This window comes from Carcharodon carcharias, chromosome 7, assembly GCF_017639515.1.
Source record: "Carcharodon carcharias isolate sCarCar2 chromosome 7, sCarCar2.pri, whole genome shotgun sequence".
In the NCBI taxonomy this organism is placed as follows: Eukaryota; Metazoa; Chordata; class Chondrichthyes; order Lamniformes; family Lamnidae; genus Carcharodon; species Carcharodon carcharias.
In genome coordinates, this window is record NC_054473.1 from 56,811,448 (window position 1) to 56,883,536 (window position 72,089).

Consider the following 72,089-nt stretch of genomic DNA (forward strand, 5'->3'; position numbering starts at 1 on the left):
ACCATCTGTTCTTCCCCTATCTACTATAAACAGGCCCAATTTTGGTTGTTTTTCAACCTAAGACTCCAGACTGACTCTCAAAACACTCAATCTATCATATTTGCATCCAGTATGGCCTTGCTGATACTCAAGCCCTGAGAATGTGCAAGGTTCAGCATTCTCTCTGTCCCAGCCTGACCTTTAACTGATAACTACTTAGCAATTGTGGTTTTGAATGCTGGGATATTTTAAGTCAAGTCCCTTGACCACTACTGTATTCCTTTATTTCCCCCATAACAACTTGCAATTTTTTTCATCAGGGAACTATCAAGGCTGCCAATTTGCTTGTAGAGAATTTAATTTCCAATACGATGTTAATAAGTGCCCCTCTTCTCAGGCATAATGGGCTGAACGGCCTCTTTCTGCATCGTAACTTTTCTATGTTTCTATGGTTCTCCATATATTTAGAGTAGGCAGCTTCATCAGGCAATGTGGAAAATTACCTAGGGAGCACCTGTCCAAAACAAACAGGAAATTCCAACCCAGCCAATTATTGCCCCATCAGTCTACTCTCAATCATCAGCAAAGTGGTGGAAGGTGTCGGCAACAGTGCTATTAAGAGGCACTAACTTGGCAAAAAATTTGCTCACCAATGCTCAGTTTGAATTGCAACCTTGGTCCAAACATGGACAAAAGAGCTGAATTCCAGAGGTGAGGTGAGAGTGACTGTCCTTGACATCAAGGCAACATTTGACTGAGTGTGGCACCAAGAAGCCCTAGCAAGATTGAAGTCAACAGGAATCAGGGGAAACTCTCCACTAGCTGGGGTCACGCCTAGCACAAAGGAAGATGGTAATAGCTGCTGAAGACCATTCATTTCAGCCCCAGCACTCTGTGCAAGTATTCCTCAGGGTGGAGTCCTAGGCCCAAACATCTTCAGCCACTTCAACAATGACCTTTCCTTCAACATAAAGTGAGAATTGGGGATGTTCAGTGTTGAATTTCATTTGTAACTCCTTAGATCCTGAAGCTGTCTGTGCCAATATACAGCAAGATCTGGACAACACTGAAACTTGGGCTGATAAGTGACAAGTAACATTCACACCATACAAGTGCCAGGCGACAGCCATCTCCAGCAGGAGAGAATCTAACCAACTCCATCAGTGAATCCTACATGATCAATAACCTGGGGATTACCATTCACAGGAATTTAACTGGACCAGCCATATATATACTGTGGCCACAGGTCAGATGCTGGGAATTCAGCTGACTCCTGACTCCCCAAAGCATATTTACTATCTATAAGGCACAATTCAGGAGTGTGATGGAATACACTTTCCGGGATGAGCGCAGCTCCAACAATACGCAAGGACATCAACACCATCCAAGACAAAGCAAACTGCTTGATAGGCATCCTATCTACATATTCACTCCTTCCACCATCGGTGCACACAGGTAGCAGTATGTACCATTACAAGATGGTTTGCAGCAACTTGCCAAGTTTCCTTCCACAGCATTTTCCAAGCACTTGACTCTACCACCTATAAGGAAAAGGGCAGTAGAAGCTTTGAAACATGACTGCTTGCAAGTTCCCTTCTGTTCTAGGGTGGCCGAGTTGTACAATTAGTGATCAAGTTACAGTATACTCAGCAGCAACTACACATGTGCTTTCAACTCCAACTCTATCTCTACACTGGCTGTTGGGGTAGCCCATGCTACTCTCCTATTGGTTACTATGGATCATGTGACCTTCTTTAACAAGCATTATTCTTAAATGTATGTTGCGCACTAAATAAAACTACAATTACCACATTGCTCTCCCTTTAACTCAGTTATACATATTATATTTACAAGTACATATTTTTCAAGACAACAAAATATTTACACTGGGTAAGGAATTTGCAAGTTCAGTCTTTCAGGTCGTTTCCTGGTACGTGTAGAACGTCGCAGCTCCACAACTTAAGATTTTTTGTCAGGAACCTCCCTTTCCGGAGTTGCCTGAACATCTGGTGCTTTGGTGGGTACTTGCAGTTCTGTATCCTCAACTCTTACAGGAGCATCAGATATGTTAGTCCTGGGATGAGCATCCTCAACAGGAAATGCAGACCAGGTCATGACCACTAGTGGAACCAAATCTTGATGATTTGTCTCTCTCGTCCTTAAATGGCCCACATGTTTATGGATGATCCGGCCTTCCAGCTCCATGTGGTAAGATAGAGGTCTAGTCACCCGGTAACCAATTTGGTCCTTCCCCGAAGTTTTTCACATATACCGGCTCTCCCATGGCAAATTTCCTCTCTCGACTATGCCAGTAACTCGGCAGGTGTGACACCTGTTGTTGTGTGAGGGGTGAGAGGTCGTGAGAGGAAATTTACCGTGGGAGAGCCGGTATATGTGAAAAACTTCGGGGAAGGACCAAATTGGTTACCGGGTGACTAGACCTCTATCTTACCACATGGAGCTGGAAGGCCGGATCATCCATAAACATGTGGGCCATTTAAGGACGAGAGAGACAAATCATCAAGATTTGGTTCCACCAGTGGTCATGACCTGGTCTGCATTTCCTGTTGAGGATGCTCATCCCAGGACTAACATATCTGATGCTCCTGTAAGAGTTGAGGATACAGAACTGCAAGTACCCACCAAAGCACCAGATGTTCAGGCAACTCCGGAAAGGGAGGTTCCTGACAAAAAATCTTAAGTTGTGGAGCTGCGACGTTCTACACGTACCAGGAAACGACCTGAAAGACTGAACTTGCAAATTCCTTACCCAGTGTAAATATTTTGTTGTCTTGAAAAATATGTACTTGTAAATATAATATGTATAACTGAGTTAAAGGGAGAGCAATGTGGTAATTGTAGTTTTATTTAGTGCGCAACATACATTTAAGAATAATGCTTGTTAAAGAAGGTCACATGATCCATAGTAACCAATAGGAGAGTAGCATGGGCTACCCCAACAGCCAGTGTAGAGATAGAGTTGGAGTTGAAAGCACATGTGTAGTTGCTGCTGAGTATACTGTAACTTGATCACTAATTGTACAACTCGGCCACCCTAGAACAGAAGGGAACTTGCAAGCAGTCATGTTTCAAAGCTTCTACTGCCCTTTTCCTTATAGGTGGTAGAGTCAAGTGCTTGGAAAATGCTGTGGAAGGAAACTTGGCAAGTTGCTGCAAACCATCTTGTAATGGTACATACTGCTACCTGTGTGCACCGATGGTGGAAGGAGTGAATATGTAGATAGGATGCCTATCAAGCAGTTTGCTTTGTCTTGGATGGTGTTGATGTCCTTGCGTATTGTTGGAGCTGCGCTCATCCCGGAAAGTGTATTCCATCACACTTCTGAATTGTGCCTTATAGATAGTAAATATGCTTTGGGGAGTCAGGAGTCAGCTGAATTCCCAGCATCTGACCTGTGGCCACAGTATATATATGGCTGGTCCAGTTAAATTCCTGTGAATGGTAAAATTCCTGTAAATTCCTGTGAGGGGTGGTCCTCTAATGAAAAAGAAATCGTGTTGCTTAATTGCCAAGGAACCGCCAGTTAGCTTTTTCATGCCTGCCTTGGATATTTGAATCGCCTTTTTGGCCAGTCCGTTTGAGGAAGGATGGTACAGTGTAGTTTTCACATGAGTGATACCATTGAGGCTGATAAACCATTGAAACTTAATACTTGTAAATGCTATGCTGTTATCAGAAACGACTACTTCTGGTAGTCCGTGAATGGCAAAACTCTGATGTAATTTCTTGGTTGCAGCGGCCGACGTTGATGACTTCACCTCATATACATTGGAGCATTTTGAATGGGCATTGATAATCAGCAGAAACATTGTTCACAGGATAGGTCCAACGTAGTCAATGTGTAACTGTACCCAGGGTCTACCTGATCACTTCCATTTGTGCAATGGAGCTGTCACTGGCAATTGCACACAGTGCTTTACTAAACTCTCTATTTTGCCATCCATCCCAGGCCACCATAAATAGCTGCGTGATATGGTCTTCATTTGGGAAATTCCTGGATGGGCACTGTGTAGTTCAAATAAAAGTGGCTTCCTTCCCTTTGGAGGAACTATCACTCATGCTCCCCACAATAGGATACCATCCTGGTTATTTCATGTCTTCTGTTGAAGTAAAGTTTCATTTCATCAGATACGGTCTCCTGAGACCAAACATGTAGCACTTCTTCTCGTACCTGAGATAGGACTGGGTCCCGACTTGACCAGTTTCTGATCTGTCGAGCACACGCCAGCAAGGAATCTAAGAAATTTAACAGTAAAACAAGTTCCTGTGGAACTGGGACATGCTCATCATTTTCTTGTAAAGGCAAACGACTAAGGGCATTGGCGTTTGCAATTTGATTGCCAGGCCTATGTACGAAAATGTATTAGTATGCTGCCAGAATTAAAGCCCTATTAGTATTTCTGTATCTACTTTCTACATGCCTTCTTCTTTCCAATGCAGACTTAAATCTTGGCTTTTTGACTTCACTATTGGCCAGACTTCTCTCAGATGCAGGCTCAACTTGTCTGAGCTCAGTGGCTGAGTCTCCCAAAATTTCATTATCTGTCTGCTTCTTGGGAAATTCTGCGACTTTTGCTTCCTAAGCCTCTTTGGCTTCGCTTAGCTGATTCTTCAGCTCTTCCATCTCTTTTTTGTATTTGTTTGCTGCCTCCTAGAAAATTGAGCCTTGTGTTTTCTCTGCCAACTCATTCTTCAGTTTATTCTGAGGATTGCTGAATTCTTTCTGTTTCTCTTCATACTTTTCTAGAGGTACAAACTTTGACCTGAGGGAATCTTGTAGTGTGAGAAGGTCTTTCAAAAGGTTTTCTTTTTCCCTGTAAAGGTGGCTCACCTTGTCTCAAACTCTGTCATCAAGCAGGGTCTCTTCGAGTTTCTTCTGCTGTTCTTCCAGGTTTTGGTTTAAGACAGCCTGGATTTCTTCAGGTTGTTGAGTCCTTACACACCCCTTTTTCAAAACAGGAACACTTTCAGCTTCCCTTTGGAATCCTAGGGCAGCATTTTCCCGTCGGCAAGCTGGGGGTAGGGCCTGCTCGCCATCGGGTAAAATGACGTAAATTGGCTGTGCGCCTGCCGAACTGTCCAAAGGCCTATTAAGGCCTGTTAAAAACTTATTAAGACAATTAAATGAGCTGCCCGTCCAACCTTAAGGTTGACAGGCAGGCGAAGAGCCCAGGCGGCCTTCACATATTTCATGGACCCTCAACCACGGGCGAGAGGAGTCTTCATGAAGTGTTTAAAAAATCAGTAAATTTTTTCCAAAAATTTCATTAACACATCCCTGCTCATGTGACACCGAGGGGACATGTTTCAAAAGTTTAAAAATCCTTTATTTAAAAATTTAGCACTGAAACAAATTTCTCCTCTGTGCCTCAGGGAGATCTCATGCTCGCCTCCCCCCCCATGCCCGCATAGCGAGCGCACAGCACTTGTGGGTGAGTGTCTCCATGGGCGGGCCAACGTTAAATGGTGGCGTGGACTTGATCGGGGGCACCAATCGGGTTTGCATCCGCTCCCGCCTGACCCCACACAACCCCCCTAACTAACCCCCTAATTGTTCATTCCAAGCTTAATTGATGTTCACAATTATTCAAATATCTGAGGTATGTTCCCCAATTACTGTAGTGGAAGCTCCCATGTCTACTTCCATTTTAACAGGCTTGCCATTTACTTTCACTGTGACAAATATTTGTTCTGTCTTTCCAATTTTCAGATTAAACAACTAGTAAATGTCAGAATTTGTTGTTTCAGGCTTTTCTACATTTTGATTTCATTGGGTTTCTCCTTTTGTTTACAAGCCTGCTTGAATCTTTCCTTGCATTGCCTCATCACATGTCCATTTCTGTGATAATAACAACATTCAATTTTTTAAACTGCCAATTGCTAAAAGACTGTTACCACTTCTATTAAAATTATTCTACCTCTATTAAAATTATTCTTTGATTTCACTGTTAAGTTATTTTTCTTTATTCTTTGGCTAGTTGGAGCTGTTTCCTGCTTCTTGGCAGAATCTTGCTTTGTTGTGCCACTTTTGGCTGAGGTTTCCCCACCTGATGCGGATGATGGCACCATTTTAGGCACCCTGTATTGTTTGTGAATCTCTTACAGCGTTTTTGATGGCCAGCGCGATCTCTAATGCCTTCTTGAAATCCAAATTCACTTTGGACAATTATCATTTCTGAATAGTGTCCTCCTTCACACCACACAAACAAAATGATCTCTAAGCATGTGATTCTGCGTCGTACCAAACTCACAATGTTCTATAAGCTGCTTCAAATTTGCCATGTGGCATACAATTGTCTCACCCAGGGCTCTATTTTGTGAATTAAACATGAACCTCTCCATCGTGTCTGAGGGCTTGAGTTGAAGTTGACCTTCCTGAGGTCCACCGATTCATCCAAACTCTTCGAATCTGGGGCAATGGGTGTCGTCGAACTTCGAAGCAAACTGTAGGCTTTGCTTCCACAAGTACTTCAGAGAAGCGCTCGCCTTTTCTCTTCCCCTGTAACCTTGTTCACTTGAAAAAAGAACGTGAGGGGTTCTATGTATTGAGACCAATCATCTGTGGCTGGTTCAAAAGGATTAATTCTCCCAAATTGTGGCATTTTGAGAGAGGATAATTTCTTCAATTCTAACGGAGCTTGCTACTTACAATCACTGGGCGAGGTACAGTGCTATTTCTTTCTAACTTGATTTCTTCTGTTCAATCCTGTTTTATCCTCATTGCCAGTTTGTTGTAGGGTGGCTGAGTTGTACTATTAGTGACAGAGTTGATCTGTAAGTTTATTTACAGTATGCTCAGAAGCAAATACATGTATGCTTTTAACTTCAGCTCCATCTCTATACTTGCTGCTATTGGTTACTACAGATCGAATGATCTTCCTTAACAAGTATTATTTTCAAAGGTACATTACACACTAAATAAAACTATAATTACTACACCTTCCGGGTCACGCACCCTCCTGATGTGAAAATATATTGCCATTCCTTCACTGTTGTTGGGTCAAAATCCTAGAATTCCCTCCCTAACAGTACCATGTACCTAAATTACATGGACTGAAACAGTTCTAGAAGGTGGCTCACCACCACCTTCTCAAGGGTAATTAGTGATGGGCAATAAATTCTGGCCTTCCCAATGACTCTCACGTTCTAAGAATGAATAAAAAAGATTGGATGAGAAAGGGGAATACAGTCAACAAAATGGTTGACATGGCTATTAACCTTCTCTCCAATTTTCTACTTTTTTTTGATTACACTTACATTTGGCAAAGAACTGTGGGTTTCTCATGAGTCCTGAAAACCTACCCTTGGCCCAGCAATAAATAGAACAAGGGCCATAGCATAACATGAGATTCAAGGTAGAAAAATCTTTTCAGCTGCAAAACAAAAACATAAATTACTTACTTTGTGTTGCACATTATTCTGGATTTTCATGAGCTATGAGATTTGGGCTATGAATTATTCACTGGTGCAAGCAAGCTTTACTATTAAGTTGTGTGAGAGCTGGTTTACAGCAGTTGTGACAGTAAGATCGAGTGCTGTTCTTCTTATATAGTTGCTAGATTTCCATCTGAAATGTTATAATAATTTATCAAGATTTTACACATTCCCATTCAGCCAATCTTCAACTTTCACCTGCATACTTCAAACTTAGGTGTCGTTTTTCAGTTCTAGCTGGCTGTCCCTCAATGGATAGAGAATGTCTACAAATGTGCATATTCAAACTGGCATTAAGAGAATGTCTAATAGTGCTCATACAATAGCATTACTCTGATGTTGTTAGTTGATATGATGCTAAGAACTTGAAAACTATCAACCAGCTAAGTAGTAGCTTTATCATTAAGCTTGGCTTCATGTCATGTGACAATGGTATACATCCGCTAAATGTACTAAAAAAAAGCTGAATCTGACAAGAACGGTTGTTTTATCTCTGATATTTTGATGGTCTGCCACAAAATATTTTTTCAGGATAATCCAAACAAGAAAATAAATCATTAAACACAATGGACCAAAATTATTAAATTTGCAGTTGGACGTAATTGATGAAGAAAACAAACATGAGCTCCTGTATAATATATATTCATGAAGGAAATGCATACTGCTACTATTTTTAAGAAAGGTACTTTGGCAGTTAAAACAGAAAACCTTGTCTTTGCACATGAATCACTCACTAACATAGAATGTTATCTTTAAATAGTGAGTTAAAAGTAGAAGTAGCGTTGATTCCTCCTCTTACTATTGAGTGTGATTTTCTATTGTCTTTGGGTTTGGTCTTCTTATAACCAAGTAGTCTAAGCTGCTGTCAGGACCCCTTCCAATGGACCTTGCTGCTGGGATATAAGGAATGCTGCCCCTCCATCTCTCAAGGTAAGTGATTATTGGCAGGGGTAGTTTCCACTTAAGGCATATTTGGGAAATTGCACTCAAAATGCACTTGAAATTGCATTGATTAAATTACAGAACAAGTTTCTGATAAAAATCATTTGCATAATCACAAACATAACATTTTCCATGAACCAGAGCAATCGGGCAGTGTCATAGAATGTAATCATTTATTTTATTTTTATTAAAAAATACTTATTAATGCATTTAAGAGTTGTAATTTGGTCCAGTTTTATTAATAAATAGGTGAATCATAAAAAATAAGCATTTTTAATAAGAATGTCTGGTTCTCCACCTGTGAGTAACTTGATTTAAAATCACTGAAAAAGATGTAAAAGATTACACTGAGAGCTAATCAGTTTCTTAGTAAATTCAGTATTTTTCGATATGAAAAAGCTTTCACCACATGCCTAATAGTGCCTGTGGGCCTAAGAAAATAAGGCAATTTGAGAGGTCTTCTTGGCCTGATCTGACAAATTGAATCTTAAGCCATCATAAAAGATTATGGAAGAAAAGCATAAGTGGTTTTGGCTTTAACCCACTTCTGTTTAAAATTCCTTGATTGTTTGCGCCAACTCAACTGATTCCATAAAGATTGCACTGATATTATTGATGTAAATGACTGGAAACTCTATCACAAAATGTTTATCCATCACTAACTCCAAAAGATTTTCTTTAATTAAATGATTTAGTCAAACATGAATGTATGCATTCCTTTTTTATAGTTAAATTAACGCAGCAGCTACAGATCTTGGTGGTAGTCAGTAGTCTTGAAAATTGGTAGACCTCCCACGTCGTTAATTCCTTAGTGCTGTATTATCTCTTTTCCCAGAGAATACCAAAAAATGTTTTGCTTTGAATTTCACTTTACGCATTATAGAATCTACTCTTTATAAAATTCCTTCCATTCTGAACAAAAATTTATGACTGCAAAGTCCATTTAGAGACACCCCCAAAAGGTGATGGACAAATGCGTAAAATACTCACGCACAACATATCTTTATTTAAATACAAACAATCAGCTTGAGTATTATTTCACAAATGAATGTTACAATGATGTACAATTTTTATTTAAAATAGGATCGTTAATGCACGTTTGGCTAATCAGGATTACTTCTGCTAAAAAGAATTGAAGACATCTTCAATTTTGAACTGTGACAAGCATTGGTGTTGACCATCTGCAAACCTCACACAAATAAGATTTGGCAAACAAGGGCACGTGTGATGCATTCGTTTTCCAAAGTATGGTACCTAAGAAACACAATAATAGATAATTGAAGAACCAGTGTCATATGAAATAAGTAATCATTCAATGTGATTTGTCAGTTGCCTTCAAAAGATAACTTTTATGGAAATACAAACACCATACTTTCAGTTATACTCCAGCCAAGCTTGCTTTAACTAAAAAATGATTCTTTAGTGACTTTCTATCGGGATTTTAATTTACTTTCTCTGTTTCGTAAATGTTGTGCTCACAGAAGTGTAGAATATTAATGAAAGGAAATAGAACATTTTGCACATGCATAAACATGGTCTGATCTGTTTGACAACATAGTACATTAAATCTTATAATGTGGCAGCTTCAGGTCTGGGCTAATACTTCTTTTGTTTTGCAGCACCTTGTGTCAGCATCAAGCACCATAAGGTCAGATATTAATGGACAACCAGTAAAGTAAAACACTCTTAGGCACGGATTTTCGCACCAAAGTGAGGCTGTCCGTCATGGTGAAAATCTTGGAAGTGGCTGAAATTTCTAAGTCCCACCCCTGCACCTAGCATTTCCCATCTTCGCAGAGGAGGGACTGGAGTCGGGCCAGGGTTCGCACATACGTGATTCTTGGAGGCACCAGCTCTCCCTACTGAAGCAGGATTTTGGAAGAACAGGAGTGTGGAATCCGGAGTGTGCAGATTAGAACAGGTAAGACGTGGTCTGAACCTGGTGGATGCATATGGATAGCCAAGTACCCCTTTGACGAGGTAAGCTACGCCTTTGGTTAGGGTGCCGGCACACATTTTGGAGAGCTAAGGGACCCTTTGGGAGAGCTAAGGCACCCTTTGGGATTGTTAAATGTGAACATAATTATACACTTTTAACGCATAAAATCATTGAAACAGTCAAGATGTCGAAGAGCTGTCCAGCTGTCAAGGAACTGTCCATCATCAATGAACTGTCCAGCTGTCAATGAATGGTTAAAAAGCTGTCCAGCTGCCAAGGAGATATCCAGCTCTCAATGAACTGTTAAAGAGCTTTCCAGCTGTCAAACCTGTCAAAGCTATCCAGGAACTGTCAGGGCACTCCAGGAAGTATCAAAGCTGTCCAACCTGTCCAGGAAGTGTCAAAGTGGTCAAGGAACTGTCCAAGGATACTAGGTGAGTTTTCAGGAGTGGGTAAGAGAAAAGGATGATGGGTGCAGGCGTGAGTTGGCATGATTTGGCACTATGAGTGCCATCGGGTGGGTGGGAGACATGGATGGCATAGGGACTGTGGGGTGGGGGGGAACAAGGGCTGAGGGCTGAAGGGATGTTTTTGCTTTATTATTTTTTATTTATTTATTTAAACACAGCACTTTGCGCCCAGCCTGCCTTTGCATCTAGTAACCTGCACATGCATTCTGGGGTGGGGGGGGTGGGGTTGGCTGCCCTGACTCCTTTTTCCCCCCCTCCCAACTGAAAATCTGGCCTGCAGGTGGACATTTTTAAAGGTTGGGTTAACCGAATTGGGAAATCACCTCACTCAGCGAACCCGACAAGGGGATGAAAATCTAGGCCTTATAGTCTATTTTACCCCTAGCTCGAAAAGGCACCTCTTGCGAGACCAAATTATTTCTTTCCACTTCCTACCATATTGTTGCCTCTCTGAGGGAGTTGCTGACTTATGCTGAATTAATTCAGGTCCCTGTTGTATGGCTGTATCCACTAGCAATGGGATGAAATTAAAAAAAAAGGCATGTTCACTAGTGTTTAAAGTGGAATTTGTTAAGGGGGTTGTGCGGGGATGTTCTCGGTTTTCGATATCTTGAATAATCTTTGACTGTCGCTAACATCTTTAAAACAGCACAAGTAATAGGTCATGCATAATAAGGAGAAAGAACAATTAAGCAATTTAAAAATAAAATGATCAGTTTTTGTGTGCTTTAGGCACACTCTTCAAAATGATTCCTGATTAAATCCAAAAATGTTTAATTGATGTACACATCACTTTTTTTCCCATCATTTTTAAACACAAATTCTTTTGCACCTTTCTTTAAACACTATAGCTAGAATCCTATGATACATGTTCACTTTTATCTTTCACTAGATTTGTGATCATTGATGGGTTAATGAATTCTCTTGATCAGGGACACAAGTTGAAACCCCAGGGCCTGACTTTTACCCTTGGCGGGCGCACACGATCGGCCAACCACGGACTGCCAACCACGGTTGGCCCCTGACCGCGACTTCACGCTGGTTGGCCAATTAATGGCCAGCCAGTGTGAAATGCGCACTGAAAAGCTCAGTGCTGCTGGGGTGGGGGCAGGAAGAGGGGAAGAGGGCAAGCAATGACGTCACTGCGGGTGTGGGTGAGCACTATGAGAGAGCTCCCTGATGCAGGCCCCTGCCTCAGGAGGCTGCAGACCTTCAAATAATTAAACAAAGGTGTAAAATGCTGCAAAATAAAATGTCCACGAATCACAATCAAGCACCTGAAAGCATTCCTCCTAAAAATACTGTCCAGAGATATTTATTTTTATTTTATTTCACAACAGAGATTTCATCCTGCCCTTGGATGGGGTTTGGTGTAAAGGCCACCTAGCCGATACACCCGTCAGCCAACCATACGGCTGGATGGGCCAGGAAAAATCGCAGACAATTGCGCCGTTAATTGGTTTAATTGCCCAGGTGATTGTTGGTGGGTGCTGTCAATAAAGAAAAATGGTTTTGAGAAACTACAGACTCGAACAGTATACTTTGAAAGAATAGACAATCCCCCAAAGTGCAATCTAGTACCCGCCTACACAACAAAACAATATCTAGTTGTTATGATTTATTACAGCTTGTTTACTGTAGTCAGATTTGTGGATAAGCATATTGACAGAAAGCAGTTAACTTAGCTAATCCTGAAGCCATCCTGAAAATAACCATAAGGGAAATGTTTTTCTGGAGCTACCAATCTTACACAAAACTCAGAGAAAATTCAGCTCCCTATCAAGAAATGAGTGAAGTCTTGTTGGTCAGAAAGAGCAAGAAATCACAAATACATTTTAAAAGTTTACCTGAGAAAGATAAATTTACTTTAGAGAAGCCTGGGAGTATGTTCGGTCACCAATAAATGTCAGACTTGAATATTATGTGTAAAAGACAGTACATGCTCAGAAAGGATATTTCAATGGGCGGAATTTTCCATTGTGGGGTTGGGGGGGTGTGGAGGAGAGCAGGTGCTGGTGTGGGCAGGCGCAAACCCGATCGCCGCCCATGATTGGATCTGCGCTGCCATTTTACATGGGAGGACCAATTAAAGCCCACCCAGCATATTTGCCGGCTCCCATAGATAGCGGGAGTGTGCAGGCAGCAACGGGCGTGCACAGGCCGCCAGGTCCAATGGCAACCCGGCAGTCAGTATAAAAGAAGGCCTGGCAGCCTTTTGTAGGCTGCTCACAATGGCCAGTGCTAGGCCGCAGCAGAGGGGGTCGGGTGAGCAGGCCAAGTTGCAGAGTAGGCCAGAGGAGCAGGGCAGGCTGCAGGGTAGGCCAGAGGAGCAGGGCAGGCTGCAGGGTAGGCCAGCGCCCCTCGCTTTTCTGATGATTGCCTTGCTGCCCTCCTTGAGGAGGTGGCAGCATGGCGGGAGGTGTTGGTCTCCCAGGATGGGAGGAGGAGGCCCCCCCACATGACCAAACGTGCCTGGGAGGAGGTGGTGGAGGTGGTGAGCTCCCGTGACATGGTGCAGCGCACCTGGATCCAGTGTCACAAGCGCTTCAATGACTTGTTGCACTCTGGAAGGGTGAGTACCATGTAGGCATTGGACATTTAACCCAACATGTAGCCTTAGCCTTTGCGGCCCCCCCGCCAAGTCTTGCTGTCATGACTGCATTGAATTATGTTGGGCATTTTTCCTTTGCTGGATGGGCAAGCAGAAAGTGCCCACACTTAGATCAGCCTGAGTGGTTCATGAGATGAGTTCTCCCCCGCACCATGTATTGCTCTTAATCACAGATGACTAGTCTGGGGTCATCCTGCAGGAGATGCAGCTAGGCGCATCTCAGAGCTCCAGCACATGTCCTATGCACGTTAATGAGATGATGGAAGGGGAGCCTCAAGGTCTTGTGGCCAAGAACCATCTTCTGCCCTCTACACTGCACGTACTTGTGCATCCTTGCTATGGGAGCAAATACTGTATGGTTCCTAAAGTGATGTACACAGCATGTGTCCAAAGGGCCATTGGGGGGATGGTTGGGAGCAGTTGTACTATCTTTGTGTGAGTGATCGGCAGTAGCGGGGAGAGGAGGCACCGGAGGCCTGATATGGCCCACTGTGGTTAGGTTGCGCGTGCAGAGTCCATGTGTAATTTGCCATAATGAAGGTGTTCTCTCTTTCTCAGGAGAAGAATGCTCATATTGCCTCGGAGTGTGTGAGGACTGGAGGTGGCCAGGCATACCTCGTCATCTTAAGCAGAGTCGAGCAGGAGGCCCTTGAGCTGGAGAGGCCGCAAGCACCCAGGTCAACTGGTGTCAGTGAGGCTGGGGTGGCATGGCCAGGTATTTGAGACCAACAGTGAGATCCGCTATGTCCTTCCAACATCCATAGCACTGATGATTGTTAAATTAGTTAGTGTTGCAACATTGCTCGGTCACAGAATGATAGAGTCAGAAGTGCAGCATAGAGAAAGCCCTTCGAGGATGTGCGGGTCAAACATGCACCTAACTATTCTAATCCCATTTCCCAGCACTATGCCCATAGCCTTGAAAGCCATGGCATCGTAACTGCACATCCAAATACTTATTACATGTTATGAGGGTTTCTGTGTCTCCAACCCTTTCAGGCAGTGTGTTCCAGATTCCCACCACCCTCTGTGTGCAAAAGTTGCTCATCACCTCCTCTGTAAATCTTCTGCCCCTTTCCTTAAATCTATGCCCCCTGGTTATTGATCCCTCTGCCAAGGGGAGAAGTTCCTTTCTGTCCACATTATCTATGCCCCTCATAAGTTTATACACCTCAATCTCTTCTGCTCCAGAGAAAATAACCCCAGTCTATGCAATCTCTCCTCATAAGTGAAACTCTCCAGGCCAGGCAACATCCTGGTAAACGTCCTCTGCATTCTCTCCACTGCAATCACATCCCTCCCATAAAGCGCATTTCAGAACTGCACGCAGAATTGTAGCTGTGACCTAGGCAGCATTTTCTACAGTTCAAACATCACCTCCCTGCTCCTATATTCTATGCCTCGGCTAATAAAGGCAAGTATGCCATATACCTTCTTAAACACCTTATGTAACTGTCTCGCTACCTTAAGGGACCAGTCGACATGCACACCAAGGTCCCTCTGATCCTTTTTCCTTCCCGGGGCCCTACCATTCATCGTGTATTCCTGTACCTTGTTTGACCTGCCCAAGTGCATCACCTCACATTTATCCAGATTAAATTCCATTTGGCACTCATCAGCCCATCTGACCAGCCCACCTATATCCTCCTGTAATGTAAGGCTATCCTCCTCTCTATTTACCGCCCCACCAATGTTTCTGTCAATTGGTTCTGGAAGGTTGAGCGCTTAATGAACTGAGGGACAGGGATGAAGTTTGTCACTGTGTGCACGCTAACTGATCCACTGTCCTTGTTGTTCCTTTCAGCATCATCAGAGCATGGCCAGCAGGAGGAGCTGCAGATGCCCCCTCTCACACCTAAGGGCCCTCAAGTCTCACCAGTGTGACATTTCTGCGAGGCAGGCACCAGAGCAGATACTAGCACCTCGGTGGGCATTGCAACATCAGCCAGTGTCCCGTGGCACAGTGGAGAGGGCACTTCACATTCACTGGAGGAGCTGGCAGAGACAGAGAGTGCCGATGGCACCAGCAGTCAGCAGACTGCAGGGGACCAGGAACATGCTCAGTTGGTGGCTGATGATGTGCCTCTGAAGTTGTCTGCGATGCGGCAGGTGCAGGAAATGTGGCCGGGTGTGTGGGAACATCTGGGGGAGATACATCAGGCTATGCTTCACTTGGTATCCATGGTGGAGGAGTCTACGCGGACGAATGCCAAAGCAATGAGCCACAAATCTGAGCGCCATGCGTCCTCCATGGAGAGTGGCAACTCTCGTGGAGAGGATCCTCCAGGAGACCAATCAGGGCTTCCTGGTGATGTGCTTGGACCAGCAAGCCCTCACATTGGCAGTGAGCTCAGCTACTCACTGCCAGTGTGGGAGATGGTGTGGGCATCAAGCTTCCCAGCTTGGTGCCCATCCATCCACGGTGAACAGGGCAACCTCACGTCGGTGCAGCAGCTGCCTGTCGTATCTGCGGGCTCCTCTCAGGGCGCTCTGGATGAGGACACCAGCTCCTCCGCTCCCTCTCCCAGTGACCATAGCATCCAGTGAGGCTGCGATGACTAGGGAGATGCCAGCTGCGGAACTGGCAGCTCCCTCTCAGGCGGGGCCAGCACAGGCTCCACGGGCCAGAGGACGACCGCCAAGGTCATCGAGGCCAACAGGACAGCAGAGTGAGCAGGCTGGCTCAAATGCCACTCTGAGCGATTGAGCAGCACCAAGATGTAGCACCCGGAAATGGAAACATAAGGCACCTTAGGCACACCGCGGGTTTCTCATTGGTGCTTTTGTGTTGACCCAAAATTAGGTCCTTAAGATTTCTTTTTGCTTGATTACAGTATTGTTTAATAATTAGGAGAACTTCTGATTTGAAAATTAAAATTTAGATGTTTGACCATGGCTGAGGGTGGCTCGTTTCTTCTGCATGTGTATGTATAAGAAAAATGTCATGAGTGTTTGTTTGGACATTCAAATTTATGTACAAGGCCCTTAGGTCCTGCTGATGACCTGGAAGATGTTGCACTTAGGTGCTGAGTATGGATGTGCCAGGCAAGGCTGGTCCTGCTGATCCATTTGTGTTGAGCTAGCCGAAGGTTCATTGGATTAAAGCTTCCTGGGTGTCCCTGCATCCTTGGCGTAATCCCGGGTCAGCATCTACCACCTCAGAATTCCCCTCTGCATGCTCATCCTCAGAATCAGTGCTGCACTCATCATGTGCAGCCGCAGACACTGCGTCGACATCTTCATCATCCACTGTGTTCCCCTTTTCCAGCGCAAGATTGTATAGAGCGCAGCATCCAACCACTATCACTGAGACACGATCTGGGGGGTACTAGAGTGCCCCTCCTGAGTGGTCCAGGCATTGAAAACGCATCTTGAGAAGACCGATGGCTCTCTCCACCACAGCCCTTGTGGAGCCTTGGCTCCTATTGTACCGCTGCTCAGCTTCTGACCTTGGATAGCGGAGAGGTGTCATGAGCCACCTCCTGAGGGGAGAACCCTTGTCACCCAGCAGCCATCCATCCAGCTGAGCCAGAGCACTGAAGAGCCCTGGCACCTGGGCGTGTCTGAGGATGTAGGCGTCGTGGGAGCTGCCTGGGTACCTTGCACAGACTTGCAGAATCTGTATCCGGTGGTCACACACTTTCTGCATGTTCATTGAGTGGAAGCCCTTCCTGCTGAGAAGGCACTGGGTTCACCTGCTGGTGCCTTGATGGCCACATGTGGGCAGTCTAGTGCACCCTGGATGCGGGGGAAGCCAGCAATGGCCGCAAAGCCTCTGGCTCGCTGTGACTGACTTGTCTGGTTGCAGCGGACGTGGATGAGGGTCAATGCCCATCTGAACAGAGCATCTGTAACCTGCTTGACACAAGTGTGGACAGCTGATTGGGAGACACCACAAAGATCACCCACCGAGCCCTGGAAGGAGCCAGAGGCATAGAATGTGAGGGCAGCTGTGACCTTCAGAGCCACTGGCATGGGGTGTCCGCCCACACAGTTAGGGGAGATCTCAGGGCCAATCATCTGACAGATATGGTTCACTGCCTCCCTTGACAGTTGGAGCCTCCTTCGGCCTGCACCTCATTAAATTGAGGTAACTGCTTTGCCACCTGTACATCCTGGCAGCAGGATAGTGGCATCTTCTGCAGCCCCTTCCACCTTGGACAAGTCTTGGCCCTGCACCTCTTGTGCCTGCGCCTGTCCTCCCAAAGGTAGCTCCCCTGGAGGCTGAATGTGCACTCCTGGCCTCCTCCTCCTTCTGTCCCTCCCTTCCTCCTCAGAGGAGCTGCCTCCTGTGGACATGTCAGATCCCATTTCCAGGCTAAGGGGAGGCTACCTGAAAGCTACAGGCCCACAAAAGCTTCCTGACTGCAGAGTGCTGACCTGAAGGTTAAAAGTACACAAAAAACTGCTGGAATGTGTTCTGAACTGCTGCAGATCACATAGACAAGCTTAAAATACTTCCTCCAATAAATACTCCACAAACCAGATTGATGACCCCACTGAGCCCTCTTATCCCGCCCGTGAATGAGGTTCATAGACAAATTTCTTACCCGCCTGCCCGCTGTGCCCGTGCGCTGACCCAAAGATCGCACGGGCACTAGAAATCGGCATTGATTGAAGACTAAAGGGCCTTAACTGGCCCGTTAATTAATGGTGGGCATGCGGCGGACTTCATCGCGGAACTGCCCAGCGAAATATCATGATGGCACATGGTGACATTGGGACGCTCGCCCGACATCACTGTGCATCATTTGTCATTTTATGCGTGGACGTACAACATGGGAATTGAAAAATAGAGAAGTGGTAGAAATATTAAACAATTACTTTGCTTCAGTATTTACCAGGGAAACAGGACAGGTGGTGATGATATTAAATGATGAGATTAGAAATAAGATAACTGCATTAAAAATTAAAAGAGGTGAAATATTAATTAAACTAATCAAACTTAAAGGGAATAAAATACAGATGGATTCCATCACACATTTTAAAAGAGTTGAGGGAAGAAATAGCACAGGCATTACTACACATTTTTAATAATTGATCAGGGAAAGGTGTACGGCCAAAAGTTGATGGATTACTTAAGGTTATACCTATATTTAAGAACGGAGATAGATCATGTCCAGGGAACTATAGATTAGTCAGCTTAACATCAGTAGCAGGAAACATAATGGAATCATTACAAACAGAGACAATAGAAAAACATCCAGACACAAAAAATATAATAGTGAATAGTCACCATGGATTTTAAAAGGGAAAACCTTGCTTGGTCAAGCCTGTTAAATTTTTTTGAAGAGGTAAAAGAGAGTAAACAAATGTAATTTATCTCGATTTTCAGAAGGCCCTAGATAAGGAACCACACAATAGAAGGGCAGAGAATAAAGAGTCGTGGGACAAGTAGCAAACTACATAGCTAGCTGTCTTTAAGACAGAAAGCAGCGTGTACAGGTGAAGGTTAATTATTCAGAGTGACAGAAAGCGAGAAGTTGCATTCCAGAAGGAGCAGTGCTGGGACCACTAATTTTACTAGTTATATTAGTGATTTAGACTTTGGAATCAAAAATACAATCTTACACTTGCAGGTGACACCAAATTGGGAAGGAAAATCAGTACTGAGGAGGACTGCACCAAATTACAAAAATATATTAACAAACTGGCAGAATTGGCATACAATTGACAAATGAATTTTAACATTGATAGATGTGATTTTTTTGATAAAAATAAGGATGTTGCATATTACTTAAAAATAATAATCTAAATGGAGTAGAGGAGCAAAGGGATCTTGGAGTACAAATAAAAGTAGTGTAAAGGTTAACAAAGCCATAAAAAACAAACCATATAGTTGGGTTTATTTATGGAGGAATAGAATTGAAAAGTAAAGAAATTATACTAAACTTGTATGTAAGGGTCCTCTACCCAGAAAGTAATGAGAATGTGTAATTTGCTACCCATAGGAAGTGGTTGAAATGAATGATTTGGATGCATTTAAGGTGAGGCTGGGTAAGCATATGAGGGAGAAGGAAATAGAGGGTTGTGCTGATAGTTAGATGAGGAAAGATGGGAGGAGGTTTAAGCACAGCGGAAACATTGGGCAGGATTTATAGTTAGGCGGACGTGAACAATCGGCGAGTTTGGGATCGGCCGGGGAACGAACCGTCGACTGCAATTGGCCCCCGACCACAATTTCATGCTGGTTGGTCAATTAATGGCCAGCCAGCGTGAATTGCGTGCTGAAATGCTCAGTGCTGCCGGGGTAGGGGCGGGAGCCGACTTAAGTGCGGGCATGAAGGAGCATGGAACGAAAGCTCCCTGAAGGCAGAGAGCTGCCTTGGGGAACTGAAGAATTTAAAAGCAATAAATAAAGGTTTAAAAATCCAGAAATAAAATGTCCACCCATCAGTCACCTGAACATAGGGCAGAGTTTTGCCCTTGGCGTGCGGAGTCGGTTGGGAAGAAGGCTGGTGAGGTGGGGTGGGGGCAGGGGGGGAGGGAAGTGCAAGCATGCCTAGCGTGAACTTTGTGCATGCACGTGAGAGAGCACTGAATAATCTCCCTGAGGCACACAGCTGCCTTAGGAAGATGAAGGATTTTCAAGAAAAATAATAAAGAGCAGAAAAATGTAATGAAACATGTCCCTTCATGTGACTCTGTCACATGAGCAGGGACATGTTTTTAGCTAAAAAATAAAATTTTTAATTTGTTTGTGTTTGCTTTTGGAAACCCCATCCCGCCTGTCGTTGAGGTTTCCAAAAAAATGCAAAGGCCGCTTTGCCTTTTCGCCTGCCCGCCAACTGTAAGTTTGAACGGGCAGTGAAAAATTAAAGTCAATTGTTAACTTAGTGGCCTTAGTAGGCCTTTTAATTGTCAGCGGGTGTGCTGCCGGCTCCAGTGCATGCCCGCCAACCGAACTATTGCGTGACTATGCGTTGACGCCGGCACACTCGGCCGATGTCACCATGCCTCATTTCACACTCGGTTGGCTTGGGCACACGCCCATCAGCCAAGCTAAAAATTGTGCCCATATAGGTGATGAAAGTTCTGTTCATGCATTTTTATTTCTTTAATTTAATAACACAAACCTCATCCCGCCCTTGGGTGAGTTTTCATCAAAAATGCAAAGTGCGCCTGGCAGATCCATGCATCTGCCAACCGTAAGGTTGGATGGACCATGAACAATCGGGGGCAATTGGAACTTCAATGGGTTTAATTGCCCTCTTAATAATCGGTGGGCGCGCTTCCAACTTTTGCGCGCACCCGCTGACCGAAATATCGCCCGAGTGTGGGATGATGTTGGGGCGCACAACAAACGTCATCATGCGCTATTTTATGCTCGAGTGGGTTAGGCACGCGCTCGCATGTCGAGCTAAAACTTCTGCCCATTGGCATGGACTGGTTAGGCTAAATGGCCTGCTTTTGTGCTGTATAGTTATGTAATTTTAAAATTTGCTAATTGTGTGAGATTGTGAATGGCCAGAGAGAAACAAATAACCATTTTTGAATATGATAAAAATGTTTACAGGTGATATTGTAAGGTACCAGTGATTAAGGGTTTGCATTATCCTAGCCCACTTTAACCCAGACTGATTGCATTCAATTTTATATCTTACTATCACAGCCCTTGGGTGCAAGTGCATAACCAAATGACTTCCATATTTAGAGACAACTTCGAAAGACTATTCATACATTTGTTGAATGAAAATAAGTTGTTTTAGTATTCCTAAAGTAGGTTTCTACATCAAATCATAAATTATCCACAAACCTGCTTATTTATATTTGACCAGCTAACAATAATACCCTTACTTTAAAATTACTCTTAGGGCTGGATTTTTAGCTCGGCAGACAGGTGTGTGCCCGACCTGACCGAACGCAAAATGATGCGTGATGATGTCGGGTGAGCGTCCCAACGTCATTGCACACTCACGCGATATTTTGGTTGGCAGGTGCGTGACAGAGTCGGCAGTGCACCCGCCAACAATTAAAAGGCCTATTAAGGCCATTAAGAAGGTAATTAAAAGAAATTTTGCTGCCCACTTACAGTTGGTGGGCAGGTGAAAAGGCCAAGTGACCTTTGTATTTTTTTGGAAACCTCATCCACAGGTGGGATGACATTTCCAACATCAAATAAAAATGAAATAAAAATGTTAACATTTATTTAATAACATGTCCTTGCTCATGTGACAGAGTCACTTGAGGGAACGTGTTTTATAATATTTTTAAGATCTTTGTTTTTTATTTTGAGAACTGTTCATCTCCCTGAGGAGCTCAGCGCTGCCACTCACATTTCACACTGGATAGGCCTTAATTGGCCCACCAATGTGAAATCATAGTCTGGCCCCGATTGCGGGCAGCGGTTGGCTTCCCAACCACCCCCGCCAAGCCCGCCCGACAAGGGCAAAATTCTGCCCTTAAAGTTGTTAACTGGTGGTCTTTATCTCTCTGTGAATGTAAAGTGATTTTTCTTCTTCCTGAAGGTATCACTCAAAATGCTTCCTGAAATACTGTTTTTAGATGAAAGATCTACTGTTGCTATTTCAGGAATAATTAAATGAGCTGTTTTTCATTGCATATTTCCATTAGCCTAATCTTTTGCAGCTATATAAAAAGTGTAGACGATTTACATAGGTTTTCTAGAAGAAGGATGCACAATTCATGCACCCAAAAGAGAGTGTTATGAGATAGTATTAATTTACTTAAATGAATTCAGTATTTATGTGCCTCCTGCTGTAGAACAAATAATTAAATGATTTATAGCTTGGACTATAATGTAGATATTTCAGCAATGCAAAGGTAGCAGTTGAAATAATTCACTGGATAGTTATTTCTGCTACAAAATAAATACCTAATTCCTGCCCAAGTACTTTCATCTTAATTTTTATGAAAAAATATTTCAAGTCACAGAGAAGAGAATGCTAAGGGCACCACCTGAATTTGAAACTAATTGCTAACAGCTTGTTTTAGTTGAGATACTTAATATTCTGCCGTTGAACATATCCTCTATATAATTTGTATGATTCACACTAAATTGTCATTAAAGATATTCCTTTTGGAAATGCAATCTGTGTCACACCATTTTAAAAGTGCAAGGGCTGAATTTTCCCCTCCTTTGGGGGGGAAGTTGATGGGCGATCTTGTACGGGCGCGCTTCCGATCGGCACCCTCAATCGGAGGCGCGGTGCCATTTTATGTGGGTGGGCCAATTAAGGCCGGCCCAGCATGACGTCTGCACAGAAGTGCTATGTGCTCCCTGTGTGGGCGGGGTGGGGAATCCCAAAATCGAGAGTGCGCTCTTTCGCGCACGTGCACGAGAAAGCGCACTCAGCTCCCTGAGGCTAGGTGCTGCCTCAGGGAGATCGCTCCCCACTATAAAATTTATTAAAAATAGAGAAATAAAATTTCCCTTACATGTCCCCTTATGTGACAATGTCACATGAGTTGGGACATGTCCATAATTTTTATAAAATCTTTATTAAAATGCTTTAAAGCCTACATGAAACCTCATCCCACCCATGGATGAGGTTTCATGTTTTTTCTAGTTCCTGCTAGGGCTCCTGGCCTGCCCGCCAACCTTAAGGTTGGACGGGCAGGTCCTTTAATTACTTAATTGACCCTGTCAATGGCCTCAATTGGCCATTGACAGGTCGGCGGGCACACAGCTGATTTTGCTGAGCCTCCACCTACCTGAAAATTTAAATTGGGCGTGGTGACATCAGGAGTACCCCCCGACGTCACCGCGTGTCATTTTACACATTGGCGAGCGGGCTCCACCCCTGCTCGCCGACTCGTAAAATTCTGCCCAAAGAGTTTGGTGAAACCAAGTTCATTATTGCAATGGTGGCTACTGTACTCAAAAGTGCTTGATGTGATTAATAAACACAAGATGCTTTGTTTTGGCACCTCTCAAGAAACAGAGCCTAAAATGAGTAGTTAAGGATAATTCACGAACCTATGTTTCTAGTGGAAATATATGTCCAAAGGGAATATGGGCAAAAGAATCAGCAATACAGAGCTGTCATCCTATTTCTGATTGGCACTATCTTTGAGCACAGCTCCCCACTGAGAGTATGGCATGGGCAAATTTACCCCAACAGGTAGCGCTTGTCATGAGTAAAATTGCACATCAAATTCTACATCCATTCCTATATATTCATAATGATGTTACTGCTTTTTTAGTAGAGATTATTAAGAGGGTGGGAGAGATTAATATTTTGCATTTAATTTGGACTAATGATAAAGGACTAGGATCGGTGCTGGGACCCCAGCTATTCACAATATATATAAATGATTTAGATGAGGGAACTAAATGTAATATCTCCAAATTTGCAGATGACACAAAGCTGGGTGGGAGGGTAAGCAGTGAGGAGGATGCAGAGATGCTTCAGTGCGATTTGGACAAGCTGAGTGAGTGGGCAACTGCATGGCAGATGCAGTATAATGTGGATAAATGTGAGGTTATCCACTTTGGTAGCAAAAACAGGAAGGCAGATTATTATCTGAATGGCTATAAATTGAGAGAGGGGAATGTGCAATGAGACCTGGGTGTCCTCGCACACCAGTCACTGAAAATAAGCATGCAGGTGCAGCAGGTGGTAAAGAAGGCAAATGTTATGTTGGCCTTCATAGTGAGAGGATTGGAGTACAGGAGCAGGGATGTCTTGCTGCAATTATACAGACCCTTGGTGGGACCACATCTGGAATATTGTGCGCAGTTTTGGTCTCCTTATCTGAGGAAGGATGTTCTTGCTATAGAGGGAGTACAGCGAAGGTTTACCAGACTGATTCCTGGGATGGCGGGACTGACACATGAGGAGAGACTAAGTCGGTTAGGATTATATTCACTGGAGTTCAGAAGAATGAGGGGGGATCTCAGAGAAATCTATAAAATTCTAACAGGAACAGATAGGGTAGATGCAGGAAGGATGTTCCCGATGGTGAGGGAGTCCAGAACTACAGTCTGAGGATACGGGGTAGACCATTTAGGACTGTAATGAGGAGAAATTTCTTCACCCAGAGAGTGGTTAGGCTGTGGAATTTGCTACCACAGAAAGTAGTTGAGTCCAAAACGTTGTATGTTTTCAAGAAGGAGTTAGATATAGCTCTTGGGCGAAAGGGATCAAAGGATATGGGGAGCAAGCGGGGACCAGGCTATTGAGTTGGATGATCAGCCATGATCATAATAAATGGTGGAGCAGGCTTGAAGGGCCAAATGGCCTACTCCTGCTCCTAGTTTCTATGTTTCTATGATCCAGCTGATGACTGACATAATTTATCTTACAAAAACAACCAAAACTGTGATAGGCATCCCTGAGATTTAAACTTGCTGCCCTCTAATAATGAAGCCCCAAACAGCTTGACCCTGACAGGCTGCTGTCAGGATCAACCATGTCTCCCTCCTTCTGTTTGAACATGGTCATTAGTAGCTAATTAACCCAATGAATTAGATTTTAATCGCACCAAAGTCACCAAATGTTCTTTTGATGTGCTACCTCTGAACCTGCACAAACTTCTAACTCCAACAGAAAAGCTCTACTGCTTCAGAAAGTAAAAATGTCTTCAAAGGACAGCTGGCATGCGTAGAAGCTACACGGAAAACAAATGAGTAAAATGTTAGCAGAACGGTGCAGGGAACCATCAGCTGGATTGTAATTGTCACCATTCTGTCAACACAGCATTTTTGTTGTACTTTGTGCTGTACTAGACCTTCTCAGACAATCAAATATTATCACACATAGTCTATCATGCCACGTGTCACTTGATAGACAGATGACTTTCTTGAATAGTGCACAAAATTGATAAGACCCAGGTCGTAGGACTTTGGTTCTCTCCTTATGTAACTTTGCTGTTTTCCTATGAGTCATTACAAGTTGAAAGCTTCATAGAGACAAATGACTGAAGTAAGTGAAACTAACAAAGCAAACAAATTAAACCACACCTGGGCTAAAAAAAAATCTTGTTTTAACTTATGGAATAAATATTTAAATTTATTTAGGCAAGTAAAATTTCAAACAAATTGTTGAAGCATCCACAAATTTGAATTACAGATGTACTGGAATGTTGCACTCATTTGTTGGAATGGTGCAAAAATCCTACATTTATTCTGGAGCTGTTAAAATAAATTTGAGCTTGCCTCCCACACAATGGCTGCATGATTCACTTAAGATGCTGTGAATTACAAAACAGCTCCCAGCATTTGTCTCCACGCATGTGTCACTGTAACCTCTGTATTTAAATTAACGATTACACGTAGAAAAAATACATCTTTCTGAAACAATTTTCTCTCCTTCCCATCTTCCTTTCTCTTGTCTGAGTTTTGACTCTTTTGTCTTTCAGAGGAGTCAAATCCATATGACCTTAAATGGTTCAAATTGAGACAAGTCTGTGAATAAATTCTGGCCAAATTCAAGCCACTTCATATCCTGTATTGCCTAGGCAGGTTGGTACTGAATTCAAAATATTCCCATAATTATTTCCTGCTATTTGAAATTGTATGAAATAGTGCATATGTTTAAAGTAAGTATCTTGTTAAATAATTTTTCAGCATTTGATATTTTAAGATTTAATACACCAATGAATAGACCTCCTCTGTGTATACTCCTTTCTGTGTGCTAACAATGAGTTTACATCCATTGGTTCCCCTTTTTGATTGCATTATGGAGAAGTACAAAGTAACCAAAATAGAGTAAAGCTAAAAGTTGAAATGCAAAAGGATAGAAAGAATTGAAGTAAATGGCTCAGAACAATCAAAATTGAAGTATTTATATTATTAATGATAACTAGCAGACTCCTGAGGCATTGTCCACACTGAGTCAGAAGAGGATAGGGAGAAAGTGTGAGGGCACAAAGTGTGACAGGTAATGTTAAATTCACATGACGTGTGTGCTACATGCAAATTTTTAAATACCATGAAATGGTGCTTTTCATCTTTAGCCATAGTATAACAGGAGTAAGGCCATTCCTGGTATTTGAGTAGCTTTATTGCTATAATATTAGCGTTCTGTTCAGCAACTTTGTGACTGAACTGAAAACTTACAGATTAACACAAAGAAACAAGAATTTCCTTTTAGTCTGCGGGTTAAAAGTATTGCAAATGTTTGTATATTAATAGTTGTTTGGTAGTACAGAACTTGAGTATCGTTGAAAAAAAGAGACATATCTAAGATTTTCATCTTGCACTTATCAGGACACACAAGAATACCAATATAAGGGGAAAAACAACAATTTATACTGTATGTGAAGAGAGTGCTGATTAGTTGGCATGTGGCCATGGAAATGCACCACTGATGGTGACTGACAGTTAACTGCTAAGCATTGTTTGCAATTTGAACCAGACAGCTTGACCCTGATTGGTCAAGGAATTGCCCTGAAGAATGAGTCAGTGAATGGCTGTCACTTATTCTGTTTAGCTGAAACAGGTACAATGTGTGTACATGTTTTTTTCTGTCTGCACATAACAGGGTCCTGTGTATTAATATATGTAGCTTCCAGCACATGCAAATGCGCCACACTGTGAGCCTGACTGGCTGTTGTGTTTCCCCTTACATTGGAATTCTTACGAGTCTTTGCATATTACAAGTAAAGATATATGTTCTTAACTGTTTTAATTTATATTTTTGCAGATTTTAAAATCAACACTTCTTGTAATGTGCTATACATAAATTGATATATTTACAGTTAGATATAGAGGTGCAAAATGCAAATGAATTAATGAAAAATGCCACGATTATGGCAGATATTAAGAAATTTCACTGGTAACTTTGCACCTTCATGCATTATTTCTCTAACTTGCCAACTCTCATCTGGTATAAAAGCATAAAAATGCTAACTTTGTGACTCAGAGGATGGCATTCGTCCCCTTCATTGCCCATTGGTGTGCATATTCGTAGACTCCTAAGCCACAGAGTGACAGCACAGCACATGCCTCCTCCGCATTGTTGGTCTCTGTCACAAGCCTGGATACAAATACATAAAATCAGCAGAATAAGAGCAGTGAAAATATTATCAGCATTCAAATGTGTACATCTGTTGGATTAAACAACAGCAAATTAATACCAATTGCACCATACGTGCTGAGGTGTTTTAACAGCATGTTTGACAACTTGCATAAAGTCTATTGGCACTTATGTATTTTGAAGGATAAACTGACAAAAGACTTTGAAAATTTACTGCTGACCCATATGCATACTTTTAGGTGAAAGTGAAGAAATAAAGTGGCCTGGGGTTTCCACATGTTTTCCGTCAAGATATCAGCGTAACTAAAGTAACAAAGGGCGTAGCAAACAGTTCTTGTACAGTATATTAGTTATACTATTGATAAATATTATATCATATTGATTCATAAGTTTTGGAATTCTTTTAATACAGTAACCAGGAATCTTTCTGGTATTTCAGAACCAGTTCAGAATACAATTACAGAATATGGCAGGGGGCATCTATGTTTTCATCTAGCTGTATCAGAGTTGTTATGTGTCAAAAAACTGGTGGAGTATGGGATCCTTCAAAGATTGATGTGGGTTGCCTCTACTTATAATAATGATCATCCTATGTCTGCATTTGAATGATCAGTACTTAGATACCTGCTTAAAATTAAAAAAGCAGGCAACTATAGACTGGTTAGCATCACATCAGTCATTGGGAAAATGTTAAAGGATGTAATGGCAGACCATTTAGAAATGCATAATACAATCAAGCAGAGTCAGTATGGCTTCATGAGAGGAAATCATGCTTGACAAATGTATTAGAATGCTTTGAGGGGAGAACAAGCAGGGTAGATAAAGAGGAATCATTAGGTGTAATATATTTGGATTTCCAAAAGGTGTTCGATAAGATACCGCACATAAGGCTACTTAAAAAGATAAGAGCCCATGGTGTTGGGGGTAGTATATTAGCATGGATAGAGGATTGGCTAGCTAATAGAAGACAGTGAGTTGGGATAAGGGGCCATTTTCAGGATGGCAACCTGTAACTAGTGGAGTGCCACAGGGATCAGTGCTGGGGCCTCAATTATTTACAATATATATCAATGACTTGGATGAGGGAAGTGAATGTACTATTATCAAGTTTGTGGATGACACAAAAATAGATGGGAAGGCAAGTGGTGAGGATAACGCAAAGCATCTGCAGAGGGTTGTAGACAGGTTATGTGAGTGGGCAAAAACTTGGCAGATGGAATATAATGTGGGAAAATGTGAGGTTATGCACTTTGGTAGGAAGAATAGAGGAGCTGAATATTATTTAAATGGAGAAAGACTACAGAAAGCTGTAGCACATAGTGTTTTGGGGGTCCTTGTGCATGAATCACAAAAAGCTAGCATACAAGTTCAGCAGGTAATAGGTAAGGCAAATAGGATGTTGGACTTTATTTCAAAGGGAATGGAATATAAAAACAGGGAAGTCTTGCTAAAACTATGCAAGGCACTGGTTAGACCACACTTAGAATACTGTGAACAGTTTTGGTCCCCTTATTTAAGGAAAGATATACTGGCATTCGAGGCAGTCCAGAGAATGTTCACTATGTTGATTCCGGGTATTGAGGGATTTTCTTATGAGGAAAGGTTGAGTCGGTTGGGCCAGTACTCATTGGAGTTTAGAAGAATGAGAGGTGACCTTATTGAAACATAAGATTCTTAGGGGGCTTGACAGGGTAGATGCTGAGAGGTTGTTTCCCCTTGTGGGAGAGTCTAGGACCAGAGGGCATAATCTCAGAGTAAGGGGTCACCCATTTAAGACAAAGATGAGGAGGAATTTCTTCTTCGAGGGTGGTGAATCTGTGTAATTTTTTACCACAGAGGGCTGTAAAGGCTGTGTGGTTAAGTCTATTCAAGGCTGAGATAGACATATTTTTAATCAGTAAGGGAATCAAGGGTTATGGGGAAAAGGCAGGTAAGTGGAGTTGAGGATTATCAGATCAGCCATGATCTCATTGAATAGCACAGCAGACTTGATGGGCTGAATGACCTACATCTGCTCTTACATCTTATGGTCTTATAGTTACTGCTTAAAGTTGAAGTGCAATGATCAAAATCAATCTCTGTAGAAAGAGTCATAAATGCTCCATAGTGCTGCTCAAACCTGACCAGATCCACTACCTAGTTGGTGGGTGGCCAATTTGGTGGCAGGAACCAGAGATTTATGAGAAAAATTCCTAGTAGTTAGTGAAGAGAGGAGGTCTTGAAGTGGTTGTAATGTAGGGAGCAAGGGGGAAAGTTCCTAGTGCAAACAGGGTTAGGGAAGTTGTGGAGGGTGGGGGGAGGTGGAGGGGTGTGGAGTGGTGGAGGGGGGGGGGTGTGGTAGTGTGGGTTAGTTGAGGTTCTGGTTGAGGCTGAGGGTACCCAGCAACTTCTTGCAGGGCCTGCTGAGTATTTCTGTTCCTCCTGGTCCATAAGGAGCCCTGCCAGAATTTTTTTTTAGAGTTTACCTTGGCCTCTTGGCCAGTTGTAGCCTCCTTGCACAGTTCAGCTGTGGGGCTGCAGACAGTGTGGAACTCCCTGTCTTTTAGTTAGGATCACATTGTGGCACTGGTGAAATGATTGTGTGGCCTTCTTTAAAATGTAAATTTATCTCCTTCCTGCCTTTAGCAGGAGCCTCAGCTAATTTGAAAGTCGGTGAAGCTGAAATGGCACCAGGCAGGAATGCCCTCAAGCTGAAAAGTCAACTCAGCCTAATTTTAACCCCTCCCTCACACCACACCATTCCCACTGGCCAAGGAGGTGGGGGAGTTATTCAAGATCAATGTCTTTAAGCTTAGCAAGAAGTAAATAAATCTTTGAGTGTATCATGTTTTTCCCTGATCATAACCTAACCAAAACATGAACTGGTTGAAGACCAAATTTTGTCATTGACATTCAAGGCAGATCTATCTACAAGACACAGCCAACCCAGGAGGGAAAGGATATTACATTGTGAGTTCTCTGCCTGAAGGCAGGTTCGACCAAAAGCACCATGACCTCCATCATGGGTAGGGCAAGGAGGCAGGTCCCAAATCGACCCCAACTAGAACAAGGTTCAAACCCTGTGCTATTGCCACCAATCTCATCCACACTGGCCATCCAGCCAACTCAGCCAACCGGCTCCCAAGGAATCTGAGGCCTGAATTTTGCCCTCGTCGGGCGGACTCGGCGGGAGCGGGCAGAGGCAGTTGGGGAGCCGACCACCACCTGTGATCGGCTCCGCATCACAATTTCACACGGGCGGGCCAATTAAGGCCCACCTACCGTGGAACGCGAGCAGCAGCGCTCAGTGTTGCCTGTGTGGTGGGGGGGTGGAGGGAGAGCCAGGCCTTGTGCTCAGTTCATGCATATGCATGAAAGAGAGCTTCAACGTCCCTGTGGCACGGAGTTGCCTCAGGGAGATTGAAGCACTTTTTAAAAAAATTAATAAATACAGTAGAAATTGAATGGAATATGTCCCCTCATGTGGCTGTGTCACATGAGATGGAACATGTTTTTAATGTCAAAATAAGGGTTTTACTTAATTAGTATTAGCTTTAGGGAACCTCATCTCTCTCGTGTGTGAGGTTTCCTAAAAAAAGTAAAGGCCGCTTGGCCTTTTCGCCTGGACGGCAACCATTAGGTTGGACAGGCAGCATAAATTTAAAGTTAATTAGGTCCTTAATGGCCCTAATAGGCCTTTCAATTATCAGTGGACGTGCAGCTGACTCTGGCACTCACCCGCCGAACAAAATATCGCTTGAGTATGCGATGACGCCGGGACGCACGCCCGGCATCATCGTGCGTCATATTACATTCTGGCATGTCAAGTGCATGTCCACATGCCAAAGGTAAAATTAGGGCCTGAGTTGCTGTGGAACCATACACTTTTACATGCATGTTATAGTCTGGGCTGAAACATGCTCCAGTTTCTTCACATGGCAGACCGGGAATCTTTCCCACTCTTATCGCCTGCCATTGGCATATATTGGGAGGATTCACAAGTTGACACTGGTTTGATACCACACTTACAGGCAAAGATTTACCAGGCTGCTGTCCTCAGAGGATAACATAAATGATCAGCGAGCCGAACTTCAGTGGCCTATACAAGGCCAAGAATTCACATCATTAGGAGTTTACCAGAAATGTGCTGAGCTAGACTATAAGATATTCAGTGGACTTGTTATTTAGGCTGCTAACTAGTCAATTTTAGAAGGAATCTAACTGTAAATGAACCTGGTTGATTTTATGTAGTCTTAAACAATGAGCACAATGGCATATCGAACTAATTGCAGGCCAGCTAAAGCTGAGTTATGCTGATAAATTTGAACTGCCTTTAATGCTTTAAGGGCAGAATTTCACCCAGGTCTGGTCGGCTTGGTGGGGGTAGCCGGGAAGCTGACCGTTGCCCGTGATTGGAACCAGAAGGTGATTTCACGCTGGAGGGCCAATTAAGGCCCACCCAGCGTAAAATGCGAGCAGCAGTGCTCAGTGCTACTTGTGCGGGCGTGTGGAGAAGGCAAGTGGGGCGAGTGTGAACTTCACACATGCGCGTGAGTGTGTACTTCATAATTTCCCTGAGGCAGCATGTGCCTCAGGGTGATGAAATGTTATATAAAAAAAAAGAAAATAAAAATGTAATGAAACATGTCCCCTTGTGTGACTCTGTCACATGAGCAGGGACATGTCATTAATTAGGTTTTAAAATTTTTATTTTTATTTGTTTTAGGAAACCTCAGCCCACCCATGGATGAGGTTTCTGAAAAAGTACAAAGGCTGCATGGCCTTATCGCCTGCAAAATATTCAACTTAATTGATAACTTAATGGAGTTAACAGGCCTTTTAATTGTCGGTGGGCACGCTGTGACTTTGGCACATGTCCACCGAATGAAATATCGTGCGACTGCGCTTTGGCATTGGGACGTTCACCCGACATCGACGCACATCATTTTACGCTCAAGCGGGCTAAAAATTTTGCCCTAAGTTTATTTAAATTCATCAGTTAATAACATTTTCAATTTTAAGTTGTTAATTGTATTATGGGGGAGGATTTTCTGACTGTTGGGTGTGCGGGCTGCTAGGGAGCAGGCACAGAGCCGATCGCCGCCCGCACTTGGCTCCGCGCCGCCATTTTACATGGGTGGGCCAATTAAGGCCCGTCCAGCGTGACGCACAGCCAGTAGTGCTCAGCGCTACCTGTGTCGGGGTGGTGGGGGGGTAAGAGGGACAATCGGAGCTGCCTCAGGGAGATTAAGTACATATTGAGAATTTTTAATTAAGATAAAAACTATTTACACATATCCTTTCATGTGACAGTGTCACATGAGCTAGGACATGTTTACGAATTGTGCAAAAATGATTTATTTATTTAATAAAACCTTCAGGAAACCTCATCCCGCCCGTGGATGAGGTTTCCTAAAAAAAGCGAAGGACACTTGGGCTCTTCACCTGCCTGCCAAGCTTAAGGTTGCACGGGCAGCATTGATAAGTACTTCAATTGGTTTTTTAATGGCCTTAACAGGCTTTTGACAGTTTGGCAGGTGTGCAGCTGCCTCCGGTGTGTGCCCGCCGAACAAAAGATCTAAATAATGCGCGATGACCTGGGATGCACACCTGACGTCGCCATGCATCATTTTACGCGTCGCTGTGTTGGGCCTGACCCGCATGCCAACATCAAAATTCTGGCCATGGGCTTAGGCTCAGAAGTTTCCCACATCTAGAAATGCATAAGGCACATGCACATGCTTATATCTGTTTTCTGTAGCTTATTTTCCCTGGAACAGGCCTCTAGCCTGAAGTGAGAGGCTATAGCTTGAGGGGTGCCACTCTGCATCAAGCATGGCCGACAATATCGGCGGAGAAGAGCACAGTTGATGTTTCGAGTCCTCATGAGTCTTCAGCAGAACTAAGTAAAAATAGGAAAGGGGTGGTTTGGGGTGGGGGTGGGGTGGTTGTTGGGACAAGCAGCTAGTAATAGGTGGAGATAACCAAAAGATGTCACAGACAAAAGGACAAAGAAGTGTTGAAGGTGGTGATATTATCTAAAGGAATGTGCTAATTAAGAGCAAAGCAGGTTTTAGTAAACACCTTGTCAAACACCAGGAGAGAAATGGAAAACAATGAAGGTGAACAAGGCAAAAGAGAGATACGAAAATCTTGACGGAGAGTAAAACAAAACTTCTTCAAGGCATTTCTTGAAGAGAAGTGGCAGTCAATTGAACACAGAGATATTTCACCCCTTTCCTATTTTTACTTAGTTCTGTTGAAGTGTCATGAGGACTCGAAACGTCAACGGTGCTCTTCTCCGCCGATGCTGCCAGACCTGCTGAGTTTTTCCAGGTATTTCTGTTTCTGTTTTTGTTTTGGATTTCCAGCATCCGCAGTTTTTTGCTTTTATCGCTGACAATGTCTTTCCCCCTTTGCAAGTTGGTGATCAAGCTGTTTGACCTCATTATGAACACATCTTTCATGGCCATTAAGTCCTGGACTGGGACTCAAAGCTGGAACTTCTGGTTCAGAGGCAGGGGGCTATCCACAGCCCCACAAGACCTCCCTTAATTGTGTTATTTGATGTTTTTATTGGTTATTTGGCAAGAAGATGTTAACTCAGTTACACAGCGATATGCTAAGGGGGTGAATTTGTGTAACAGTTAAAGTAATTTGAACAGATTATTGCTAGACAGATAAAGTGAGCTAACTTTTAGGCATCCAATAATTCCTAGAAATGGATGCCAAACTTCCAGAAGATCACTTGATGAAAAATGAAGGCGAAGAGTTAAAGGATTTTCCTGAACCCTTCTGAGGTAATATACCTGATGGGAACTATGGGTATACCTACCACAGTGTTTGTCTTGTAATATCTTCTATTAAACAGTTTTCATATATACCAATTTGTTACGATCCCTGGAAAGACCAATAACTTTTAAAAAGAGATTAATTTCCCAGTCGATGAAAAGAACTGAAGGATAAGATTTCATGTTTTAAGTCTTTCACTGTAATTGACCAATTAAAATCAAACTAGATCAAACATGAATTAAAAGACAACTATACATCAAACTAAAGAAAAACTACCTTTGCATTAACTAATTAATACAACCAAAATGGGCCTGAACATCCTCGGAATGACAGATTCGGATTGCCACTCTGCTCCTGGCTTTTTACCTTAAATTTTATTCCATCCTGTCTCATCCGACCTTCTGACTCGGACCGGGTGAGATCTGAATAGTGCAGCACGTCCCCAGGGCCCAGCATCGAAGGGCAGCTCTGTCAAAGGGAAGGAGGCCACGCTCCCTTTTTTTTACGGCATGCCGTAAACAAGGTAAGTTTAAAGGTCCAGCAGAGTTTAAATGTCCTTGACAGGCCAGGGAGAAGACAAGTGGGGGTTTTGGAGTGGTTTTTGGGCTGGCCTCGGGAGACGGGGTAGCACAGGCCTCGGGGGTGGGTCAGGCCTCTTTTTGGGGGCGCGGTGGAACTGTGGGCTGGCTCTCTTGGGGGGGTGTTGGGTCAGGCCTTGCGGGGGGTTGGGGAAGGTCACGGTAGTCGGTTCAGGCTTGGTGGGAGGACTGTTGGGTCAGGTCGGGACTCAGAGGAGGAGGTCGAGTTGGTCCTCGGGTGCGGGGGGGTATTGGGTGGGGCTGGCAGGTGTTTGGTCGGTATGGGCTGGGCCTGGGGGAAGGATGGTGTGTCAGGTTGGGCCTGGGGATGGATGAATGGTCTAGTCAGGCCTAATGGGCAGAGGGGTAGTGGGAGGGGAAGAGTCCCCGTGAGGGTGGGGTAATCCCGTGGGCTGGGGTGTTCCCATCGGGGGGTTTGGGGGATACCCCTGGGAAGTTGGGGTCCGGGGGAGTCCTGTGCGGTGTGGGAGTAGTCAGAGGGTTTGGGTGGTTGGGTGGAGCCTCAAGGGGGGTTGGGGGGGGGTGGGGGTGGGGTTGGGGGTGGGGGGGGATCATCGGTCAGGGTCTCTGCAATGGTTACCCAGAAGTTAGAAGAGGTTTTAATTCTCCTAACCTTTTCTAGGTAACTATTGGTGTAACCCAGGCAGAACCATCTGAAATTTGTGATTCAAATTGCATTTTCGGAAGATTCCCAGCACAGGGCAATTGCCCAGAGGGAGTTTGCACTTCTGGGCAATTGCATACAAACCTTACCTGTTAATGTCCAAAGGGGACCCCCCAGTGCATCTTTGGGATACACCCAATACGACGCCCTGGAGCTGGGAAGGTATGGTGCAATCATATGTCTTTAAAACACTTTTATGCAACACCTTGCTTCTGGCAGATTTGTAGCATTGCAGGAACAGTCTCACAGTCCATCACAACTCTCCAGCAGGCTCACTTCTCCCTGACACGGTAGGTTGAAAATTTGTGCTCTTTGACAATTGTTTCACTCAGTCTGAGTTTTCCAGATCCAATCATCACCAGCAATCCACATCTCAGCTACTCTCTGTTCCTTAAATCTCCAAGAGCCTCGGCTACTCAGTTCCTTTCTTTTTAACAGAAACCAAACTCTCACAAGCACCCTGCTTGATTGCTAAAACAAAATTCACCTGCTTTCTCACAGCAGTAGATTCTATGTCGCCCCTGTCTCAAAACAAGAGCTCTCCCTTTTCTGTGAGATACTGAGTATAGGGCCTGAATTTTGCACTCATTGGGTGTGTTCAATTGGCGGGCCCGGGAGCAGACGGGAAACGGGCCCCTGACTGTGATTGGCCCCTGAGAAAGGCTCAGCACTGCCTTTGTGGGCAGGAAGATGGTGGGTGCCAAAGTCACTCCGGGTGCTAGTGAGCGCTTCCACTGAGCTCCCTGAAGGCAGAAAGATGCTTCAGGGAGCTGCAAACCTCCAAATAATAGAATTAAGCACAAAAATGCTGCACATAATGTGAAAAGAAAGTGCAAATAACAAAATAAAGATTTAAAAAGCTGCAAAGAAAGCATGCCCATGCATCACAATCAAGCACCTGAAAGCATACCTCATAAAAATGTTGTCCCCAGATATTTCTTTTTTTACTTTGTATCCTGAGATTTCATCCTGCCCTTGGATGAGGAAATTATTAAAATGTGACTTCCTCTCACCTGTTTTGCCAGTGTGATAAACTAAAAATTGCACGGGCAATGTAAAATCATGGTCAATAGGCTTTTTAAATGACCTTAATTGGCCCTTTAATTGTCGACGGGCGCAGCAAAACTCCCACGCGTGCTTGCTAACTTCAATATTGCACACGTATGAGGTGACTTCAGGACGCACGCCTGATATCGTTTTGCACTATTTCACATGCAGTCAGGTTAGGCACGTGCCCAGCTGTGGAATGTAAGGGCTGTATCTTCAGGTTGGCGAGCGGGGGCGGGTCCGCTTGCTGATGCCTAAAATGACGCGGGTTGATGTCACGGCGCGTCATTCAGACTTTCAACTCAGCGGGCTTGCACCCAAGTCGGCTGTGCACCCGCCGACCTGTCATCGGCTTATTAAGGGCATTAACAAAGTAGTTGAAGTCATTAATGGATCTGCCCGTCTAACCTTAAGGTTAGTGGGCAGGCTGGGAGCCCTGCCGGGCTTCTGAAAAAGCATGAAACCTCATCCACGGGTGGGATGAGATTTCATGAAGATTTAAAAATCTCTCAATATTTTAAAGTAAAAGTTATGGACATGTCCTAACACATGTGACAGTGTCACATGAGGGGACATGGCAGGGAAATATTTTTCTCAGCTTTATTTTAAGTTTAAAATGTGAGCCGATCTCCCTGATGTAGCACTTTGCCTCAGGGAGATCTGTGCGCTCTTCCACACGCATGCGTGTAAGAGCGCACTCCCAGCTGAGGGAATCCCCCCCCACCGCCCGCACAGGGAGCACATTGCCTTAATTGGCCACGCCCACATAAAATGGCAGCATGCCCCCAGTTGGGGGCACCGATCGGAAGCCTGCCCACCTGCGCCCGCTTCCGCACTCCCCACTCCACCCCCCCCCACCCAAAGAGGGGAGAATGTTGCCCTAAGATTCAGGGATAGATGTTAAAACTAGCATCAAATACTTCAGTCAGTTTCAGCTTGAGTTTATCTCCCCATGATGAGATGGCCTGACTCCGAGTAGAGGTGCTTATCCAGAGTTCACCATTCCCCCTTTTTTAGAATGTTCTGTCGCACCTTAAGTTAAAGGGGATAATTTAAAACATAACCGTCCTGTAAAGTCCAGTCTTCATGACCAATTGCATTATTTTCTTATAATTAACCTATTGATTGACCACATTCTAACAATTAATGGTCCAAGGTGGATATCATTTCATGTCACTTCAGAACATTGATACCAAATAATGAACCCAAACCACGAAAATAAATAATTTACACAGATTGTATCATACAGAGAGCAGATACCTTGGGGTGATCACAACCTGATCTTAAATTTCAGATAATGGTTATAAATCATGAAAAAGGTTAGCTGTGCTCAGTTGGTAGCACACTCACCTCTGAATCACAAGGTTCTGGGTTCAAGTCCCAGTCAAGGGCTTGAGCACAAAAATCAAGGTTGACATTCCAGGGTAGTACTGAACGAATGCTGCATCGTCTTTTGGATGAGATGTTAAACTGACGCCCCATCTATCTGCTCAGATGGATGTAAAAGATGCCACGGCACTATTTCGAAGAGCAGGAGAGCTATCCTTGTTGTCCTGGCCACTATTTATTCCTCAATCAACATGACAAAAAACAGATTATTTGGTCATTATCACATCGTTATTTGTGGGAGTTTACTGAGCGCAAATTAACTATTGTGTTTCCTACATTGCAGCAGTGACTGCACTTCAAAAGTATTTCATTGGCTACAAAGTGCTTTGAGACATTTGGAGGTCATGAAAAGTGATATATAAATGCAAGTCTTTCTTTTTTAATACAGTCACACAAGAGGGAGAGGATTTCAAGGATGGATCCTCAGAGGGAAAGGAGATCCTCTTCTGTCCTGGCTAATGGCATGTTTTTGCATTTGCAGACAGAAATAGGCCACAGGTACAATAAGGTTCATGCTATGATAAGGGCCATTGTACAGCACACAATTGGCATTTTGAAGCATTGCTTTAGATGCCTCTATTAATCAGGGGTGTTTAACAGTAACCAAGGTTTTCAAGATCTAGCACACATGTGCTGCCTAACATCTGTACAACCAGAAGGCTAGTGTGACAGGCATTTAAACAAACATAAAAAGTATCTGAGTTGGCCATTTGAAGAAACCACATGAACATAAAAGCAGTAACTGGAACACTGTCCTTTCCTCTATCACAACTGCTATCAATGATACTCATTTGCTATTCTGGCACCTTTGGACAGTGCTCTTATACGCTGTAACCAGTTTATTACTCTATCTTGCATTATAAGTCTAAAGATTTTTTCACCCTGTTGCTTTTCTTCATTGCTAATGTATCATGTGCAACTTCTAACTCCTAAAATATCATTTCTTTTCAGGAGGGAGTAAGCGTGGTGCTTGACTGCTGGGCCTTAGCACTCCATGCCTCCTTGTACAGTTCCCCAAGATAGCCCTGCAACTTTTTCTGCCAAATTGTCTGCTTTATTGGGTGACTGGTCTGCTTTCATGGGTACATATATTGTCATATGCTGAGAAGATTAGATGCACTGACTATGATACCACCACAACTGGTGGCACCATTCTCCATGCCTCCATGACCTTGCTGCTAGGCACTCATTCAATGTGTTGAATGATATACATGGAAGCAGACCTGTGGGCAGTAATGAGGTTTGTGAATAGTGCCTAGCAGTGTGCTAAATAAAGATAGAATAGAGTTGCAGATCACAGCAGACAATGCTCATCAGTAACCGCTTGCCTACACTTTATTTTTAGATAGTAACCTTTTTAAGTTTTGAGGAGATTAGGTTATCGAAATAGACACCAAGTACTGGGCTTGAGGTTGTAACAGAATGGATAAATTTGAATAAGCTGCCTATTACTTGACAAAAAACTACCTTGGGACAGGAAATGATGGCTTAAACACATCAATGTTAACTCAAGAAATGCCTATTCCAAAATAATTACATTTTATTTATGTACAAGTCAAAAATGCATAGTATGCAGAATATGCTTATGTCCGTTTTTAAAAAATGTTCTTTCATGGTTTCTTCTTTGGTCCTTGTTCATAAGCCTTGCACCACCATTTTGTGACTGTAACTCCCAGCATCCAAACCTATTGCCCTTCACTCATCATGACACCGCTGGAGCTGTCAATTTGCTCAATCACTCGGTCAGCTCCATGTTTAATTCACTTGTCAACAAAACCTTTGCTGTCTTTTGTCGCAGTCAGCCCACCTGGTATAGCGACATCTCTGTTCCTTCAAGTCCAAGGGGTTTGGGCATATGTGGCACAGAACTAGTTTAGTCATTAAATCACCAAACTTAGTTAGACCACATTAAATACTTCTGGGCCTTAATCCACTCTGCCAAAACTGTCAACTACTTTAGGATTGTCCCCAAAAAGCAAAGATCGCCCTGTGTTTCTTTTTTCCACTACCACCTGCCTCCTGAAATCCCTCACTCTCTTTACCTCCAGTCTCACCTTATAAAGCAAAGGCAGGGAGTTCAAGGACTTCTTGGTTACAAAGGTTGGGAATATCTGTTCAGCTCTGTCTGCTTATTCCCCTTTTCTCTTGCCCACCAAGCCAAAGGTTTGCTCAGGTTACCTGAACCCATCTCTCTCTTTAATTTAACTTCTAGCTTTCTCCAAATACTCTCTGAGCTTATCTCATTCATGAAATGTGTATCCTAAAAGAGTGTAGGGAAAGGGCAGATGAAGAAAAAATTAGAAATCTAGTTAATGCAATAGAGCAGTGTAGTGATTTGGGTAAATGCAAGCAGTTTAACAGTCATAGTACATCAACAAATAAGGGTCATGCAAAGAATAGTAGTACAAATAAAATTAAAGGCTCTTTATCTGAATGCATCAAGAATTTGTAACAAGATAGATAAACTACCAATACAAATAGAGGTAAGTAGGTTTAATATAATTGTCATCACAGTCATTGGACGATATCTTCCGTCCACAATTGCCAATGGGATCTTCTGGTCCTGCTGAAGTTAACGGAGATTGGAATAGCTTGTGCATCTGCTGCGGGGGAGCAGCCATGGGGCTGAATCTTCACCATCGGGCAATTCCCAGCCTGGCATACCCACCTCAGGGAAAAAGTACCCCGGATAGCACAATGGCTTTGTCCCAATTGTTTTGTTAAATATGAGGCCCTCTAGCCCTCCACCTCCACACCCATTCACCCTCCCACCCACTTCCCATGCCCATTCATGCTGACTCATGCCAACTCAAGCCTCATTATGCATGTTTAGCTGAGAACCCAGACCTTCCTTACTTTGTTGCAACGAGTGTACAGAAGGGAAAACATTGCTTGATTGACAGCTCAAGCTTTTTTTCTTATATTTATTTTGTCAATTGTTCAATGTTTATTTACACAAGTTAAAGAGGTGTCAATTTCTTAGTTTCTGTAGGTTGATTGATACTTTTATAGGGTTGTTGCGGTAGCTTTTTCAAAAGTTAAGAATATTTTTAAGCATTTCCACACATGCCATTGTTTCTATAGTGTCCGTTGGTTCTGTACAGAATGTATATTAAGTGAATGGAAGTGCTATGAATTAGCATAGAGGGTATAAGAGGTCATTGGTGGTGGGTGGGGGGAGGGGGAGGAATGGGTTGGCATGGAGGGTATGCCATTGGGTGGGGTACAGGAGTTAGCATGGGAGGCTTGGGAAAGACCTTTTGAAGTTATCTTTCAAAAGGTTCCCTTATCTATGCAACGGTTCATGATTCCTCTGAGGAGCCATGAACCACGAGTCCTTGAAAAGCTGGCCCAGCTCCATGAAATTGCAGGAGGATAGGAGGTGCCATCCCCCATAATGGAGGTAGTCAGGTTGGGAAGGCAGGGTGCAGGCTGACTGCCTGCATCCTTCACACATGCCAACAAAAATTGTGGGCGGCCTGGTGTGGGGGTGGGAATCCCAGAATAAGCTCCTGTTTCCATGGCTCTGCAAAAAATCTGGCCCACAGTTGCAAGTTTCTGAGGTTAGGAAATAAATTTTCCTGGGTGCTTAACATTTTGAAAAGACAGGTAAGGGAGGAGATGTAGCCCTGATAGTAAAGGATGACACAAGCATAGTAGAAAGAAATGATCTTGGCTCAGATGGATGATCAGGAAGTAGAATCAGTATGTGTGGAGATTAGGAATAACAAGGGTTAAAAAATTCTGGTAGGAGTAACTTATATGCTCCCTAAGAGTAGTTATATTGTTGGACAGATAATTATTCAAGAAATAACTGGAACATATAACAAAGGCAATATAATGATCATAGGGAAACTTTAATGTTCATATAGACTGGCAAATCAAATTGGCAAAGGTGGTTTGGAAGATGAGTTTGTAGAATGCTTTTGTGACAGTTTCTTAGGACAATACATTGTGGAATCAACCAGGAATAAAGCTATTTTAGATCTAGTATTGTGTAATAAGGCAGGATTAATTAGTAATCTCATGGTAAAAATCCTCAGGGAAAAGTGATCATAATACAATGAATTCAATGTTAAGTTTGAAAATAACATATTCCAATCTCAAACAACAATTTTAAACTTAAACAGAGTCAATCACATAGGTATTAGGGGAGAGCTGACTAAGAGTGATTGGGTAAATGTAGTAAAAGATATTGCAGCAAATAAACAATGGGAAACATTTAAAGAAATAATTCAAACTGTTCAACAAAAATACATTCCATTAAAAAACAAAAACCCAGCAAGTCAGATCCATCCCTGGCTTACTAGGGAAGTTAAGGATAGCATTAGATTAAAAGAATAGGCTTGGAATGTTGCAAAGGATAGCAGTAAGCCTGAGAATTGGGGGTGTTCTAGAAACAAGCAAAGGATCACCAAAAATTTGATAAAAAAGGGAAAAATAGAATATGAGAGTATATTATCCAGGCATATAAAAACAGATTGCAAGAACTTTTACAAGTATATAAAAAGGAGGAGAGTAGATAAAGTCACTTAAAGGCAGAGACAGGAAAAACTGTCATGGCAAATGAGGAAATGGCAGAGACATTGAACAATCAGTTTTTGTCGGTCTTCAAGTAGCAGACACAAATTACATACTATAAATAGAGGGTAACCTAGGGGCTGATAACATCGAGGAACCTAAAGCAATTAACATCAGCACAGAAAAAGTATTTTAAAAAAACTTATGGGACCAAAATCCAACAAATCCTGAGGACCTGATGGCATACATCCTGAAGCTCTTAAAGAGGTAACTGCAGAGATAGCGGATGCACTTGTTCTGATTTTCCAACATTCTCTGTCCCTGCAGATTGGAAGTTAGCAAATCTATGCAAGAAAGGAGGGAGAGAGAAAAGAGAAAACTATAGGGCAGTTAGCCTGATGTCAGTAATCAGTAAAATGCTGGAATCTATTACCAAAGATATCTTAGCAATGCACTTAGGGAATTGTGGTATGTGAAGGCAAGGTCTACATGGTTTAATGAAAGGGAAATCATGTTTGGAAAAATTTATTAGAGTGTTTAAGTATGCGACTGGTAGGATAGATAAGCGGGAGCCGGTAGATGTAGTATACTTGGGGCTGGATTTTATGCTCCCACACTGGTGGGTTTGAGGCACATAAAATCCAGCGGGTGGCATCCCCACCACCTACCTACTGGCCCCCAACATGTCTGAAATTTTATGAGGGAGCGAGGGAGGCTTTGGTAGCCTGCTGCCCACTGGTCTATTGAGGCCCTTAATTGACCAATTAATGGCCATTCAAGCACCTCATCCACCACTACTAGTATTTTACCCACTGTGCAGGGCGGACCATGCCATGCTGGAAGCCGTGCAGTTTTAGCTGCGGGTGTTGGTGTTGGGAAGGGCTAGGGGAGGGGAACCTCCTTTGTGAATCCCCTGAACCCATCAGAGGCATCCCGCACAAAGGTCACTCACCTTTCAACCCTTGCCTCTGGCCTCTTGAACCCAGCCCCCCACCCCCTTGCCAAGATCCATGACCCTGGACTTACCTGTGCTCCTTAGCATAGTGGGACTGCCTATAGGCTTAACAGTTGCCACAGTGCAGGTGGAACTACAGAGCTGTCAGCCAATTGGATTGGCTGGCAGCTGTCCAAGGACCTCCTCCTGAGATGGGGATGGAAGTCTCACCTTAAAACCATTCCCAACATTAAATTGCTGTGGGGAACCCATCAGGATCACGGGCAGACTCCCCACTGATATTTTAGCTGGGTTGGTGCCCCATAAAATTCAGCCCTTGGATTTCCAAAAAGCACTTGACAAGGTGCCACAGAAAGCGTTTATACACAAGATGAGGACTCATTGGGTTGTGTGTAATATATTAGCATGGATGGAGCTGGTTAATGGACAGGAAGCAGCAAGTAGGGATAAACAAGGCATTTTCAAGTTGGTCGATTGTAATTAATGGAGTACTGCAATGATCAGTGATGAGACCTCAGCCATTTACAATCTATATTAATGATTTAGGTGAAGAGATTAAGAGTGTTGTATTATCACTGCTGATCACCATGTTGTATTATGGTGTGTGGTGATGTCTCGATGAGATCTCGAGTCTTGTGTGTTTAAACGTGAACCATTTATTGTTAATCTTTAACTATGTACACATCCCAGTTTACTGTCATGCATGGTGCTGCTCCATACAGGTAGGCTGCTTCTATAATGTTCTCTCTAGACTGTTCTCTCAGTCTATTACCATGTGACTCTATACATCATACCATGGAGGGGCTACTCTCAAGTCCCACATCAACCCTAGCTCTGCTGAGCACTTTACACTTCAATGGCATGCAGGCACATGCAACATCATACAACAGAGAATAAGGTATTGAAGTCTGCTGACAATACAAGGCTTAGTGGGAATATAAGCTGTGGGGAGGACACAAAGAGGCTGCCAGGAGATATAGACAGGTTAAGTGAGTGGGCAACAAGGTGACAGTTAACGTAAAATGGGGGAAGTATGAGGTTATTCATTTTGAGTAGTAAGAATAGAAAAGTAGAATATTTTTGAAAAATGTGAAACTTGTAAATGTTGATGTTCAGAGAGTGTACTCATTCAAGGAACTCAGAAAGTTAGCGAGCAGGTTCAACAAGCAATGAGGGAGATAATTAGTGTTTTTTGCAAGGGGATTGGAGTACAAGAATAAGGAAGTCTTGCTATATTTTTATAGAGTTTGAGTGAGGCGTATTGTTTGCAGTTTTGAACTCTCAGGTTATCAAGGGATCTAGGAAGTAGGCAGGAAAGTGGAGTTGAAGTCGAAGATTGACCATGATTGTACTGAATTTTGGACCATGCTTGAGGGGCTGATGGTCTAGTCCTGTTCTTCTTTCTTATGTTCCATGTTGCTTTCTTCCCCATTCCCATCCAATCTCCTTTCCTAATTCCCGAGCTGGCTGAAATTATAAATGGTTCCCTATTCTCAAGTACTATCCCTCTCCCTTTTAAAACCATCATTTTCTCCTCAGAAAATAAATCCTCAACCTGATCTCCAGCCACATTTTCCTCTGCAAATTCCATGAATGTGTTGTCACCTTCCAAAATTGATGTCCAAGGCTCCCACATATCCCTGCTTTTGAATCCGTTCCTGTGCACAAGCACAAAAAAAGGCATAGCCAAAGTCACAACAGATCCTCTGTGACTATGGTATTGTCCTTTCGTATCCTACTCAACCTCTCTGTAGCCTTTGATGTGGTTCACACTATCCTCCTTCAACATCTCTCCTCTGCTATATTACTGGTAGGAATGGTCTTGCTTGATTCCACTCTGAGCACAGCAGAACATCTTATTTTTTATCTTCATGGACTCACCAGATCTTATCTCGTCCAGCCCTATATCACCTCCATCCTCTTCCCAACAACTCCCGCCCCTCCTATTCCTGATCCTTGTGTATCACACTCTTGATTTATCTCATCACTGATGATTGTGTGTTCAGCTATATAAACCCTTCGCTCTGGAATTCCTTCCCTAAACCTTTCCCTCTCCTTCTATTAAAACCACCCTTAAAACTCATTTCTGAATAAGCTATTGGCTAACATTTACAATAATTCCTTCTTTGGCTCAGTGTCCATTTTGTGATTCCACCTCTGTCTATAGCACTTTGGAATGCCTTTCTACTTTAAAGGTACTATATAAATGCATATTGTTTATCAGATACAGCTACTTAAGTAATGGTTGTTACACAATTCTGTCAGGCTTCCAGGTAGCTAGGTGCCAACATATCAACAGTGCTTGTGGCTGATCAAGCATTTCAGAACTCATGTTTTCAGGTACAACATGTTGTTAAATTGCCTAATTTCCACTAATGGATTCCCTACTGTCTGTAAAACAAGTCAATTTCTTCTTGCTGTGAGCTTTATCTCATTGCAGTAAGTATAACTTTACCGCAAGATATTCAGTTAAGCTTTTAGTTGAGTTGCTGCAATAGTATTTATTTTCTTTTCAATTAAGGTTCAGAATTAGCAACTGAACAATGTGTCATGTACAGTAATATAAAATTAAAATATTGTGAATGCTAGAAATCTGAAACAAAAACAGAAAGTGCTGCAAATATTCAGCAGGCCTGGCAGCGTCTGCAGAGAGAGAAACAGAGTTAACATTTCGAGTTGAAAAGGAGCTTTATCTCATTGTAGTAAGTATAACTTTACTCTTTGGAGCCATTTCTGAAATGTAATTTTGTGCATACAGACATACAGCTATCAATTATGCATAATTAAGTCTCATCAGTATTCAAGCAGCTCTGGTTATTTTTCACTTTTGTTACTCTTTCTCTTTCCCTGTTATTGAGTCTGCACATGGCTTCCATAACTTTGAAAAGACTAGCAACCTGTACACTCCAGCATTTTTCTGCTGTTCCGTGTTGCAGTGCTAGTGCATACTCAGTAAATCGTTTAATTGATTACTGGTAATGGAATTGGACAAGTGATTAAAAATTAAAGCCAGAGATTTTCAATTTTTCTGCAAATCCCTGCACTTCTGTTAACAAATAAGGAGTTGCTTGGTCTGATGCAGTTGAGTTTAAAATGAATACTGTTTCACTGAAAGACCCACCCAAACATTAGAAATGCTCACAAATGGTGATTTCATTTTTACTTCTGATGAAGTACCTAAGTTCAGTTGTTTATTCTTTTACTTAAAATGGAAGATGCCTAATTATTTTCTAGATGAAGCCTCCTTAATAAAGAAAAAACTGTTGTATTCACTGGATCCCAGCAGGATAATAATTACTCAGGTGTCAAGCAGCAAGTTAATTAGGAGTTTTATATATTGCTGTTGTCTGGCTTTTCCTTTGAACCCACGCATTGTTTTGAATTGAGGGTTTTAATTCTCTGAAAATTATATAGGTAGCTTCAGGAATGGCTTAACTCTGAGCTCAGAGTTCAATGAATGAGGTTGCAGACTAGTTATTGTCTGTCTGCTCATTGCTGCTTTTGAATCAGTGTAGGTCCACATACTGTGGTGTGATTCTCCTTTATATATCTGAACTGGCATCCTATCTTCCATTTCCTCAATAATCTTTCACCTAGGTGAATGGAAAGGTGACAGTTTCCTGTCTCGCTGAAGTTCCCCACTTACTGTTAGATCACTTTTCCTTAAATTGAGAGCATTTCCTGTTTTCAGTCTCCCTGTTTTAGTTACACACGACCCATTTTCATAATTCTTATTTGAATTTATTTGAAGGAGAAGATAGACATATCTCCAAATATTTTTAACATCTCAGGACACTGATCTATTTAGGTACCCATCACATATTTCATTCCTGCGCTAGTTTTCAAATATATTGTTAAATCTTGATTTAGGCGTGCCAAGTTCACTGCTGAGAATCCATCTGGGATTGATAAGTCTCAGCCAAGATGTTTTTTTTTCAAATTTGCAATTGAGTGGTCTTGTTTTTTCCCAAGTATCCTCAACATGTAATAGTGAGGATATCACTGATTCCTATGGTATGTTTGGAGATTTTCTCCATCCTGAGGCTCCCTTCTGTAAGTTTTCCCTTTCTCTCCATTACCAACAGCTTCAACCTACTCATTACCTATTTTCCTGAATGAAATATCATTATCTCAGTAATAACACTGAGATTTTAGTCCATGAGTCCAGAACTTAAGAAATAGATACAAATTGCTAGACTTAAAAACTGTGCTGCTTTTTTTTCTAATTGCCAGCTCAGAATCATTGTGATTTGAACCTCAAGGCTTTTAGCAAGTCATATTGGGAAAGTTGATAATAAGGGCCTGTATTTTGTGTTATTGGGTGTAAGATAATGTGCGATGACATCAGGTGAGCATCCTGACGACGTCATTGCGCTCTCGCACGGTATTTCAGTAGGCGGGCGTGCGTGCGAGTCGGTTGCTGACAATTGAAAGGCCTATTAAAGCCAATAAAGTTTCAATTAGCGGTGAGTTTTCACTGGCCGTCCAATGTTACAGTTGGGCAAATCAGCCAGATGGCCTTCAGGTTTTTGAGGAAACCTCTTCCAAAGGCCGGATGATGTTTCCAATATCAATTAAAAAAAAATGATTGGGCAGAATTTTTATTATCTGTATGTTTAGGTGAGTGAGTCCTAAGTGTGCACGTTTTTTTTCTGCATTTTTACGTCCTTATTTCTTGGTTTTAAATTCTTCAGCTCCCTGAGGCAGCTCTCTTCATTGTGTGCTTCCCCATGCCCGCTTCGGTGCTCGGTCTCCTCACGCCCCCACCCTGGCAGCGCTGAGCCTTGCAGCGCGTGTTTCATACTGGCTGGTCGTTGATTGGCCCACTCACCACCCCTGCTCGCCGACCCAAAAATCTTGCCCATGAAATGTTGTGAGGTTGCTGCACTTACATGATAGCTATCCATTAAACCTAATTACTCATTGTTTATTGATAATGCAATTTAAAATTTTCAAGCTAAAGTTTTCACCTAGAAGATTTCTAATGTAACAATGAGAAATTTCATGATGAAGGTGAAACTATCTCATATAAGTTCACAGACAATAGAAAAGCACTTGTAGAGTCGGAAACCCCTGCAACTGGGAAACCTATGGGACAGAATTTTGCCCTTGGCATGCACGGTCGGCGGGGGCAGTCAGGGGCAGTTGGAAAACCCACCGGCGAATGGGCCTGGAAGGCAATGTCACGCTGGGGGGCCAAGTAAGGCCCGCCCAGTGTGAAACGCAGGGGTGGTGGGGGGGGGGGGGGGGGGGGGGGTGGTGCGGAGTTCAAGCCCGGTGAGCATGCCTCTGTGCATGCAGAGAGCTGCCTCAGGGAGATGAAGATATATGAAAAAAATTATAAAAATAAAAATGTGATGAAACATGTCCCTGTTCATGTGACTCTGTCACATGAGCAGGGACATGCTAGTAATGAAAACTTAAAGTTTCTATTATATTTTCATTTGCTGTTGGAAACCTCATCCCGCTCGTGGATGAGGTTTCCAAAAAAGTGCAAAGGCCGCTTGGTATTTTCACCTGCCCGCCAACCATAAGATTGGACAGACAACGAAAACTTTATTTCAGTTAACTTTTTGATGGCCTTAATAGGCCTTGTAATTGTCAGCAGGCATGCTGCCAACTCTATTGCGCAAATGCGTGATGATGTCAGGATGCTCGCTTGCTCATTTTATGCTGGGTTGGGTTGGGTGCACGCCCAGTGAAAAATCTTACTCATGAAGTATAAAACCGAAACCCACGGACATGTGCTGACCTTTTACCACAATATAGAAACCAAGCTGCAGCCAACTGCACAGAGCTGTACGGCATGTGGGTTAATTCAGACATTGAGTAAAAGACAATGGGTGGAATTTTCAGTGCCCATTGGCAGTGGGCGTGATAGCTGGCAGGCATGGACAATATGGTATGGTCTGGTTAACGACAGCGGGAAGGCACATCACGACTGTCTTCTCAGCCTGCTGATGGTGGGCCACATTTCCCGCCAATGGTCTGAGGGGAGCTCATTGTAATACATCAGCATCTCATTAAAAGGCCATCCTGCCAGGCTCTGGACCTGTGCCGGATCGTCCATCCACGTCGGCAGGAAAGCATGTCAACGTGTTTCACAACAGCATATAGGCGACGTGCACTTGGTGGACTTCACTTTGGGGGAACTGAGGTGAGTGAACAGCATAATTTTCCACAGCTTGCCAGGGTGGCCTGTTGCTTTGCAGGCTTCAGGGGGGCCTGGGTGAAGTGCCGACCTGCCTCAGAGGCAACAGTTTTCGGGGAGTTGGTGGCCGGAGGCAAATGGTGCCTGGCCCTGGAGGTGACTGTACTCAGGGTGGGGGTGTTCAGGGGCAACTGCTGCCTTGATGTTGGATTCCATGCACAAGCAATCGAGGTGGGGGCAGGGTAGGTGAGGGAAGTGGCCACGCAGTAATGACCCCTGTATAAACTGACCATCGAGTTCAGACACAGCCACAGTGATATAATTGGGGTCGGGCTCCTAGCTTGCCACTCACCTAAGCAATGTGGAGGTACTAATGTGCCACCAAGCCCTCCTGACCTTAACCCCCACCTTCCCGGAACAAACTGCGAGTCTGCAACCACTTTACTGGACCGCGGAGCAGTTGGGCTGCACAAGTTGTACAATGTCCTCGCCAATGCTGACCATGTAGCAGTCACTGCTGGAGGTGCTCACAGCCCCTTACAATCTCAGCATCCCAATTTGGACCAGTGTCCCCCATATCACAGATTGACAGGGCAGCCATGCAGCACAATCACCTCTGGCCATCCAAGGGCTGGCCATCACTTTCCGGGAAGCATTAAGGAGCAGTAACACAGGGCCAGGAAAGGATGCTAAGTACACCCATGCTAACCACATTTCTCTCTTTCATGCTGCAGGAGGACCACGTCAGGATCATGGATCCTGGTGACCTAGCTGAATGCCAGATGTCCTACAGAGAGTGAAGACGACAGAGGAAAGAGCGACTGAGGCTCCTGGCCGAGCAAAGGCAGGAGCAGCAACCTCGGGAAGAAGAGGGCGGCTGGGGCTCCAGCACATGCTGCCCAGGAGCGACAGTGAGCTGTGGCTGATTAGTGCCTAACGACACCAAGGATGTATAGACACCGCCTGTCATTCCTGCAGATGGCTGAGAATTATGTCGCCAAAGACTGCGCATATCTAGGGACCTGGTTGCTTACATCTGACATTTACTGCAGGACTTGGCATCATGTGGAAATAGATAGCATCCACTGCCAGTGGCTGTGAAAGTGACTGCAGTGCTCAATTTCTATGCTAGTGGCTCCTTTCAGGGCTCCACCTCTTTGGGATCTCACAAGCTGCCACTTACAAATGCACCATGAGGTCACGGATGCCATCTTCTCGAGGGCACACAAATTGGTGCGTTTTGCCCGGGACCAGGACAGCCAGGATGCAAGGGCCATTGGATTTGCCCTGATCTTGGGATTCCCACTGGTGCAGGGTGTGATTGACTGCACCCATGTGGCGCTCAGGTCTCCATCGTTACACACGATGGATTACATCAACTACAAGGGCTTCCACTCACTGAACATGCAGCTGGTATGCGACTACCAGAAACACATCCTGCAGCTGTGCGCACGGTCTCCAGGGAGTATGCATGACACCTACACCCTCCGTTGCTCACAGATCCCTGATGTCTTCCAAGGTCCACAGAGACTGCAAAGATGGCTCCTCGGGGACAAGGGCTACGGGCAGAGGACACAGCTGATGACACCCGTGTGGTGGCCTCAGACTGCAGCAGAGCGACAGTATAATGAAGCTCATGCTACAGCTCGCAACTTGGTGGAGCAAACCACCGGGGTGCTGAAGTTGCGGTTCTGGTGCTTGGACCAGTCTGGCGGTGCCCTGCAATATAGTCCGTAGACGGTGGACTATATAGAGGGTGTCATGCATAATCATCATCATCTGCTGCACCCTTCACAACCTGACACTCCAATGGGGAGACGAGTTGGCTGAGTAGGAGATGAAGGAGCTGGAGGGATGAGGGTGAGGAGGTCCTCGGGGTGATGATGATGGGGATGAAGCTCTCGCACTGGCTAGACAATGCAGGCGTGCTCGGGAGGCCTTCATAGCTGCCAGATTTGTGGGGGATGATGACGACATGCAGTGAGGTGTCCCCATAGACCTCACATCGCAGTTGTGAACGTTTGACTCCAGCCTGGCTTATCAAAGCGCCAATACCCTTTATGAGAATGCTCCTGTCATGGAGAGACAGTGGAGGACCTAATGGTCGCTCGATCGCAGGAGGGTGATGACAACATGCAGTGAGGACACTCCATAGATCTTCACAAAGCCTCTTTAAATGTCTGACTCCTGTCTGGCCGAGGGCAGCTCACTTGCGCTCCGTGATCAGGTCCATCTCAAAGACGCAGCCATGAAACTTTAGACGCATCTGATTCTGTGTCCACCTTCACCACCTGAGCCCTTCAGGAGCTGGTGCACAGCATCACTGGTCACACACACTGGTGAAATGGGGGCCAGCCCCGCCTTAAATGTCCTGCGAGCACATAGAGAGAATGTGAGAACTCTGTGACGCCTGCCCACTACGTTCTGGCAGCAATGACCAGCACCGCCGAGTTGCAGGTATTAGTAACGTTTCCAGGGAATGTGAGGCTGGACCATCACTGTGGTCTGAAGGCTGCACAGAGCACAGGGAGGGGGCCCTGGACTGAGACATCTGCCTTTATCTTCTGCAGAAAGGTTTCACACCCGAGTGACAAGAGCACTGCTCATCAGAACAATGAGTCAGAGGCAGGGAGACATTCTTAGGAATTTACTGACAATAGTGAACAGTATGTACAAGTGACCAACACCCGTGGCCAGGCTGTGCAACTACTTTTCTTTAACTGCCCTAACCCTGCCACTATGTCCTGGTGCTCCCTGGACATCCACAGAAGATGTGGAGGCAGCCTGCTGACTGCGATGCCCTGTCTGTGATGACTTTGGGGGGGGGCGTCCTCTGAAGGGCCGAGACTTGGAGGGCCCCGACCTGCTTTCGGGATCCTGCTGTGTGGCAGTGGCACCCTCCTTGGCCTTTGAAGCTGGAGCTGCAGAGGTCAAAGGAAGAGGGGATTCGGGTGGGCCTGAGTCACCTGAATGGATGATCCTGGGGTGTGCACATGCAGATCCTCCTCACTATGGGTGCCCGAGGGCCCCTGGCTGACTCAATGAGGGGAAGGGGTAGCTGGAGTGAGATCGAGCTGCCTGGCACCCCTCTCGTGTACACACTGTTGGAGGCCAACTATAGCATCAGCGATACAGTTGAACCAGTGCAGCAGTGCAGGAGTGACATCCTGGACCACAGTCCCCACGGTGGCCTCCATCCTGCCAGTGTTGACCTCAGTGCATTGGCATGCTGGTGCCATCACATCAGCCTGAAGACGGATGGACTCCCCCACCATGCCTTGCAATCTGAGGAGTGCAGACATCCCTTCCTGATGTTCCCGAGCTTGCCTTTGCAGCTCCAGCAGCTGTGACATGACCGAGTCCAGAAGCTCCTCACCTGACTTGGACTCAACAGCTTCCTGGCCTCCAGCAGCCCTCTGTATGCCAGAGACCTGGGAAGTCCCTGCCGCCTCCTGCTGTGGATCAGTCTGTGCATTGTGCTCACCAGTGTGTGATCCTGTACCTATTCCAGAGGTAGGTCTCACCGCAGTGTGTGTCCCTGTGCTGGTGGAGGGTGTGGGTGAGTGCCATGATGGAACTTTGAGGAGGGTGCCTTCAGATTCCCCTTTGGAGATTTCTTCAGGGCTTGATTGGGTCATATACTCTGTTGGCTGTTTCCCAGATGTGCCTACAGAAGCAAGGGGAGATAATTAATGCATGGCAGTGGCCTGTGAACAAGGACACATCTTTTATGGCATGGTTGTCTGATGGATATTACTCTGCTGGACCTTCACTTGGTAGAGCATCACCAACCTCCCCATCAGCACAGGACTGGTCCAGATCGTGGCCGGCCAGCTGGATGGCTCTGTTTTCAAAGTCCGTTTCAGGCATTCCACCACTGGTCTGCGACCTCTCTCTCTTGTTGTGTGCCAGCTTGTCCTGAATAGATAGAGATGGAGAAAGTGTAAGCAGGATGCCTGCTGGCCCAGATAATAGATGTGCCTGGCCTGTGTGGGTGGTGAGTGGTGCCATGTACGGCCTGAGGAAAATGAAGGTGTGTGTGTGTGTGTGTGTGTGTGTGGGAGAATGAACGGTGGTGTCCCTTGAACTGGCAGTGAGTGAGGGCCGTGAGGATGTGTGCTGGGTTTGTGAGTGTGTGAGTTGAGAGTGATGAAAAGAGTGACTTACCCTGGTGGAATGGAGTAGATCATTCATCCTCTTGCGGCACTGGGTGGCTGTTCTCTTCTGAAGGGCGTTGGCACTTTACGCCGCTGCTGCCATCGCCTCCCAAATTGGATTGGTCATGTTGCTGCCCATCCTGCAGCTAGAGCTGGGGTACAGGGCATTCCGGTGGGCCTCCACAACATCCAGCAGTCGCTTGAGGGACCCATCATTAAACCAAGGGGCTGCGGTCTTTTTTCCTTTGCTGACCATGTCTCTTGGGCAGTGGTGTTGAGTTGGTAGTGATGAGCAGTGTGCTGGCAGCTGCCTTTTAAACATGGCAGCCAGTGTGATGCAGGATGATGGCAGGAGGGTGAATGAGAGCCCGTCTGCCATGGAAGTGGCTTGTTTCCTGGGAATGCATAAATAATGAGGTGGGTTTGGGATGATATGGTGTGAAAACCTGCCATTCTGCTCAGTAGCTCATCAAAAGGGTTTGGACATTGACTGATTGCTATCATGGAACAATGGTACCAGGGAAATACCATTAACTGCAATTGACTAACGCAATTAAGAGACTGATTACCCGAGACAATAGTGTAAGAAACACTATTGTCATGCTATTGATATTGAAATCTTCATCGAACTTGGAGCCAGGTCCTGTCACTGTATTGCCTCAAAACAGCAGTAGAATTGTTTAAACAATGTGTGAGCTGATTATATTCATCTGAGATATATTTTCCATGGAAAGGGAGATGCCCCCTACACATTCTCCATTCTGATTCAACCAAAATCAATAAAATTATTGATTAAAAATATTTTTAAACTAAAACAACCACAAGTCATTAAAATTTACTACTATATAGGTGAAACCATTTTAAGAGGAAGAATGATCTTTTCTTAACGTTGTCACTCTTCAAATCTCTGGTTTTCACTTTAACTAGCTTACTATGAAAAAGAAAGTCTATAAGGCAATAGTTTGTTGAATCAGAGGAGTTTAGATGGTGTTTTAAACTATAAAGTGGTCTTTGTTTCAACTCATCTGCTGCTGATATCATCATGTATGCCTTTGTCACCTCTAGTTCATTGCAATCCTGGCTGGCCTCCTATTTTCTACCCTCTATAAACTTGAACTGATCCAAATTACTGGTGTCCATGTCCTAATTTGCGGTCTCTTTGGCCAGAGAGAAGTAGGTGAACTGTGCACATGGCCTTGACTGGCTAACAAGCTTTCCCATGGTGCAGGGTGCCATTGACTACACAAATATGGCTCTGTGGCACTGCATCTAAATGCAGAGAGATAATACAATCACAAAGGGTTCCATTCCCTGATTGCACAGTTGGCGTGTGACCATGCTTATCATGTCATTCAGATCAATGTCCGGTACCTTGGCAGCAGTCATGATGCCTTTATTCTGCATTAGTCTATTTTACCATCAGTATTTGAATTGCCATACCAAATCAGAGGATGGCTGCTGGGAGACAAGGGCTATCTACCAACCACCTGGTTCATGACTCAGGTGTGTAACCCAATCAAAAGTGAACAGCATGCATTTAAGGAGAGCCTTGTTATCACACGAAACATCATTGGGCAAACCATTGGGGTGCTCAAGCAATGCTTCTATTGCCTGGGCTGCTCTGGAAGGGCTCTCCAGTACTCACCACAATGTATGATACAATCTCTCGCACAATCTCTTGCCATCATGAGGGCACAGATTATGCCACCAGGGATAAGGTGAGCAGCACAGGAGCATGAAGATGAGGAAGGAGGAGGAGCAAAGGAAGAGGCAACCACATCAACTCCATTCTGGGCAGCCCGTTTGGCTGCAGTACCGGTGAACATAACCCGAATTCTCCATTCAACAACAGTCCCACAACTTACTATCTCTTTATTACTGACCACCAGAGTGCCTACTTGGCCACAATGCTGTAATAAAAGCTACTCAAGATAACAATTTCAGAACAACTTTTATCAAAAAACCATCTAATATTCCATACAAGAGGCAGGTAATCATCCTTACGCACTCTCTTGGTGGTTGTTTTGCTTTGCCTGTCCTTGTGCTCCTATGCTGTGCTACCCTAGAGACTGCAACATGGCTGATGGAAGGCTGCTGACTTTCAGTGGGGAAGACTACAGATGAGATTGCAGGATGACCCTGAGCAGCTCTGCCAACAGAAAGCATGGCTTTGGACAGCACCAATATATATAAAAACAAAAAACTGCGGATGCTGGAAATCCAAAACAAAAACAGAATTACCTGGAAAAACTCAGCAGGTCTGGCAGCATCGGCGGAAAAGAAAAGAGTTGACGTTTCGAGTCCTCATGACCCTTTGTCTGTGACATCTTTTGATGATCTGCTCCTATCACTGCTTGCTTGTCCCTACAACAACACCCCCCCTCCACTTCTCTCCCCTGACTAGCTGACAAGCAAAGCAAGAGCATTTGGGGAGTGGTAGTGGTGGATGAACAAAACTTCTCATCCTGAGACAGGACAGCAGGTTCCTACACCATGGAGCCACTGCTATGCCACTAAGGTAGTGTCTCAGTAACTCTAATAATCAATCTAAGTACTGATTTCCTGCTCTAAACCCTGTTCCCTAGCTATTGACTCCATCACTTCTCCCTGGCAACAGTCTGGGATTAAGCCCGTCTGTTCACAACCTTGGTGTCACATTTGACCCCAAGATGAGCTCCCGACCTCATATTTATCCCATCTATAAGAACCTCTTTTCCAATCTCCAGAACATCACTCAACTTTGCCCCTGTCTCAGCTCATCTACTGCTGAAACCTTCATCCATGCCTTCATTACCTCTAGATTTGACTGTTTCAATGCACTCCTGCTGATTTCCCACATCCCACCCTCTGTAAACTTGAGGCCTTCTAAAACTCTGAGGCCCATGCCTTAGCTCCCAGCAAGTCCTGTTCACCCATTACTCCTGTGCTTGCTGGCTTAGTGGCTCCTTGTAAAGCAATGTCTTGTTTTTAAAATTCTCATCCTTGTTTTCAAGTCTGTCCATGGCCTTTCCCCCTAGCTAGCTGTCTAATCTCGTCCAACCCCATAACCCTCCTGGATATCTGCGTTCCTCTAATTCTGATGTCCTGTGTATTCCCAATTATAACTTCTTCACCATTGGAGACTATGCCTTCAGTTGCCTAGGCCCCAAGTTCTGAAATTCCTTCCTTACGCCTCTCTACCTTATTTTCCTCCTCTAAGACACTTTTTAAAATCTAATCCTTTGACCAAGCTTTTGATCATCAGACCTAATGTCGTCTTTGCGGCTTGGTGTCATACCTTGTTTTACAATGCTCCTGTGAAGCACCTTGGGATGTTTCATTACATTAAAGGCATTATATAAATATAAGTTGTTGATCTCATTGGTATTGTTGCTGTGAGACCCTGCAAACTCCTTTGAGCACTGGTATCCACAGCCATGATGGTAGCAGTCTGAGCCTGTGTGGTGGTAAACTTAACTTGCATGGCAACAAGCCGAGTTTGTATGCCTTTTGTTTGAGTTTCCAAAGCAGCACACTGATATTGGGTGGCTTCTGCTTGTGTTGCTTTGGAAACTGAGACATTGGCTATCTGATGCTATGTCGTGGTTGGCTTTGCAAGTGTTCTCATGGAATTGGCCACCACTTCCAAGTTGGAAAGTATGGGCCCCAAGTGCTGCACAGAACTCTGTGCCAAATTGGAGCTGGAGTCCTCCATGAACTTTGACTGAGCAGACTCTCCGGCAGGCCTACCAATGCATTAAGCATTTCATTGCGTATTTCTACTTGCCTTTTTCATCCCATCAAAGTTCTCATTCAAGTTCTCATCAGCAGAACACATCTGTGGCCTTGCCCGCCATGGAACTGGAAAATGAGCAACTCTATTCCCTGCCCTGGCTGCCTCTACATTATTGTCCAGATTATATGCAGTGCCGGTATCTGGGCTGGTGGCTGCGAGTCTGAGGTTGAGTAATGGTATTTTTTCATTATCAGCCTTTAGCTCCTCTGTGCTTCATACACCTGCTGCTGCACCACCTGGCCAGGTGGCAGCCCTTGAAAGAAGAAAGAACCAGGGTGGAGTTGGGTTGAGTATATTGTGGGAAAGCAAGATGTGCATGCTTAGATCATCTTCAGCTGGTACATCAGAAGAGGCTATGGGATGAAGAGGAAGTGGGTTCTGAGAAGGAAGATTGCCCTGTCACTGGCATGCCCTCAGTTGTGGCCACTCCAATGATGACAAGCACTCTTTCCTCCATTGGCATGTGGAAATGCAGGTATGTCTGTTCTGTACTGGTTAGCTCCTGTTGCCTCCATTTGTATGCCACTTTCTCCTGCAAGAGACGGAAGTTTGTCAATGAGTGTTGTGCAATCTGTTTGAGTTATGGCTGAAGAACTAGCAGTTTGTGCAAGCCGTGAAATGTGGGTATGAGACTTGCAGCAGTGCTAAATGTAAAGGGGTGAGATGTAGCTATGAATGTGAAGTATGAAATGTGATTGGATTGTTGGTAGATGAAGGGTGGGGGGCTATGATTGGTGAAGTGTGAACTGAGAAATGTGTGAGGTTAGTGGTGCAGTTAGTGGGATATGGCATTTGAAAATGATTTAACTAACCTTAACCACTTGTATGAGGTCATTAAACTTCTCTCGATACTGTATCCAGCTTCTCATAGCTACACTGTTGTCATAACCCTAATGGCTATCTGCATCCACTTCCTTCTCAGTATCTGTCTGGAGAACCTCACTCCTCCTGCCCACCTCCTGCTCCAAGGCCTCAAGTCCTGTATCAGAGAACCTCGGAGCACACACTCTGTTCTACTGAGCCATTACTCACAATTCTTTCTTTTTTGACACACTTCCCCAGGCAATTCCATCACCTGCTCCATTCAGAATGCACCTCCCCTTTAAGAAGAGCTGGCTTTTGAAAGCATAGGCTAGCTTTATGTGGTGCTAGTTGCACAATTTTTCACACCTCTGCCATTAAAATTAGGAGGCAGTACAAGGTGTGGCGACAGAGGAATGGGGGACAGCTAACATTGAAGAAAGGGATAGACTGAGTAATTACAGGCCAGTCAGGCTAACCTTGGTGGAGGGAAAATTATTGGAAAAAACTTGAGGGACAGGATAAATCTTCATTTAGAAAGTTATAGATTAATCAAAGACGGGAGCATGGATTTATTAAGGTCTGACAAACATGATTGAATTTTTTGAGGAAGTAACAAGGAAGGTGGATGAACATGGTGCAATTGATGTCGTCCATATGGATTTTCGCAAGGCTTTCAATAAGGTCCCACATGGCAGATGTCACGAAAATAAAAGCCCATGGGATCCAAAGCAAAGTAACAAGCTGGACCCAAAATTGGCTCTGAGGCAGGAAGCAAAGGGTAATGGTAGATGGGTGTTCGTGACAGGAAGGCTGTTTGCAGTGGGGTCCCTTGCCTTTTGTGGTATGTATTAATGATTTGAATGTGGTGGTTATGATTAATAAGTTTGGAGATGATACAAAAATTGGTTGTGTGGTTGCTAATGAAGAAAAAATCTAGTAGACTGCAGGAAGGTATTAATGGACTAGTCAGGTGTGCAGAAACAGTGATAATTTGAGCTCATTCCGGAAATATGAGGTAATGCATTTGAGGAAGGCTGACAAGACAAGGGAATACACAATAAATGGTAGGATGCTGAGAAGTGTAGAAGAAGAGGGACCTTGGATTCCATGTCCAAGGATTCCTGAAGGTGAATGGACAGCTAAATAAGATGGTCAAGAAGCATATGGGATACTCTCCTTTATTAGTTGAGGCATAGAATATAAGAGCTGGGAGGTAATGCAAGAACTGTATAAAACACTAGTTAGGCCACAACTCGTGTATTGCATGCAGTTCTGGTCACTGCACTATAGAAATAATGTGATTGCACTTGAGAGGCTATAGAGGACATTTATGAGTATGTCACATGGACTGGACAATTTTAGTTATGAGGAAAGATTGGATAGGGTAAGGTTGTTTTCTTTGGAACAGAGGAAGCTGAGATGAGATTTAATAGAAGCGCATAAAATTGTGAGGGCTCTGGATAGACTGGACAGGAAGACCCTGTTCTCCTTGGTTGATGGGTCCATAACCAGGGGGCACGGATATAGAATTAAGAGGTAGGAGGTTAAGAGAGGATTGGAGGGGTATTTGTTTCACTTAGAGGGTGGTGGGAAGCTGGAACTTACTGCCTGAAAGGATGGTCGGGACAGAAATCGTCACAACATTTAAAACTACCTGAAAATGCACTTGAAGTGCTGTAACCTACAAGGCTAAAGACCAAGAGCTGTAAAGTAAGATTAGGCCTGATGGCTACTGTCAGCCGACATGGACATGAGGGGCTGAATGGCTTCCTTCTGTGCTGTAAGTTTCTATGATTCTCTATTTTATAAAGTTTGCATGTTGCCTGCATCAGAAGAAATGGTAAGAGGAAATCGCACATCGTGATCTCTGCACCCATTTTTGGGTCTTATCAAATTTTTGCTCATATAATGTTGCCCATCTGCTATGGGCAAAATATTAGAAGGGATGCTGAATGAGGAAATAATAAAATACCTGGATAAGTATGTTGAGGTACATGGGAGTCAGTGTGGATTTATGTGAAGAAGATCTTGTCCACAAATTTACCTGAGCTCTTTGAGGAAATGACAGACTTTGGCGACAGTGGAAATTCTGTGATATGGTATATTTAGTCTTCAGCAAGGCTTTTAATACAATGTCACAATGAGTCCACAAGGTAGGAAGATAATGGAATAGGAGGCGAGCTCCTGAGGGAGATTGAAAATTGACTAGATGACAGAAAGCAAAGGGTGATTGTGAAAACAGCTGCACTTGACAGTTTAGAAATCATTAGTAGGTGATCCACAGGAATATGGAGATCTTGTTTACAGGGCATATTTGGAACAGGAACAGAAGCAATGTTAAATTTTGGTGTAAATTTTTGTGGAAAACAACATATATAATAAACAAATACAACTTATTAAAACTGAGGAAGGGAAATAAAAAGGGGGAATATATTCTACATGGTTCTCGGCTGCAGAATACAAGACAGAGAGGGGTCTGGGTGCAATTGCTGAATAGTTTACTGAAATTAGCAACAGTGTGGTGCAGCAGGAAGGAAAGCTTTTATTACAGCCAGAGGGATAGAGCACAAATCCCACTAATGAGTCTGTCTAATAACAATAACTTGCGTTTATATAGCAGTAAAACATACCAAGGCACTTCATTGAACGAAACAAAATTGGCACTGAGTCAAAAAAGGCGATATTAGGACTGGTGACCAAAATCTTGGCTAATGAGTTAAGTTTTAAGGAGTGTCTTAAAGGAGGAGAGTGAAGACACTGACATGGCCATATGTAGGCTCCTGTGTAAAGTTCTGGTCAACATATGGCAAAGATATTGGTCATAGTGCAGAAAAGAGTAACATTATCGATACGTAGCTTAAGGCACTTGTAGAGGACAGGTCAAAGAACCTGGTCTTATTTACTATGGGGAAACAAAGGCTCAATGGAAATGTAATTTGCTGTAAAGTATGATTTTGTGAGTATGACTATGTCAGGCTATTGCTTGACTAGTCTGTGGGACAGACTGCACCATTTTGGCACAAGACTCAGATGTTAGTGAGGAGGACTTTGCAGGAGAGACTGGGCAGGGTATCCCTTTGTTGTTTCTGGGATCAGGTGGTCTGTTCAGTTTCATTCTTATTCAACTTTTATGCATTGGTAGATACAACTGAGTGGCTAGATGATTTTGGCAGCAGTTAAGAGTCAATCATATTGCTGAGGGTCTGGAGCGACAAGTGGGCCAGACTGGGTGAAGACAGATTTCCTTCCCTGAAGGACATTCATGAATCAGATAGTATTTCTATGACAATTCAATAGTTTAATGATCATAATTACTGAGACTAGCTTTTTAATTTCAGATTAATTGCTTGAATTTGAATTCCCCCAGTTCCTGTGATGGGATTTGAATTCACGGGCAAAATTTTCTATGTCTGCCTGCGTCAGGCGTGTTCAGTGCATGAGCGGACAATATGGCGAGAAGGCCAGAAATTGAAGTATGTCTTGAAACCAGTTTGCGCCTGTTGATGACGGGCTGCGTTACCCACGATCAGATGTCGGTAGCCTCATTGTAATATATCTGCATATTATAAGGCCAGCTTGCTGAAATCAGCCCCTGCCGCTGGATCATCTACCCACTTTGGCACTACTGCATACTGATGTGTTTCACAACACCACATATAAGACATGCACTTTGAGTGGAACTCAGGTGAGTGCACAGTAACATTGCACAGGGCTCACAAGGGTCGCTTGTTGGATTTCAATGTTGAGGCGCATGGCGGGAGGGTGGGGGGGAGGATGTGGCCATGCATTGGGGAAACCTTGTATAAAGTGACCATTCCTCTGCAGCTGAGACAGTTCAAGTGCAGCCACATTGACATGCGTGGAGTTGGGTCTCTAGCATATCTGCCCATTCAAGCAACATAGAGGCACGAAAGTGCAACCAAGTGCTCCAGAGCTTTCCACCCCTCAGGCACAGACCTGAACTTCATGCTTACCTCTTCTATCATTTTCCATCTCCAATGTTTTACTCTGATTTCTGCCTTACCCAAACAGAGTCTATTCTGTTGAATGTGACTAATGACAGGAGAGTGGAGCTGAGACCATAATCAGATCAGCCATGATCTTATCAAATGACGGAGCAGGCTTGAAGTCTGAATGGCTTACTAAGTCCTATATTCCTATGCCGTGATTATGGCTGCAGTTCAGTATGTATACTCTTCATTCTTGATTCTTCCACTGCCTATGATACTGCCTTCTGAAAACTAATTTTCAGATGCTCTTTTGGCTCTGTCCCTGTCATTTATCCTTTTTTCCCTCCCTATAAATAAGGTGTTAGCCATGGCTCACTTTCACCTGAGAGATATTTGTGGGTTCAAATCCCAGTCCAGAGGCATTGGCACAAACTCTCGATTGACATGTCAGTCGAGTGCTGAGGGAGTGTTGCGCTGTCAGAAGTGCTACCTTTTGGGGCAGATGTTAAACAGACCTGCTATCTTCCCTCTCAAGGTAGATGTAAAAGCTATTGTGGCATCATGTTGAAGAAGCTCTCTTCGGTAACTTGGCTAATACTTACCTCTCAAACAACACCATCAAAAAAAAAGGGCCTATATTTTGCAGTGGTAATGATGGCAAAACAGTCAGCGTTCATTGTCATGACTCCACTGAAACCAAATAGAGGAGCTGCTGTCAGTGAGTTACTCTCCTCTGTTGGGCACAGTGTAAAGGTTCCCATTGCATTTCCATTGCAATCGTGATTTGATGAAAAGTTTGACTTCTATACTGCTAGTCTAGGTATAAAGGTTATACCTTGAAGCGTTCCTGGGTTTTTAATGGTGCACCTAACTTCACTGAAACTGCTAAAATTCTTAGAAAGGTAGTTTGTACTTGTGGATTGTTAAATTTGTCCATATTGCTAAAAAAATCAACATTTTTAAAAACGTATTTTAACTTAATCCAATGAGAATCACTTACCTCACTACTGAAAATTTGAATTAGAACTGAAGGTTACTAAGTGCTTTTAACTTCCTAGTTTGCTGTATGTGAATATAGTACAATCTAGAGTCAAATTCCAGGGGAACTGCCTCCAAATTTGTGTTAAGTGGAGCTTCATAAAATCTGGGAAGACTCCATTCCCACATGAATGTATCTCTATGTGATCCAATATGCTTACAAACATGGTCTATGTCAAAAACAGCAGATTCAAATGCAAAATGAAAACACATTAAAGCCCTAAATATGTGAAAAAGTCTTTATTCAACTTGTTCACAAATTACAATAGCCTGTCCTTGTAAAAAGCCAGAGTTTTGCATTGAAAAGAGTCAGGAGTTAGCTCCGGAAAGACTTGGCAATCTTTTTCTGCTTAGCGTGCTGTGTCGGATGTGTACAATACAGCCCACTATTCGTCATTGCAGTCAAACATATTTTCAATATTTTTGTGCTGCAGCATGAAATCCTGTAGCATCTTTACAGCCCTTATGACATTGGCTAGGGAAAGAGGCAGCCAGGCATTCATTGGACACTTCAGAGTCATTGACCTCCTTGGGCTCCATAATTTTACACCAACTCTGTTTCGATTGGTTGGCGCAGTCATTTGACAAGTTTAGGCAAGTTCGGCTAATCCAGAGTTACCGGTGCGGAATTTTGGCTTATCATGGGCATCATTGTATTGGATTTGCAATTCTGTCGGCTGGAATGGTTGACATCTTCGACATAACCAGAATTTTGTGTCACCCAAGTTTGACTCATTGTGATTTCACTGTACTTCAATGACTGGTTCTTTACCTGCTTGCTTACATCACCGTTGTTGCATATCAAGAATCCACTTGACTTGGCACCAGATTTAAAATGCTGATGGGAAGGGGAAGATCACTTTCTTCGAGGTCAGTGGTGAGTACCCCAATGGCAAAATCTGGGTGATATTTGGCCATTATCACATTGCTGTGTGGGGGAACCATGTAGACTGCTGCATATTCTTCAATACAACAGTGACTGCACTACACTGTAAAATACTTTGGATGTCCTGAGGTTGGGAAAGGCACAATATTCTTTCTTTTACATATGATATGAATACACATCACTGTTGTTGCTGCAACCTAATAATTATAATTCTTTCCAAAGCACTTGTTATTCCAAGTATTTTCACATTGGATGGCAGGCAGTTATAAGAACATTAGAAAGTTGCAACATCTGTGGCTCAGAGTGAACAAAAAAAAGATATAGGCGGAATTTTACGGCCCCGCCCGCTCTCCCAGTCCCACCAAAATCAATGGGCTTTTGAACGGCTCGTTGTCGGCGCCGTAAAATTCCACCCCAAGGACAGACCTTAAAATTATTTTGTTACACCATAGGAACTCACAATGTCACTTTGCCTTGTGACAAACAGCTGTACTAAAGATACAATTCAGAGACTCTTTAGTTGAAATCAAACGTTTTGTGTGAAACAGTAAGCAATGAAAATTTTCTACCAGTGGAAATTTCATGCCAAATTTTTAGCTTATTGGGGTCGGTTGGTGAGACAATTAATTGAAATGATTGTCAATTATGTTAATGAATTCGGTGACTTCAAAAACAAAATGATATCACTTGACTCCTACTTGCTTTATTTTTGTTTGCTGATGTTGCCTTGCCTGTAACCTGGAGATTTATGATGATAGGAGGAAAAAAAAAAATGCCCGAATCCGAGTAAATCTTATCAGGGCATTGGCAATAGCAATGGTTAAACAAAAATCTGTGCTGCTCTGAGCTGTTGTGAAAATCAGCAATTTTCCAATTGTTGAAATTTAGATATTCGTTTAAGGGCTAAGTATACCAGAAACGCCCGTAAACCTATGCAGTATTATTACATCTGACAGGCTATGTTTAATCTTGCGGTTTCTGAAGAGGGAGATCATTTCACACACCCCTAAAACTATAGGGAAACAAATTCTAAGTTTCAAATGGCAAATATTGGTTCTAGTTTTACAACCAATACCCGAGGCTCAACAGATAATTCTTTAAAGGAAAATCATCACCGCAACAAGTAGAGATTGCAGTCTGTTTGGCAGAAAAGAAACTTTTTGATTGCACATTTATGCACGAAGCACAAAATATAACCTCTTCGAGGACAACTGTGATTTCACTTATTACCTTTTTATAGCTCAAATGCTTGACAATCAACCCATTAGGAAGTCATTCTAATAGAAATGTCCTAACTCACCCCAGTAATTACGGCAGTGTAAACGTGACTGATTACAGCGAAGCTGATGAGGGCGAAGTAGAGTCTCTTCATGATGCCTTTTCGATAAAGTTTTTGGGTTGTGTCCTCCCTGGTGCAGTTACACCGGTTGCTCCTTCTGTCGGGCTGACGGATCTGCTTTGTTGAACCTGAGCCGCTGCAATATAACGGAGCCTAAGCAAAGGGGCGAACTGTCATTCAGCTCGACAACATGACTCATCAGAGGCTGCGGCCACATTGCTAATTGTCAATTCTGCGTGAAATACGATACTGCAAACTTGGAAAAAGCAATAGGAACTACGGCTCCAACATTCCCGAAGCGCGCACACACGCTCAGTCCCAGCCACACTCACCGTTAATCTCCCCAGCCTGGCCGTTTCCAGAACCCCAAGCTTCCTGGACACCTGGAAACGTAGCGAGATACTATCCAAAGCCATCAACAAACAAATGTCACTCCTGATACAAGTTCAGAAGCCAGGATGGTAATGTATTGCTTGGTACATATGCCACTTTCAAAAATAGTTCCTCTGACATGTCTTCCTTCTTCCTTAACGGAGGTTGACAGGGCCCTCAGCGGTGTCCGGCCCATCTCCCGCACATCCACCCTCACACCTTCCTCTCCCTCCCAGGACCATGATAGGGTCCCCCTTGTCCTCACTTATTACCCTAGCCTCCGCATTCAAAGGATCATCCTCTGCCATTTCCGCCAACTCCAGCATGATCCCACCACCAAACACATCTTCCCTTCACCCCTTCACATCCCGCCCCCCACCCCCGTCGGCATTCCGCAGGGATCGTTCCCTCCGGGACACCCTGATCCACTCCTCCACCCCCTGCACGGCATCTTCCCATTCAACTGCAAAAGGTCCAACACCTGTCCCTTTACTTCTCCTCTCCTCGCCGTCCATGGGCCCAAACGCTCCTTTCAAGTGAAGCAGCATTTCACTTACACTTCCCTCAATTTAGTCTACTGCATTTGTTGCTTCCAATGTGGTTTCCTCTACATTGGAGAGACCAAACACAGACTGGGTGACCGCTTTGCAGAACACCTTCGGTCTGTCCGCAAGCATGACCCAGACCTCCCTGTCGCTGGCCATTTCAACACTCCACCCTGCTCTCATGCCCACATGTCTGTCCTTGGCCTGCTGTATTGTTCTAGTGAAGCTCAACATAAACTAGAGGAACAGCACCTCATCTTCTGACTAGGCACTTTACAGCCTTCCGGACTGAATATTGAGTTCAACAATTTTAGATCATGAACTCTCTGCTCCATCCCTACCCCCTTTCCGATCCCTCCCTTTTTTCCCAATAATTTATATAGATTTTTCTTTTCCCACCTATTTCCATTATTTTTAAATGTATTTCCATCCATTGTTTTATCTTTACCTTTTAGCCTATTTCGATCCCTTCCCTTCAGCCCAGTAGGGCTATCTATACCTTGCTTGGCCTGCTTTCAACCCTTAATTAGCACATTCCTTAGATAATATCACCACCTTCAACACCTCTTTGTCCTTTTGTCTGTGACATCTTTTGGTTATCTCCACCTTTCACTGACCCTCTATCCAGCTCCACTTGTCCCACCGCTCCCCACACCCCCAACCAGCATATAATTCACCTCTTTTCTATTTTTACTTAGTTCTGTTGAAGAGTCATACAGACTCGAAATGTTAGCTGTGTTCCTCTCCGCAGATGCTGCCAGACTTGCTGAGTTTTTCCAGGTATTTTTATTTTTGTTTTGGATTTCCAGCATCCGCAGTTTTTTTCTTTTATATCAATGTATTGCTTGGACTCAGATTGGTGATGTTAGGAGAGTATGTGCTGTAACTGCCATCCCCTGTGGTTAGCTGCCAGACCCAAATACAGGGAATCAATAGTTTGAGACAGATATCTGCATTAAGAGTTTTTAAAAAGTGCAAACCTACCAACAATCTATTTGCAGTTAATTAATTTGGGGGGTGGGGGTTTTATAGGCTATTTCACAATAAATCTTGATTGATATTTATGATAATTTCTCACCTTAGTAAACTTATTGGTATGTAAATCTCCCAGCAACATTATTTCATATCACAGGTAAAAGCACCTTTGAAATGCTTCTCCATTATTAATTTTGTATTTAGAAATTGACTATAATCGCTTTTAAAATATTTGAGTACATCTAGCAGCATATATATCACACTCTACAGCAGATGAAAAACAAAGTTATGAATATTGATGCTTTTAAGTTGCAGCATGAAAGTGATAAGCACATTCCAAATTTCCAAAGATCAAACTTCCCTGACCATTTAACAGTTATGCAATGGAATCTTTTGCGTTCATCTGAGAGGGTAGATGTGGCCTTAGTTTAACATTACATCCAAATTGGGGAATGCAGCACTCCCTCTGTACTACACTTAAGTGACAGCCTAGATTAGCTCAAATTTCTGGACTGGGACTTCAACACACACCTGACTCAGAGGTGACAGTTCAACCATTGAACCTTAACTGACACAACTTAATTTTTTAGCAGAATATTGCATTGAGTATTACATGATAAAATAGCTCTTTCCTAATAAAACAGTGAAACATCTACTTACCATCACAATGCCACAAGAAATATATCACTTTGAGCTACATCTGTCTCACTTCAGGTGCTGCACAATGTTCTGCTAACTTGAATAAAATAATTTTTGGTCATGTTTTCACAGGGGGCCAGGAGGTCCTCAAGGCACATTTGTGAAGGGCAAGGTGGCCAGGGAGGTCAATTCCCAGAGCTTGGTCTACAGCACCTGGTTACAGTGCCAGTAAAAATTCAATTACCTCACATGGGTGGTTAAGGCCAAATGGATGCATCTTCACATCACATCTCCTACACCTCCTACCCACCACACTACTAACCTCAACCTTTTAATGTATCATAGACTCATCACTCACCCAGCAGCAATTGGGCTCATGCCTAACAATCAGATGCTCCACCTCACTCACACACATCTGCCAATTCTGCTAGTCTCACACCAAATCTTGCAACGTCCAGATTCCGCCAATATTCAGCTATGACAGACACATCATACAAAAACATTGCAACACACTCGGTGTCATTCTTCCCTTTCTGTTGCATAATAAGGTTGAGGTTGCACATAACTGCAGGAAGCAGAGAACTGGCATAGGACAAGCATGCATTCATTTCCTCAGCCCTATGGAGGGGTTGATGTTTTGTATCATAGGGCTAGCTGTTATTTAGGCTGTTGGATGTGGCATCATAGAAAACATTCAGTTGACAGTATTACTCTGGTTAATGCCCATTCTGAATGCCTCATCCTGCTATCTGGCACAAAGTGCAAGCTGCTGATAGTTTAACCATGGACCTCTTGCTTTCTACCCCAGTCCACGTCCTCACCCCAATATTCCCTTTTTGCATTTGTGCTTTCTGATACCTAAGATTTTCCACTTGGCCAGCCAGTGCAACCTCACCATGAAGGGCAAGAGCTACATCAGGTATATGAAGAAGCACCATCACTTGATTCGACCCTGAAAGCCACCAGCTCAGTTAATGTCACTGTACATCATTCAAGGGTTGTACAGAGTCAAGATCAGCTTGTAGTGAATCACTGGGCATGAATAATCTGCAGCCAAGCTAGGATAGAAGGCTAGCACATGTGTAGCTCACCAGAGGGAGAGTCACAGATGAGTTCTGATACTGAAGACTCAGATGAGGACTTCAATGGGGTGGCGTACAGGAGAATGCTGTTGGGTATGCACATCAAGACACAATGGCAGGCCTGCCACGGTATTGTGATTACTGCCAAGGAACATGGAGAAGCCCAGCTCGATCTTGGCACAGGACTTCATGCACAGCTTGAACTCAATCCTTTCCAATGTGGTGGAGGCCAACTCCATGACAGCACCTGTGGATCCAACCGTGATGCATTGCCTGGTGGCTGATATCTCAGCTTCTATTGCACCACAGGCAGAAGCTATGTAATGTCTGCGTGCTGCAGTGGAAATTCAGACTGAGGTCATAGGGAGCTATGCTTGTTGTCAAGCTTGGTGCCATGCAGGCTTAGGCTGCTGCCATCATGACAACAGATAACAGTTCTCAAAGGACTTTCAGGGTCTCACAGTCAACCAGCAACCTGTCTTCTAATAGATTACTAAGATTGCTGAGGGACTGATCCAGGGGAGTGCCAGTGGCTTTATATAGCATGAATCTACTGTAATCTCTCAGAATGGCAGCATTTGTGTTCACAGTCTCTCCATCAGTATCCTTGTTTTTGGCCTTTCAGCTACCTAGCCCAGGTTGCCAATGCCCATGCTTAAATGCTGCAGTCTGATGCCTGGTCCTCAAGGCCCAGAGTTGCTCGAGGACACCTTCAGCTTTCACTGATGAAATTCAGCACTCTTACACCAGTCATGCTACAGCCACTGGAGTAACACTGCATGGGACAAAAGGGCAGGGAAAGCCAACCCTAAGACAGGTATTATGGAAATGCATAAGGGTGAATAGTATTGCCTAGTATGTATTATTGGAAGTGTTAGTGGATAAAGTTTTTATGGAATGGTTTTTTTATTGGTAACTTTTTAAAAATTTTTGTCAAGAGGATGATGTAATGGTCCATAGCAAATGGATGCAAAGGTGGAGAATCGTGGAGCAACTGTGATGTGGGGATGACATTTCAGGGGAAAGAGAATCTGAGTATCCGGACACCGACTGGAGAAAAGGGGCCCTGGATGCTTTTTCCTTTCCTCCTGTTCTTCCCTTCATCCTAAGGTTCCCTCCAAAATCCTAGAGGCAAGTGCTACACTTTTGAGAGCAAAGTTTTGGAGGATACTGCAGACCACCACAAACTTGGAGACATGCTCTAATGAATGCTGGAGGGTTCTCTTCACCTCCCCCATCTCAAGGAAGTCCAGACAGTGGAACTGTTGTTCAAGGACACCGATGGCTTGCTACATACATGTTTGGTGGCAGCATGGCTCTCACTGTAGCTGCAGTCCACGGGTAGTTGGGTGGAAGATCGGAGTCATAAATCAGGTGTAGATTGGGTACCCATTGTTGCCCTGCAGCTAGCCTCTGGTTCTTCATGGGTTTTTTTATTCATTCATGGGATATGGGTGTCACTGGCTAGGCCAGCATTTATTACCCATCCCAGATTGCCCTTGAGGTGGTGGTGGTGGTGAGCTGCCTTCTTGAACTGCTGCAGTCCCTGTGGCATAGGTACATCCACAGTGCTGTTAGGGAGAGAGTTCCAGGATTTTGACCCAGTGACATTGAAGGAATATTTCCAAGTCAGGATGATGAGTGGCTTGGAGGGGAACTTTCAGGTGGTGGTGTTCCCATGTATCTACTGCCCTTGTCCTTCTGGATGATAGTGGTCATGGCTTTGGAACGTGCTGTCTAAGGAGCCTTGGTGAGTTCCTGCAGTGCATCTTGTAGATGGCATTGTATACACTGCTGCCACTGTGTGTTGGTGGTGGAGGGAGTGAATGTTTGTGGATGGGGTGCCAATCAAGTGGGTTCCTTTGTCCTTTGTGGTGGCCCAAAGATAGCCGGTATAGCTGGCTGCCTACGGATGATGGCTTTGTTGTTGTTACCAGGATAGTGGGCATTCACCGATATGGTGTTTTGTGCATGGTCGCACATTAACTGTACATTTATGGAGTGGTAGCCCTTGCAGTTGTGGTATGTCTTCCCATTAGTATGTAAATGAGATCAATGGTACCCTGCACCACTGGCAGTCCCATTAGCCTGGCATTGCCATCCTCATCTTGCTGTGTGGCAGCAGGTCCATTTGTAGGAGATGGCATAGCTCAATCACCACCTCCTTGGTGAAATAGAGGCACTGAGATGCTGCTCCTGGCTGAGATGGAAGAAGATGAAGTGCTCTCCAAAGACATTTGGTGGGTAAGGCCTTCTATTGGAATCCTTCCCCCTCTGCCCTCTGTGCACTGTTTTTCATCTCTTCTCCCTGTGCTCCACCTCCAAATGTTGCTGCAGCGCAAGAGGAACTGCAACTATAGCTGCCATTACTGAAAGCCAGCTTTCCTCTGGCAGACATTGTAAAACCCCTGACCTCCTTGTCAAAGTCCAACGCCACTCCCTTGTAAATCCAAAATGTTTTCCAATCTCATCCAATAATATTCAATATGGTACTTCCACAAACTCTGCACCCACAAAAGAAAGTCAAAAGCTGTTCACTTGGAAGTTCCAGGCTGATATCTTTCATTAGCACTAGTGCAAGTGTCCCCTTGTGCAGCTGAACACATATTCAGCTGGGAGTTATTAAGAGAAGGCATTTACAGGACCTGCAAGGTTCAAAATGGCAGATAACATGCCATATCAGCATGAACACTGTATGATGTAATGAGCAACTGTCTCTGCATGCTTCTAGCACATATATGGTAGGCCTGGCTAGCATTCTTACAGTCAGAGTGCAATGCATGGCCACACCAGAAGTGGCTAGAAGCATTTGAGCTGAGGATATTTTTAGAGTTTTGGGCTTCTGTTTTTCTGGCACCAGTGAAGCTATAGAGCTGAACTTCATGGCTAAACCTTCCCACCAATAGAAAATATGGTAATTTGCTTTAGATGTCACACTTTAAACAGGTACAAGAAAGTCAAATTGACTTCTAATTGAGCCAATTTGTTCAAGAACAATTACCCTCTAATTAACACAGGCAGTTGCCATAATAATACCTTGAAGAGATGTGACAAGCTACACACAACTGCACTTTAGCAGGCGAACACTGT

At 43.9% G+C, this 72,089-nt stretch overlaps 1 protein-coding gene across 1 annotated transcript; it reads right to left on the reverse strand.

The window, feature by feature from the left end:
* Positions 1–9,499: 9,499 nt before the first annotated feature.
* Positions 9,500–31,116, reverse strand: prok2 (prokineticin 2). Its single transcript, XM_041191621.1, has 3 exons — positions 31,058–31,116; positions 27,215–27,410; positions 9,500–9,631 (listed from the first exon to the last, which is right to left on the reverse strand). The coding sequence occupies exons 1-3, from the start codon at positions 31,114–31,116 to the stop codon at positions 9,500–9,502; spliced, it is 387 nt and encodes a 128-aa protein (XP_041047555.1).
* Between the last annotated feature and the right edge of the window lie 40,973 nt (positions 31,117–72,089).

Bases quoted from the DNA above. Each gene is read 5' to 3' on its own strand.
- prok2 (XM_041191621.1), bottom strand. From the start codon at position 31,116: ATGATGCCGGGCGTGCGTCCCGGCGTCATCGCATACTCAAGCGATATT. The intron at 27,411-31,057 runs GTGAGTGCCAGA...TTAATCCAACAG, and splicing joins AGCGATATTTTGTTCGGCGG to ATGTACACATTTGAATGCTG. The intron at 9,632-27,214 runs GTTAGCATTTTT...TGTGTTTCTTAG, and splicing joins GCCATCCTCTGAGTCACAAA to GTACCATACTTTGGAAAACG.